The sequence below is a fragment of the Apteryx mantelli genome, chromosome 17 (genome assembly GCF_036417845.1).
Source record: "Apteryx mantelli isolate bAptMan1 chromosome 17, bAptMan1.hap1, whole genome shotgun sequence".
Lineage (NCBI taxonomy): Eukaryota > Metazoa > Chordata > Aves > Apterygiformes > Apterygidae > Apteryx > Apteryx mantelli.
The window spans coordinates 18194126-18258651 of record NC_089994.1 but is presented as its reverse complement, the minus strand read 5'-3'; the positions used below and the strand labels follow the sequence as shown (position 1 = coordinate 18258651).

General features: G+C 50.0%; 2 protein-coding genes across 2 annotated transcripts; one reads left to right on the top strand and one right to left on the bottom strand.

Annotated features, from left to right (window-relative positions):
• The first annotated feature begins 10910 nt into the window (after window positions 1–10910).
• On the top strand, window positions 10911–27683 carry FOXN4 (forkhead box N4). Its single transcript, XM_013946224.2, has 9 exons — window positions 10911–10996; window positions 21943–22106; window positions 23979–24094; window positions 24192–24305; window positions 24447–24574; window positions 24997–25093; window positions 25176–25383; window positions 26410–26793; window positions 27433–27683. The coding sequence occupies exons 1-9, from the start codon at window positions 10911–10913 to the stop codon at window positions 27681–27683; spliced, it is 1548 nt and encodes a 515-aa protein (XP_013801678.2).
• Window positions 27684–30323: 2640 nt separating this feature from the next.
• On the bottom strand, window positions 30324–63037 carry ACACB (acetyl-CoA carboxylase beta). The gene is made up of 52 exons (XM_067307311.1): window positions 62826–63037; window positions 57422–57554; window positions 56164–56302; window positions 55661–55770; window positions 55375–55456; window positions 54769–54867; window positions 54268–54377; window positions 53715–53825; window positions 53274–53483; window positions 52556–52726; window positions 52088–52249; window positions 51660–51823; window positions 50722–50872; window positions 50514–50617; window positions 49577–49658; window positions 48879–49024; window positions 48624–48774; window positions 48281–48415; window positions 47521–47667; window positions 47150–47338; window positions 46880–46980; window positions 46622–46710; window positions 46405–46529; window positions 45526–45639; window positions 45336–45449; window positions 44821–44910; window positions 44525–44643; window positions 43301–43438; window positions 42660–42759; window positions 42452–42559; window positions 42210–42266; window positions 41734–41775; window positions 41407–41622; window positions 41040–41195; window positions 40139–40342; window positions 39362–39517; window positions 38811–38933; window positions 38331–38600; window positions 37862–37959; window positions 37558–37678; window positions 37202–37312; window positions 36449–36592; window positions 36229–36349; window positions 35975–36071; window positions 35565–35661; window positions 35183–35318; window positions 34534–34711; window positions 33885–33997; window positions 33601–33755; window positions 33094–33264; window positions 32084–32220; window positions 30324–31874 (listed from the first exon to the last, which is right to left on the bottom strand). Exons 1-52 carry the CDS (start codon window positions 63014–63016, stop codon window positions 31748–31750), a joined length of 6915 nt encoding a protein of 2304 aa, XP_067163412.1. The 5' UTR covers window positions 63017–63037; the 3' UTR covers window positions 30324–31747.
• Window positions 63038–64526: the final 1489 nt, after the last annotated feature.

The window sequence follows — 64526 nt, the reverse complement described above, 5'->3', positions numbered from 1 at the left end:
CAAGGCACAGATGATCATGTTATACTACTGTCTGCTGAGCAGAACTCACCTAATCAGTCATCTCATTGACTAATTCTGAATAAAAAACTTTCAAGGAACTGAAATTTACAGTTTCAACAGCATTCATTAATTTTGGCTGTTTCTATTTTGGATATCTAACTCAATTTAGGGTTCGGTACTCAGCAGTTCTTGCAACATGATGAAAAATGAGTTAGTAATTCACTTAGCAAATGGATCCAGTATTAGTAAATACTTCAGAAAGGGTGGAAATCTGTGACTAACTACGCAAGGCCATACACATGACATGGTCTATGATAGCGCTAGGAAAAGAGGAATATCTTCAGTATCTTCTGACAACTGGTTTAGCCACGTGACTGATATTTTGTTATGTTATTCACAATCATTTAATTAAAAATAGTCTTTTTGTTTCCAGCTTTATTTTCACTTTTTATTCAAAAGCTCATTTCTTTTACCCCTAACCAGCTTCCCCCTACCTCCCTTTAGTCCTAAACTACTCTTGCAAGAGGACAAGTGGCAGCGGCTTCCCCCAGGACGTGTGCTAGTGCAATAGCCTAGAACGAGCAACAGGGGATGTTGCGAGATCAGAGCAGGCAGCACAGGCAGCTACGAGGAAAGTCGGCTTCCTCCGAGCTGCAGAACACGATAGTAGTCCAAATTCTTTGAATTCACATTTCACACACAGAACATCAAAACAATGAGAAAGAGTGAACTATCTGACTTCCTTGGTTTCTTAAAAATGACCCTCTACCATACATATTTGGAAGGAATAAGTCATAACCTTTGGCATCAATTGTCAATATTCAAGGCAAACAATAAGAAAAGGTTTTTGGACTAGATTTCTCTTTTTAAATAATAATTTGAAAGGAGGATAATGGAACCCTAATATTCCACACTAAAAGATATTCGGTAAACATTGTAGAATTTCTTAGTTTTTAAGGCACACTAAAATGTAAGCATTTTTCAATTTAAAGAAGAAAAATGTTTTGTTACATTTCTACATTAATGGGTAAAATATGACAATATACATTCTAATCAGAGCCCTGTGTAATTAACTGAAGTACTTCAACAATAATGCCCACTATAATGAATAAAATATTAACCAAAGATATAGATGTGTATTCAAAACAATGCCTACACAAACACTTTTAATTACTTTATATATTAAACTTTTAAGTTTGCAGCATCACATAGTATCAATTGAAGTATCACTATTAAAGACAACTACAATCATGAAGTAACAACCCTGACAACACTTGTGAAAGTTAAGCGGTAAGGGTCTGACAAAATGACAAAAGCCATGAAAATCAGTTTTAATGTAGGAACTGCCTATTCTCATGCCACCGAACTACTTTCGTTTCACCCTATGGCACTGTGTTATAATTTCGAATTGCCTGGTATTTATAAGTTAGATACTTAGCTTCATAGAAGCATACACAGCATTTAATGTCATGTGTAGGAAAGCACTGAAAATAATCCACACAGCTGGCATCTAGTAAAGAACCGACACACCAAACCTCCATTTGCCAAGTTGGCCAGGCATAACATTCTGATGCTGAATAAAGAAAAAAAAAAAATCACTTCTTCATTCAGCTTGCACAATGGTGCTACACTCCTGTTTATATAGCACTGAAGTAAAAGCAAAGCCAAATGCCAACTGCTAGATTTCAATTTGCATTTACATGTATCAAATCCTACAGAGAAGATCATTTTATTTAAGGCTAATTCCGCTTCCCTCGTGAAACCAAAGATTCTTTTGACTTCAATGGCCAGGACTAGACCCTGAGTTTCTTTTCAGTTTCACAACAAAATCAGGCCACTGATGCAGCCACTGTAGCAGCCACTGTAGCTTGACGGTGTAATCTTTCCTAAAGGGCTCAGAATGCATTAATACTGACTTTCTTGAGCAGGTGCATCAATTTCTATTGCTCTACAGAATGCCCTTAATTTGGGATAAAAAGGGAGATGTTGCTATCATTTAAATCTGAAGACTCTCACCACTAGAATAATCAAATGTTTATCTTATACTAGCATTTGAAGAGGTTTCAAAACACAAAGAAACTCAGCAGGCAGCCTATGAATTCCCCGTGGCCTCACCTTAAAAAAAATGTTATGGAGAGGAGAGAAAGAGCCACATAATTCATCTTGAAGATACCGGAGATTTTCTTTTTCCTGTTGAGCGGTTCTAGTTTTGAATGGCTATACTGGAGGGCATTATAGCAGTGGGGCACTTCGCATCGTTCAGTTGGTCACCTATGTACTGTAGCAGAAACTGCCAAACAATTGGTTTATTCTCTTGCGATAGTAACCCAGGAAACAAATCTATGATGACACTGTTACATGCATTCATGAACTTAGTGGCCTTGTAGGTCACTGGACAAATCTCTCTAAACTGAACTGTTGACAGTTCTTTGCAGGGTTCCCCACAGGAAACTCAAGGTTAATTGACCATTCTCTCAAACCATGAAATGCTTTTGAAAATGTTAGTTTTAAGTCTTGTAGCCTAAAATCTGATGAAACAGTATGCCTTTACTTCGGTGTCTTCTAATTACTGAAATTAAGAATTTTGGTCAGGGAAGGTGCAGAAATGGTTTAATTAGATTTCTGAGTCATGTAAACATGAAACAAAACTTGTCTAAAATGTGCTATCGTGCAGAACACAGATGCTGAGGTAGCAAGATATCTGCTACATAAGCTATTCATAAGTAGAAGTGACTACTTCTTGATTATGTTAATTTGACTATGGCCTTATTAACAGAAGAGATCTTAAATTTTCAGTCTTAGATCCTTAGAAAAATATGTACATGCTTATCTTCACTCGTGTGAATAGTCTCACTGACTTCATAGGAATCATCATAGTGGTATTTTCTGTAGGATACTTCCACCTGTAATGTTAAAGTTGTGCAAATACATACTCAGAACCAGAAATTCCAGAAAACACCCAGTCTTCATGAATGACTGGCAGGAAAGTAGATTTGCTTTTATGAGGCTTGATACATGCTCAGAACTAGTTATATATTCACTTAAGATTCACAGAAGCTACAAAGAAAATGAAAATCAATCATTCTGTCCCAGATCACGATAGTTTTGTCTACTGTCCTTTACCACATTGTATTTGGGCTTCACACATTAACCATATTGCGCTGACATCCTACGAGTTTTATTTTTTGTCCGAGATAAAAATGTGTCAGTTTATATGCTGAAAATATCACAGAAATAGAAGTCAAGAAAAAAATGTGTATTTGCTATTAACATTTTTCTCCAGAAACCTTAAAGAATACTCTACTTGAAATATTTCTAGCCATGGTTAATAGGCCTAGTGCAACAACATACAGAATAACAATCAAAACCAGACCTTACCAGAGATGAAGGTAATCCTTAGCCCTGGATCAAGAAGGTTTGAGTTCTGCAGAATTTTAAATTCCAAACCAGACTTTGGCCTTTCTTTAGCTGTTGTATTTTCATTGTGTTTCTACATAACAAACATCAGTTTTAATGTGGCCAGACTGTGATCTTCAGATGATTCCTGTCTCTCTCTCTCTGTGGCTGAGCAAGTAACATATTGGGCAAATTTAATTCCGCTATGTCAAGGTTAGACATTACAGCAGCGTTGCTGAGAAGCAAGGTGGACTAGACTCAGCTCCTTCCAAAGCTAATCAGTTATGCTCCAAGTGTCTGCTGCTGTGTGAAGCAACTGACTTACTCTTTCAAGGGCTAAAGATTCAGCAATGCCTCCAACGGGGGCAATGAATAGCCCCTCAGAGACAAATTTCCCGAAGTGCTTAAGCACTCAGCTTAGGTTTGTCTCTTTGATGACAAAAGGTTGTATATTTACCTGAAGCTGAAAGCAGGTAGCCAGAAAGGGTTGCCAGAAAGGTTTCCATTTGCCTTCTTTCCTAACTTTTTACCTACAAATGGGAAAACTTTATGTGAAAACTGGTATGGATGAAAGCATTTGTTATCCTTATCTGTGCCATGCAGTCCATGGAGGTTTGATCAAAACTATTATGAATATTATTTTGGAAAAGCTCATTACTATAGCAAGGAAATAGATGAGATTTACACATGATTCTCTCTAATGTTCTTTGGCTGTAAACAAATTGTAGTCTACAAAATAGCAATAAATGGACCAAAACTGACAATTTTGTCTGCAGCTCTCTGTTTTTGAGACAGTCTGTTTCAATTGCTATCTACATTCATAAATGATATCCACCAGCCAGCAGCATTACATCTGAATTAAAAGGTGAATTTTGAAAGAATACATTTTACCTCCAAAATGTAAAATAAAAGCATTAATACTTATCCTTACATAGTACAAGGGTTTGCTTTAACTTCACAAATTCAGTATATTCAAAATTCACACTAAAAAGGAAGTTTTGTTTCCCAGCCTTTTACACCTACATGTTCTAAGTTGTACATCTAAGTATAGAAGACATTACCTTCAATATATGTGATACTAATTGTCATATACACCAAAATATCTACAGAAAATACAATGGCTCAAGAAAGCAGTTTTAGCCTCAGTCCTGATTTTTCTCATTTTTGTGGTCTTGTATTAGACACTGTATTTCTGCAAGTGATTATTTTGCTGGAGGCTGAGTGAAAATACACTAAAATCACATTTGTCAGAGATCACCTTCTTTTTAATGACATTTTGAGGGTTAAAATTTGCTAACAGACTGCGATAAGGGCAATTATGTTGGACATTTGAAGTGCTGGAAAACACACCAGCCAATCAGAGTTCTCCTGTCACAACACCTGCTTCATAATATTTTATATAATAACCACTGAGTGCACAATTACACTATCTATAGACTATATTTTGCCCTAAAATAGACACATATTGAGGCAAAGTATTCTTGTAGTCCACTCACAAAGATAAAACTCAGCAATGGTTAAGCTTAAGTGTGTAAATTATGAACAGATTGTCAGGCTTTGTGTTTTTGTGGCTCTGCCAGCTCTTAAAGCACATATAATAATGGTTCTGTATTTCTTGCATTACAGTGGCATTTAGAAGCATAAGGCCCATTTTTCCAGGCACTGTGTAAATATACAGTAGTGAGAGGGTTTCAGCCTCAAAAGAGATTACACACCAGTTGCACAGTTTTTAGTATTTTAGAGCAGTTCTAAGATGCGTATAAATACAATGAGATGCATTGAGGTAAATAGAGCAGTTATCCACAACTGTTTTTTTTGTTACTTAAAGATGCAGTACAGAAAAAAAATAAAAATAAAAAAGTAAAGTAGTAATCTCCTTAGAGAGTAAAAATCCCAAAGCATTTATAAAGCAGGTTTCTCTTTGTCTGTGATACATATTATAAAACTTTTCAAAAGTAAAGGCATTTTAAAATGTAGTTTATTCTGAACAAGCCAGGCACTAGGACCTCCAGTATATTTGCCTTACCTTAGCTGTGAGGAAGGCCTTTTTGTCCGTTACATCCATGCATGTAATCAGTGATTGTGCCTATTGTAAAACTCAGATTCACCATCTGTATGCTCCCAAATGGCTAGACTAGTGCTAAAACCCCATCCCTATGGGATTAATCTGCAATTTCACACTAAATGATTTTTAAGTATAATTTGTTACGATACAGTATTATAAAATAAAAAACGGTCAGTGCTGTTGCATTGTAATAAAAGGAGGAAGCTTGTAAAGTTTGCTGTATTTAAAAGGATTTGTACAGAGTCCATTTTCACATTAGTTTCATTTAGACATGAATGCCCATGTCTTGGGAAAAGATCTTTTTGGTAATTGAAATAGCTGTTTTTTACTTCTGAATGAAAAAATACACACACAAACTTAAAATCTGTGTACTCACAGGAGGATGAAGAACAAATTTCTTCTTATTTTTTTCAGGGACTGAGAAGTTGCAGTTTAAAATGTAAATAGAATATTTAGGTTTTGTACTGAGGGGAATGAAGGAATGAATTGTAAAGGCAGTGGTAAATAAAGGAGGAGCCAGAGAATCCACTCTTTCACATAAAACAAAGCTGGCTTGAAGTGGGCAACGAAATGATTTCTTTTTAAGAAGCACTCACTGCTATTAGAGCACCCCATTTCATTAAATTGAGGGCATTGATCTTAATGCACATCGTTATTTTCTCCACACATTTTAGATATTCAAACAAAGAAGGATGATAACTATAATCAGAAATCATGCCTTATGAGGAAGAAGAAGAGTCAGGATATTTTAATGTCTTTTAACAGAAAAGATGATGAGTAAACACGTAGCAGCTTTTCAGCCATGCCAGACTGACCGTAGAAACTGCAATTCCCAGACCAAACAGCTTTGAGGTAGAGGAAATATTTTGATGTTATAGTCTGACTAGATGGAACATGGAGGTCATCAAAGTCTAGATGGAGCGCTCATAAATATCTGCTTTGGAGGGTTCCTCAACTCTCCCTTTCCTTTTTGGACCTATCTCTTAAAATACAACTTGAGAGAGGGGAAAATAAAATTAAGATACTTTATGATAACCTCAGTTGGTAGCAAAATAAATTCAGTTCAGCATTCAAAAGAAGCTACTACAGCTTAAAGGATATAGAAATTCAAGCTAATTTTAGGAGAAATTCACATACAAGGAAGTCAATGCCTTTATGAAGTAAATCTTTCTTTTGGCTCTGTTGCTTTATTTCATTATTTATTTGCTACAATCCAAATACTCCAAACAAAGGAAGAAATAAATCACTGAACATTATGTTATTTTAAAAGCTACATGTGATTTTAGATGCCCTAAAATAAGTTAGATAGAAACTGAAGGGGTAGAAATAACTCATAAACTTTTTTTTTTTGCTAATATCCATTGTAAAACTAACTTCAATTGTGTCAGGTGGACTTGCCCCGTTCCTTAGCATAGACAAGGCTGCAAATGCCAACAACAATCCTCCATGTATCATATTCTCTCATTTTAAATCACGTAAAGGAACCCAGCTAATGTATGCAAGAAAACAATACACAACAATATCCTTTTTCATGCTATTTTCATGCTATTATCTTAGACAGCATAATGTCTCCAGTGCAACATTAACTGGGTGAGAAAACACCTGAAACAGGGAAAAAACAGCTGCAGTCAATCTCTCTGAATCCAATCATCAACTCAGAGTCACCTGTGTTCACACTTAAAGCCAGTAAGACTTACCACAGAATAGTCAAGGAATTTTTGAAAAAAAGTTTGGGAGTAACAGCAAAAGCATAGATGGTGACCTCTAAGGCCAGTTGCTTACTGAGGAAATTCTGTTTTTAAAACTGACTGATAATTTTAACTGCATCTTTAGCTGGTAATTGGAAGACTCCACCACCTGCTCTGATTAACAGTAGTGAAAATCCCAGCCTGTAAACATTTATATGTCTTTTCCAAGGGGTAATAGGTGTCATTGTTACAGAGTTACAGAGTAATTTAGGTTTGAAGGGAACTCTGGAGGTGGTCCACACCCCTGCTCAAAGCAGGGCCGAATCAGACCAGGTTGCTCAGGGCCCCATCCGCTCAAGCTCTGAGTATCTCCAAGGATGGAGATTCCACACCTCTCCATGTCCCTGTGCTAATATTTGACTACCCTCATTGTGAAACCTTTCCTCCTAGTATTTAATCAGAACTTCTCTTGTTGCCACTTGTTAAGCGCTCTTCTTAGTATTTGGAAAACTCAGCTGTTCATCCCTTCACGTTTCAGGTTAGGCTCCCCTAGTGAGCAAGATGGGTATAAACCACCCTTCTACTCACCTGTTACCATTTGGGACTTCCACGCAGGAGGTATGCAAATCACTCCAGGGGGAGAAATGATTCTTAGCAGCAAATGTACTACTACAAGGAAACCAGTCAAGTGAAAAGTTCAATATAATGGCTCAAGCAGATTATGAGACACTCCAGAAGAAATGCCATGCTTTATCTTTACCCCTCCTACAAGTATTTGGCTACGGGGAATGCATTCTAAATATGCTTTTTTTTTTTTTCCAAGTTAAAACATAGGTATATAAAGACACTAAGTGAAGTGGACTTTGTAAGAAGTTATGAAAATGGCATAGCATATCACTATAATTTAGTGAGCACTTGCAACTATGCATACTCTCTATCTTAGGCTATAGTAGTACTACTACTTTATATTTTATGCTGCTTTTTGGTTCTCTGGATGTGCCTGATATAATAAGACCCAGATGCTGAGAACTATCGATTATTCTCAATTTCTACCAATTGTAATTAAGGGAGAGAGATTTGATGCTCATTAAACTGAACAGATTCTCATTAAGAACAGGAGAAAAGATCTCCCATGTCTTCAAGTCCCATCCCCCATATACCATGTGATAAACTGATAAGCCCAAGCGAATAAATTTCTGCTGAGATCTTCTGGATTTTCGTTTCATACATTTGAAGTATATCCACATTTATGTTATATGCAAACTCCAGATCACGTGGTTTCTCACTGATCTACCACTGCTTTTACATACAGGCACTTTCTGTGACATGTAAGACAGGTACCTGGTTTGAGGATGGGCTGGTAAGAGGAAAAAATCCAGGTTCCTGTGGTAAACTAACTCGGGAAAAGGTCTGACAAGTCCAGGCCAGTGGTTTCTGGGACTGTTGCTCTGCTATTGCGGGGTTTGACTTTGGCTCAGCCATTTCACTTCCATCTTTCTGCTTGCTTGGAGGTAATGCCGTCCTTACCTTTACTGCTAGGCTTCGTTATTTGATGTGTGCACCACGCTTGGCCTCTGATGAAAGAGGAAGCAAAAGTACGGTTGTCAGAATGAACAGCTTTTCTCGTATCTCCTATTTATCTTTACCTATTAATGTATTTAAATAAACGTGCCTACACGCACCCGGCACCCTGCGGCCTGGTCCCCCCCGGAGGCCCTGGTCTCCATCTCGCCCACGGCCTCCCTGCGTCGCTGCCTCCGCTCCCTCACGGCCCAGCCGGACCGAAGCGGGGAAGGAGCGCGGCCCCGGAGCGGAGCGGGGCAGGAACAGGGCTGAGCTGCCGCCGCCCCGGGAGGAAGGGACTCCCCCTCTCCTCGCCTCCCCCCCATTTTGGGTGGCCCTGTGGAGAACCGCGTCTCCCAGATCCGCACTGGGGGCAGGGGGGGCCCTGGGGGGGGGGTCTCTCCTCCCCCCCCCAATGCCGGTAGCTCTGGCGAGCCGGCCCAGGCGGGGCCCGCCCGAGTGCCCGCGGCGTGGCGGTGGCGGCGGCGGCGGGGGAGGCCCCTCGCGGCCCGCGGCTCGCCGCTCCCGGGCACCTTCCCGCGAAGGGGCAGCGGCGGGGGGAGGCGGAGGCGAGGCGCGGGCCCAGCGGCGGGGAAGCCGAGAGCCGGCGGCGAGAGGCGGATCTCAGCGCGCCTTCCCCACCCCTTCCCGCCGCCGCGGCCGCCGCCTGAGGCGCGGGGGGAGCCGCGCCGCCACGTTAGGGACCCCCCCGCCCCGCCGCCCCCCGCCGCAGGGTCCGCGGGCTCCGGCCGCAGCGACACCGCGAGCGGCGGCGGGGAGCCGGGCCAAGCTGCTGCCCCGAGGCGGCCCCCGGCTTCGCTCCGCAGCGCCGGCAGGGCGCTTTGCGGCCGCGGGGTTACACTGGCAGCGGGGCCGGGGTCCCCCGGGGCAGCCCCCCATCCACCCGCCCACCCCGCTCCGGCTCCCCGTCGTGGTTTTTTCCGCCCCCTCGTTCAAACTGCCGATGCGCGCTTGAAAGCCCGGCAGCGGTTTGGGCAGATCCCCCCCTCCCCTCACCCCCCTGCCCCCCCCTCAGCGCACATCGCTCGGGTGCCAACGACTCTGCAAAGTTGCACGAAGTGCTGTGGTTTTTTTTTTTTTTTTTAATGCGTTTGCTTTAATCATGCCCAAGTCCCCCCGGGCGTGGGGGTGGGCGGTGGGGGGGGGGCGCGGGGGGCGGCGGCGGCTGCCGGGAAACGCCGCGCTCCCCTTGACCTGCCCCGGCCCTGACCCTGCGGGCGGCCCCGCGCGCGCGCGCATGCTCCAGGCTGGACAGCTCCTGAGAGGGAAATTTAAAAACGGGCTGGAGCCGCGGCGCGCAGCCGACTCACCGCGGCCCGGGGCCCCGCTGAGCCGCCGCTGCCGCTGCCGCCCCTCCGGCCCCCTCGGAGCTGCCGCCGGGCCCGATCCCGATTCCCGTCCCCTCAGGGCCGCCGCCGCCGCCGGACGGAGCCGCCGCTGCCGCCGCCGCGCCCCCCCCTCAGCGCCGCCGAGGGAGCCCCCCCCCGCCGCGCCGGGCCCCGGCCCGCCAGGTTTGTGGAAGCGGCGCGGCCTCCCCCCGCCGCGGGGGGCCGGGGAGGAGGAGGAGGAGGATGAGGATGAGGAGGGCGGCGGCGGCAGCAGCACCGTCCGCGCCCTGGGCGCTTCCCCCGCGGCCCGGCGCCGCCGCTCGCGGCTCGGCTCCGTCGTGTCCCGCTGCCCTCCCGGCGCTCTGCCCCTTTCCCCGGGAGCATTTCCCTCCCCCCCCTCCGTGGGGGCTTCTCATCCCGCGCCGCTTTCCCCAAGCGCTGCCTCGAGCTGGGGCAGGTGCTTCGGGCGGCGTTGAAGAAGCCGCCGCGGCCAGCGAGCTCTTCCCGCGCCGGAGCCCCGCGGCCAGCGGCACCGGGCGTTGGAGCGGCCGCGGGAGGCGCCGCGGGCGCGGTGTCGGCGCAGGGCTCCGGCGCGGCGCTTCTCCCGCCTCTGCGAAACCCTTTCGGCCGCTGCATGGCCTGAATAAAAACGCTGCGCTTACAGGGAAGGGGGGAAAAAAAAAACCCAAACAGTCTACATTCGGTTACATCCTCCCGCAGTCCAGATTTTTCACATTTAGAATTTTGTTCCCTTCCCATTGCTGAAATGCTGGATAGCTACTTCATACCTGTATGAATGTTTCTCTCTCTCTTTTTTTTTTTTTTTTTTTTTTGTCTTTTGCAAAGGAGATGATAGAAAGTGATATCACATCCATAATGTCAGGAATCCTTAGAAGCTCAGGGCAGAATCATCACCCTGCACCGCAGGAGTACAGGTGAGGCGTTTATCGGCTCTGAAATGAGCCCCGCACTGCCGCATCCTGCTGACTGATGCCATTTTAACGATTCTCACGATTTCCTAATAAATTCAAGCATATAGAAATTCTTTTTTTTTAAGAAAAAGTTAACTGCATTTTTTTTTCCTCCACTCTAGATTAGATGTCTAAGCTGGTGATTGGTTACAATGAATTGCTTATTTACAAATAGTCCTGTTTAAAGTATTTTGATACTAAATTATGTTTGATAAATAATCCTTCAAAGCCTCCGACTGACCTAGTGCACTCTCTCTGCTCTACGAGTGTTGACAGAGAAGGCAATACTTAATAATTATTTCAAAGTTCACTTTCAGATCACATTTTGCATTGATATGAAGCAGTCAGGGAAAGCCTAAATCATGCTCAATAGATAGTAGAAGAGATTTTCCTTAAAACAAATAATTACTTAGCACTCCAAAGCACTGGCATGTGTAAAAGTTCTAATATCAATGGGAACAAATCTGGATTTGTCAGCAGCCTCTGATAGCTTTCCTAGAGCAATATACGTATATTTATCATTTAAAAGTATTGTTAGAAGTCACAAGATAGCTATGCATGAATTACAGTGCACTGGGTTAAGTTAGGTTACATCTTGTCACATGATGCAAAGTTCCATGAAATACATAACAGCAGAACATGACCCAGCTCTCACAGTGCAAGAGGCTTTTTTTTGTTTGTTTTAAAATGAGAATGGGAGACTATCACCTCCTTCCCAGCCTGAGGGTATTTTCCCATATTTCTTTGGGTAAAAGTGGTCAGCTGCAGGTATTCTTCTATCAGCCTCTCTCTATTCAAAATGCAAACACTGCACTGCAGCCTCTTACAGCTCAACAAGTGATTTGTTATACTCTCATGAAGCCATGGAGAAAGGTTTGTGGAACTCTGTTTTGCTGTTTACTAAAGCACTGTTTGCTCTAGATATTTTGTTGGCTATGTAAATATTTGTAAAGAAATTATTCAGTATTTAATAAAGGGTGTGTATGAGAGAGACTTCTGGGTACTTAAATGTAAGTCGGTATTAGTGCCCTGAAGAACATACAACCTTAACAAAGACCCTTATTATGGAGAGAACTATTCTTAACTCATAGCTGCAGAAAAAAAGCATTCTTTTTGAGAAAGATAGGGTTTATCTTACTGTGAGTAAGAGTTTCTTCTTTTATTTGGAGGTCAGCGGCTTTTTAAAACTGCTTTTAATTCTCTGTTAAACGTTCTTAACTTAGAGATCCCAGTTCTCTAAAGTTTTATTCCATTTGTGGGTTTTTTAATGTAACTTTAAAGTTAATTATTTAACCTCATTTAATAGTGGCAAATTCTGAAAAACATGCATAAAACCTGAATTGCACCATAAATGCAGAGCTGTATTTGTCCTACTTCATGAGAAAACACTTTGGATTATGTAAAAGAAAATCTTTTAGACTGAATGATTTTAAGAAAAGAATAGACCTGTCAAATTCTATCAGCTCTGTTTACTCTCCTGCTGTCACCACAGTCCAAGACTGGAACCCACAGTCCTGAGTTCTCCATGGGGGAGCATCAAGGCTCCACAAAATGGGGAACGGCCTCCAATTAGTGAGTGGGAGGCTGGGACTGTGCTGAGAATACTCTTCTGTCTCACTTAGAGTCTTTCAGTTGGATAGTTGGACTTAGAGGAGACCAGACTTTCCAGTAAGTGTACAGGAAGAACCATTCAAAAGAGAGACACCGTGTGTGCATGTAAGCGGAGGATGAAATCAATAAATAACAAAAATCTGTCATGAAGTTTAAGCATAACATTTGAAACTTTATGGGATTTTCTGTTTAAAAAAAAGGGGGAGGGGGGAGTTCCCTGATTTTTAGCAGATCTTTAAGCTCTCTTGTTCCAAAGTATCTATAGTAAATTTGACATAGCAGATGATAGAGTAGCGATAACAATTAGACTGCTATGCAAAGTCCAGGGTAAGGCAGAATAATGAAATGATTTCAGACAAGTATCTTTTCCATGGATTCAGCTATGGGATATAAAACATCATACTATCTAGGAGTGATTAAGGGCCATTACATCTTCCCCAGCTCCTACATTCTTATGGAGCTGTCACTGTCTAGCTATCAATGCAAAGTAATTCATATTAGCAGATGCTTTTCTCACTCTTCCAAAGAAAATGTTGCTGCCTTTCATATTTTCATAGCTGCAGTAGTGACGAATATTTCTAAAGCTTTTGTTTTACATTTCAGGGAATAAAGGCAAAGAGTCTTAACAGTCTGTTATTGATAAACCCTTAACACTTTACTCTTGTTAATTATAAATAATAACTATAACATTTTAGTACAAATATTTTGATATTAAAATCAAAACAATAGGCAAAGTACAAGTTTACTATGCAATGGTGCACTTGTGGTTATTTCAGCAAAAAGTTATATAAGTTACAGGAGCCAACTCAAAGACTACAAAATCAGCAGAGAGCTCTCATGGTCTTCAATAGCTTTGGAGCTTGTCTTTGAGAAACAAAATTTTTCAGCTCATGAATGCAGTGCTCTTCAAACAACATTTTCTGCTAAACTTTGCAATGTATCATCTTGCAGTCCAGTTTGAGTCAACATTCATAACTGATGCGAGAGAAGTAAAAGATCTACTGTGATGTATACAAGTACAGAATCAGATTTAATATGCAAATCTTTAGCAAGAAAGATGAGCAGATGAGGTGGATAAGAAGTAAATAAGAAATATTAGTTTGGCTTTGCCCTGGCCAAGGCGGGCCTGGACTAAGATTACAATAACATCAATGGAAATTTGGGACATATCTGTAAATTCTCTCCCAAAGAAGATTTAATATTGTTGTCTCCTAATGCTGTCTCCAGCATTCTTGGCTTTAAAATACAACAGCATGTTTTTTTCTCAGTCACTGTCCCATTTCCAAACTACATACAGTCATGTGCAATATATAATAAATCATGACATGAAAAATGGGCCATTAGAGAGGGAACAAAGAGTAACTTGCTATGGATTACCTGGCATATATGAAAATCCAAATTTAAAGATTCAAATCAGTACCCTATCTATCAATATGACATCTATATTTTTAAAGAAATAACTAACTAAAATGAATAATTCTATTTGAAGAAATAACATTACATTTTATTATGATGCAAAGTTAATGCATAGATCAGCTACATAAATTAACTGCATTTTCTGCAATTCAGCATTTTGTGTAAAGACTTTTTTCTTTTTTATTGTATTGTAACTTTCTACTATTATATATTTACAGCTGATAGGAGCCTTATGTAGTATTTTGAAGGTCTTGCAGTGCATTTTCTAGTCATGTTAGACTGGAAATAAGTTTTAAATAGACATCATTCTAGTCAAGAGTTGTTACTCGATCATAAATCATTCAACATATTAGTAGAGTATGTTTGCCTTTCATCCCATTTTAAGTGTCCCTGTAGTTCTTAGATAAATAGCTCTATATTTATTAGCTCATTAGATATGCTGATTAAATTTCTGTCGTGATAATTACTTTATGCAAGATATTCTTCAGTTCCTGTCCTAAGCAGTTATGATTTTACTTTCTTTGATAAGCACTGATTCAGCAATTACCCTAAGTTTGGCAGTAAGTGCCTGAAAACCTGTGAACATTAGTCATGTATGTAGTTTAGTCATGTATATAAATCCCTTATAGCACACAGCCACCGTATTCCATACGTTCTAGACATGACTGCATTACAGTGGTGAAAAAGGTGGAAAGTCTTTGTCTTTTACAACATATAGTATGTTTTAGCTCTCCTAAGTGGTAGTCTCACATCCGGTTTTGAACTTTGGTTTCTGAAGAGCAAGCTACAGGTCAGTGTTTTTGACAGTCAGTGCTGGGGATACGTGGAGTCTGGGAGTTTGCATGAAGTAAACTTCTGCAGACAAAAGGTTACAAATGCATAACTAACAAAACCGTAATTGTTCCTGAAGAAAATGTCAGTGTCTATTCCCTTGACACCATGTGTGTCTGACAGGGAGTGAGATAATGACCCGATGTGTCGGAGGAATTTCATCACAGTAGTTGCTTCATTCTTTCAAAAAAATGTGAGAAACCTCCTAGGAATCAGTCAAACTTGGGCCACTATGGATTGATTTAAGTGGATTAGCTCAACTGTTTCCTATGCGGCTCCTGAAATGTGCTAATCAGTATTAATAAAATATTGTGGCCCTTGCTCCTCAAATTGTCTTGCAGTTACTGACAGAGCTAGAAATGACTGTTTTGTATCTAGACGCTATCTTGTAAGCTTCTGAGACTATTTTGTTTCCAGGGAAATCAGAACTGAGTTTGTAGATTACCTCCTAAAAGGAGCTTGACCTCTAGTTCAAAACAAGAAAGCAGAAAAGGGATTTGGATATTTTTCAGCATTCCTGTGAGAAAACTCAGATGTTCATGGTACAACATTCTTGTTTTACCACGAAAAAAGTCTCATATGCGTGAAGAGCAGAACTGCTGCATGACTGCAGCAGCAACTAATGCAGGGGAGATAGGTGCTCACAATAGTGCAAAACAAAGGATAGTATATTTTATATCGCTTTAATGCTGGTTTAAACAATCACATAAGATCCTAGACAAGTAAATCAGTTCAGTGCTGATAAGCAGCAACTGAGACAATATTAAAGGAAAAACAATTTTCCAGGTAGATAACATGAATCTTTTTTACAGAAAACATTCATATAGCACCAGATACTTCAGCACATTTTTGCATCAAGAAGTTTATTTTGACATGTCAGAGGGCTTTTTTTGTTTGTTTTTGTTTTTTAACAAGACCTTGTATAGTAAGGTACTGGCTGCTTATGGCAAATCTTAACCTACAGGAGGAAGGGACGGCTGTGGGGAGAGGCACAGCAGGGAGTGAGTGCCTGGGAGTTCGGTGCTGGCATCGCTGCTAACTTCCTGTTAGGCTTAAGCAAATCATGTAGGTCACCTGTAATTCAGTTTCCCCTCATCCCATACCAAAATGATGTAATGAGGTGTTGTGAAACTCAGAGCTGAAATGTATAAAAGTCTCCAAGAGCACATCTACAGCCAATTCTGTTAGAGCATAAGTATCTTTGCAGCAGGGTTTTGGAGAATCATCTTCTCATCTGAACCATGGTGTAAGAAAAGGAGAACAGCAACACCTGACAGGGTAATCAAGTTATTTGCTTTTTCCTCACTTGCTTTAGTTCGTCTAACCCGAAGTTTTGTAAGCTGTAGTTGATGAAGGACTTTCTGTTGTCCCTGGAGAGCTGCCTGATTTCTGCTCTTATATCCAGTGACCCCAGATATTACTAAAAGAACTTGAAGACAGGGAGGAAAAAGGCAGGCTAGTAGTCTGGGACTGGAAAGGCAGTGTGACTTTAAAGAGAAAAATGGAGGCAGAGACTGAAACCAGCAGAGCGAGAGAGCTGCTGGCTGGTAAGTAGGAGAGGAACCGGCAGAGAAACAGGGAGGAAAGAGGCAGATGGTCGTAGAGTGCGGAAAACAGAACCTAGCGTAGGGAAGCACCTGCAAAGGAGGAAAGGGGGAACAGAAGTGTGTACAGGGAAAGAGCGGAACAGATGGAATGAGGAGCAAAAGGAGACAGCAAAGTTAACTCCTTTAATAAGACAGAGAACACTTCTCACCATGGAGACAGCTGAAAAATCACAAAGCAAATATTTGCCATGTGTTGTTTTATGTGTAAGAAATCACTGTGCTTCTTTTAAGGATGTTATGTAATCACAAACAAAAGAAAACAGTTTCTCATAACCACTTCAAGAAGAAGTTTTCATAGGACTCTTCCTATTTGTCACTCACACTAGATAAGCCATTGCAAACAGCTAATTAAGAATCTATCATCCCTGATTACTCCTTTCTATTGAACAGTTGTATTACTTAGGCATAGGCAAAAAGCTCAGATGTCAGCACTGGCAATGGTAATAAAAAATTGTCCATTAAGTGAGGGACAACTTAACAGTATGGTTGAAGTTGACTATGCCAAATGCAACCATAATGTTTCAGCCTGACTTTGTTTAGAACAAACCTAATCGCAAGTTGCCACCGTGCAGGAATCCCTTTGAGAGAGCCTGTGACATTAGAGTCACCCGACAACGTCAACTAACTTGAATACTTTACATCTTCTAGAGACAGACTCCAGCACAAACAAGCAGACAGTGTCCTTTGAAGTGTGAATGGTACCATATACACACAAATATGTAACTCTAGATACCATGTTAGAAACTGGAACGCCCAGTTATTGTCTAAACTATCTGGAGATAAAACATCTTAGGGTATGCTTGTCATTACCAAGCTTTCCTCTAGCCTCAACAAACTTATTTGGCCTCCTATTCTATAATACCACTGAAGAGGTGGTTCCTAAACTCTCTAGCGATGAGTTTGTCATACAACTTCTGTATGTTTGTCTTGGAGTTTGCAAGTGTGGAAGGAGATAGTTCAGTCTGACAGTGTTTGCTGCAGTAATGAACCGCATTAGATCCTGAACAGCTCAATGCGAGGAAAAGATGGTAAAGTCAGAGCTATGAGTATAGATCCAAATTCAACGCTGATGTTAGTTGCATACTTTTGCAAGGCTATGCCAGAAATGAATTTCATTCCATATAGCTAGCTGTACTGTTAGTGTCTCCTTACAGTCGTCAGTTAACTGTTCCTACATGCAAATGTGCCACCAGTATGTACTTGAAAGAAAATAGAGATAGCCTTAGATGGGTTTAACAAACATTTTGGCACTGTTGACAGGTTCTAGTGAGCTTGGTTATAGGTGCAGCTAACACAGGAGTCTAGCTTCTCAGCGTCTGCAGGGCAGGAGCGTCTGTAGCACGGCATAAAGAGGTCTGAAAAGGGGATTCCTTTCAACGGATATTGCTCCTGATTCTGGAAGTGTAAACTTTGATTGTGTGGGCTGGCTGGTGGCCAGGATCTATTTCCCCGATTAGATAAATATTTGGGGCAGTGTGTGATAGAGCAGATAGCAATGACTAATGCTATCATTCAGCATTTCTGTATCACTTATCAGACCTCAAAGCACTTTTCAGAGGAGGCCAGCATCCTCCGATACGTAGATGAGAACTGAGGCATAAATCCTCAAAGTCATTTGGATTCTTACTAATGCATTTGCCTTTCTAGCACAGAAACAGATATTTTTTTCTGTAAAGATTTGAAAGGAGAGGGGTAAAAATGAGGTTGCAAAATTTCACCACACCTTTAAAAAAATAGTATCATATTTACTACATCTTTGGTAAACTTTTATGCATAGGCGCTTAGTAGTTCAGCATATACACCAGACAGCCCTGGGGAATGTGCAGCTGGGGACATTTTCAGTAGTGTGCGTTAATTATAGCGTATCACTATTTATCTCATTTACATGCTTTGAAAGGAAATGGCTGCTTTTACTACAGTGCCCCATTGTGCCAGGGGCTGTGCACACCCATCTGAGGACCGGGATCTCTGACTCCTAATGTTTACCCTCAAATGTGAGACTAAAAAGCTGGTGGAGGGGAATACAATCAAAGTACACAATATTACAGTATGTATTTATATACTTGTAGTTGGCTTGGCACGGGCAATTTTTCAGGTCAGAACGATTGAACCTACAAAATTAAAATGCTAGGTATTACTGTGCATAGCTCTCTTTCCACAGACAGTTAGATTAGCATTTTTCAGTAAAAGCGGGATGCACACTGAGCCTGTATACTGTAAGATAAGCTGGTTTTATGCCACATAATGTACCTGGGCATTTAAACACCACAGTCCGGCAGCTATGGGCATACTTTAAGCAATGTCTCTTTCTTTAAGCCTGATGAAATTAAAGTGTTGGTTTGGAAGACAACCTGAAGAATAATCCATTAATATGAAATATTCATTTTATTCTGATTAAATAAACTTTTTTCCCCCATTAGCAATGGGAACTAATGAGTCCATTTGAAAAAAAAACCAAACAGAACAGCGTAAATGGACAGTCAGAGGTGATTTAAAAAGAACTGTGAACTCAAATCCAAACCATGCCATGCTAGGCTGGAGAAGGGAAGAAAACACCTTTGCCTTAGGAAAGGAGCTTCATATCCGTTTAACATGGAGCTTAATGACGACTATCAATTTGAAAATGCAGTCACCTTCCTCATCGCCGTTTGGATCCACGCTGTTTGTGCAAGAGGGAGGTGCGTGGTCCTGCCTAATAAGGGTGCGGAACGGGATGCACTGCCTGCTGCTAACTGGGAAGCAGGAGGATGGTGGGTAGTTCCTGATGGCATCTAACTGTGCCCGGCACATCACTCGCCATCGGGATTCCTCGAAAGAGCTCTTGGTGGATGCACGTAGGATTAACGCAAAGCAGAGACCTTCATCTGCTCCCCGGCAGGATAAGCGTGGGAAGGCCGCTGCCGGTAACGGCGACTCCGGCGGGTCCCCGAGGGGAGCGGGTGGCGCGCGTGGGGCCGGGGCATGTGGCCGACGGGTGGGAGGTGTGTGCGGTGGGTGCTGACCCTCGCCGCCCCCCCTGACCCCGCTGTTTGCCGGCGAAGCCGACTCGTCTGCAAGGGCTGGCAGAGGCCCGGGGTGCCAGATGGCATGTGTGTGTGCGTGTTGTGTGTCGCCTGTCATTCAGCCAGATTAATGCGAAGTTTGTAAAAAAGGAGGAAGGGGGGGGAAAAAACAATTAAGCAAGAACCCCCAAAACAATGGGGGCCACGTGCCGCCGGGCAGCGCTCGTTTGCACCACAATGCGTTATCGGCTTACAGTGAAGGGGGCCAACTGTTGCAAACGACATGAGCCTGCCCGGTTTTCAAATCATTTAATGCCCGTGTTTACTTCCAATCCAGCCAATCTCCGGGCCGGCAGAGTGGTCACCTGATGTTCTTTTTTTATGTATTTAAGTCCCGAGCCTCACAAAATAACTGAACAGTGGTAACCATGGCAATGCTAATTATTGCACTTTAACTACAGTAGGAGAAAGAAAACAGGGTAGGCTGGGGGAGAGACTTGAAGATGGTTTTGGCCAGGGTTTGAGGTTTTGGCTCCTGCTCATGGTTTTTGGTTGTTTTTTTTTTTTTTTCCCCTCCTTTAAAAAAATCTTTTTACAAACAAATAAATTACATTCTGCTGTAAAGATCTCCCAGATAATAGTTGAGGGAACTTTGATATGTGCTTCTGGAAGTCATGAATAGAGGAGCTGAAAGCTCCTGGTCAGCCAGGCACTAGAGTTTTGGCTTGTTCTTTTAAGCTGATTTAGACTCATGTAAGGCATAAAAGATGCTTCAGCAAGAGACCAGATTTATTTAATGCTTCTACACGGTCATTTGGCAATGAACACTTATTAGCACCACACAGCTGTCTTTAACGCATCTATGAGAGAGCTCTTTAAAGTCTTTGCTTTAAAAGCAGAATCAACAACATCTGACTGAACTATGTTTTTCTGAAAGAGAAGCATTTTTTTCTAGACCTGAATCCCTTTGGGTTTACCCTGGGCTATCCAGTGATAACTTCCAATTAGTGCTTTACTCCTCAAGACACTCGTGACTTTTATAATATTGTTTAACATAGGTAAAAATAGTTTAGCCCTTCATTTGCGATAATCCTTTCTTTGACTTTAATTGAAGTTTTGAATACACAGGACCTTATGAGTAATGCAAATATATTTCAATATTTTTTCTGTGTTTTCTATCACACACTCTATCAGAAGCAAAACAAAGACAGATGGGATGGAACATGCAGAATGTGTCAAGACAGAACTTTAAACCAAACAAAGTCTGTCGTAGCTATGCCTTGACTCTGTCAGCTAGAGATAGGCTGGATGTTGGTGTGTATTCGGTCACTCGCTCTTCATTCTAATTATTTAGTATGTAAAGACTGACTAAAAAAATTATTTTCATATGTTTCATGGATCCTTGTTACATGTCAATAACTTCATATATTTGAATGGGAGAGACCAACAGTTCATTCTGTAAAGTTTTGATTATGCAGCAAATCTCCACTTCTGTCTCCACCAAAGGGATACAGTGGCTGGGAAAATTTCTCTCCGGGTGTCAAAGACAGCGGTATGTACAGGTTCTTGAGGATCCAGGCACAGAAACTTCTTCTGAGGCTAGCTGGTTGCTGGATTTCAAAGTTAATGCAAAACTGTAATGTTAAAAATCCTGATAGTCTGCTTCCACATTGAGGCCAACAAGTGGAAATTTGTGACAAATGTGAAAATAATTAATCAGCTGGATTTGTTTTGAGGCAGTTTCTCTTCCAGGTTCTCATGCCTTCTTCCCCTACAAATACTGCATGAGAAGTTTTCTTTGGATTGTTTTTTTAAGGTTGTGGAACTGATTGCATTAGTCTTAAGTTTCATGTGCAGTGTGTTTTTACATCATCTTAACAACTTGGTCAAATTTGGCCTTGCAGTATCCATTTGCTAACAGACAAAGAACCTTCTTAGATTCTTCTGTTTGTTTTTCCATTTGTTTTTAAGTTTCTCAGATGAATTTAACTTCAGTGGAGCTACTGCCTTAATTCTCCTCCCTGTTTTTAAACAATGAAAAAGGTGCATAAAAAGCACTCAGATTCAGTCTCTAAAGCTCAGTCCTGAAAAGACATAGGTCTCTCCCCTGAGGAGAAATAGGCATCGCATAACATTCAGCTCACAGCTGTATTAGTTACTGGCAGACCTGTGTAGAACAGACTCATAAACTGGTCCTGGTTCAAAACAGAAACACTTCCATACGTCTTAAGTAAAATGTTTCAAATCGTACAAAGGAATTTATGATAAAAAAGTAAACAGCAACTAGCCAGCTGTGAAACAAAAGATCACATCTGAATTCCCAAGTCTGACGCATTTTTCCTGCTGGCCTATGGGAGCTTAGGCATCCCAGTCATGTTGCTTCTTACCAGTGGCAGTCTAGCAGCATCTCTGCTCTTTGCTAACCTGTCGCGCTGTTTTCCAGACTCTTAGCTTCTGACCCCTCCCAGCTGAGCGAAGATGACCTCCCCAGTGACTTACAGTCCTTGTCGTGGCTGACATCTGTTGATGTTCCTCGGTTACAACCGATGGCCAGTGGAAGAATGGATTTTAGCCTTGGCGCCCAGAATGCAATGCTACAACAGACAGGTAAACTGTTAGGATGTTAAACGGCTGCTAGCTAAGCGACACGGCCTACTGCCCCCTTTCTTTTCCTCCACATGTATTAGCTTCCCTATTTGTAGAGTCATTTTTAAGTACATTATATTTTGCTTCCTGCCAGAAGACCTGCAGCACGTTGTCTTCTGATAAGGATATCAGTGGTATATTTCTTTTATTTCAAGAGGCAGAGTCCTAGCAGTCACAACAGAGATCTTAGGATCTGATTGACTTTTCTCCTCAGCATAGTTGCTGTTGTCTTGTATGAGCTTGGGCCAAGGTATTTAAGACTTGCATTTCAGATGTTTTCAACAGCTTTGGAATTAGGTAATTAATCTTTCTTGTTTGTTTCAACATTGATAAAATTAAGAGTATCTCATTTACCCCATACCTGTTTGCTTCATACAGGCTTACAGCATATGTTCATTGAACGCCTTTCCTTTGTTTGTGAACATCCTTTAGATAAACACACTTGTTCCCTAAGGCATTCCGCTGAGAGCGCTCAGTGTATGGGGGAAGGGGAGCGTTATAGAGACAGGGTAGCCAGCAAAACGCAGCTCAAGTTGGGATGCCTCCAGCAGGTGCATGCAGCTGGGGAAGTGCACATGGGATGTGGCTATGGAGGATCCTCTTTTACCCCTCCTGGGAAACCTGCATGCTCGATCACCTCTCTGAAATGCCTGTACACCAATGCACGCAGCTTGGGGAACAAACAGGAAGAACTAGAGATCTGTGTGCAGTCGCAGGGCCATGATCTCAATGCCATTACAGAGACATGGTGGGATAGCTCACGTGACTGGAGTGCTGTCATGGATGGCTACGTACTTTTTAGGAAAGACAGGCCAGGAAGGCGAGGTGGTGGAGTTGCTCTTCATGTGAGAGAGCAACTGGAATGTATCACGCTCTGCCTAGGGGTGGATGAAGAGCGAGTTGAGAGCTTATGGGTAAGGATTAAAGGTTGAGGGAGGTGATCCTCCCCCTCTGCTCAGCCCTGGTGAGGCCACACCTGGAGTACTGCGTCCAGTTCTGGGCTCCCCAGTACAAGAGGTATGTGGCACTACTGGAGAGAGTCCAGCGAAGGGCCACAAAGATGATGAGGGGACTGGAGCATCTCTCCTATGAGGAAAGGCTGAGAGAGCTGGGACTGTTCAGCCTGGAGAAGAGAAGGCTGAGGGGGGATCTTATCAATGTATACAAATATCTAGAGGGAGGGTGTCAAGAGGATGGGGCCAGACGCTTTTCAGTGGTGCCCAGAGACAGGACACGAGGCAACGGGCACAAACTGAAGCACAGGAAGCTCCATCTGAACATGAGGAAAAACTTCTTCACTGTGAGGGTGACAGAGCACTGGAACAGGTTGCCCCGAGAGGTTGTGGAGTCTCCTTCTCTGGAGATATTCAAAACCTGCCTGGATGTGATCCTGTACAATGTGCTGTAGGTGACCCTGCTTGAGCAGGGGGGTTGGACTAGATGATCTCCAGAGGTCCCTGCCAACCTCAACCATTCTGTGATTCTGTGTATCATCTTGCTTGCTTTAGAGTAGAAGTCCTTCTAGAGTACAGATCATGTTGAACAGAGAGTTTTTTTCTTTTGTAAGATACTATGTCTGTAACACCACTGTGGACTGTTAAACAGCTGTCATCTTTCTTTCCCTGCATAACAAGTTTTAGAAGCAGCTGATGTCATCTTTGCAATCTGTGAAATACTCTGGGTTCTTTTGGGATGGAAAGCTCTACAGAGGTGTGATTATCCACTCCAGAGTTTAGCTGTGTTCAATTGCATCCATTAAAAATGAATATCGGCCTACTTTTCTGAAGTGTATTTTCATGTGAACATTCATTGCATTTGCCTTTTCCAAAATAGGTCCTGTGGCAAGCAATATGCACTCGACAGGAGCATCTGGAGCAATGATTCATGTCCAGGCCAGCCTGCCACAGGGAATTCTGGGACTGAATTCTATTTCAACACATGGAGCAAATGTAAGAGCAGGCCTTGATGGCTTATTATTGCAACACTTATTAGGAAAAGATGCTGGTAATTTCAAGACTGACACGTGTCTTGTCTTTATCTCAACAGATGAGCCAGTACACTGTAGGTGGGCAGCCATCTCCTAGTTTACAAACGCAGCAACAGCTCTTCCCTCCTCCTCATTCACAGCAAGTGTTTGCCATAGCACAGAGCACACAACAGGTACTGTTACTTGCTTGGGGTCTGTCTTAAAGTACTTGCAAAGATCATGTCTAGAACTCTATTAAAAGAAGAAAACCCCTAAACCTGCATACCCATGCTCATTCTGTACCTGACGTTTTCCTTCTTTCCTCCTGCATGCAGTGTAACCCAGCAGCAATCTACAACACATCCTATGGGACCCAGCCACACTACCCGCAGCCCCGCCTGGCTCCTCACTCTGCCCAAGATCTGCATCCCAAGCACTACCCCAAGCCCATCTATTCATATAGGTGAGTAGAGAACAGCACAGTGTGTTGCCCAGTCTGTGCTGGGATGACTTTACATGCTGCAGGTGTGGTACTGCAAGAGTATTTGGTTCCTTTTGAAGGGAACAAAACCCCATCCTCCACCCAGGAGTTCTGTGGAAGCTGCAACTGTTTGCGGGGGGGAGCGGAATGAACAAACAAACTGGTCCCTGGACATCAGCACAGAGGTAGCACAATCACACAAAACAGTAAAATCCACAGGGTGACTTCTGAACGCTTGAAAACTGACTGACTACGGTTCCCTGGGGAAACAAAGCACTGTGGGAAACCCACAATCAGCCAGGTGTTTGTGTCTTAACAGAGATGGGTACAAGGTTGCTGGACCAGAAAAAGTAATGATGGCTAAGTACACACAACCTGTTATTTTCTGAGTTTCTGTCTTGTAGTTGCTTGATTGCAATGGCACTAAAGAACAGCAAAACAGGCAGTCTCCCAGTGAGTGAGATCTACAGCTTCATGAAGGAGCACTTTCCCTACTTCAAGGTATACATACACCTCAAATGCAAAAGCAGAACAGCATAAATACTTTGTGCCTATTTCACTAACATCCTTCTGTGTCCTTTAGACAGCACCTGATGGCTGGAAGAACTCTGTGCGCCACAATCTGTCCTTGAATAAGTGTTTTGAGAAGGTGGAAAACAAGATGAGTGGCACCTCCCGCAAAGGATGCCTGTGGGCTCTCAACCCTGCCAAGATCGACAAGATGGAAGAGGAGATGCAGAAGTGGAAGCGGAAGGACTTAGCTGCTATTCACAGGAGCATGGCTAACCCAGGTAGGGCTTGTTTTATGCTTTAGCTACTTGTATGAGAGGCAAGGAGGGAAAAAAAAAAAAAAAATCACGGTTTAGCCAGGAATGCATTAATCTTAAGTTATGCGGAACAGGGTTGGCTAGCACAGAGCTCTCAGGCCTTGCAACAGCTTTCTCCTCAGGCCTGCTGAGCTGAAATACCCCTTGTGCTGCACACTGAATCGAGTCACTGCTGCTGCAGACATGGAGGCTGCTGGCCTAAGATTGCACAGCAAGGCAATTCAGGCTAGCAGGAGGAGTTAACTGAGCTGACAGTTATTTTTGGAGGCTCTCAGTATAAATCCATCCCCAACTTCAAAATGGATTGTCTTTTTCCCCCCATACTAACATAACTAGCATATCCAGGGCCTTCGGAGGAGTTATGCTACCTCCAGTGTTAGTTTTAATAGCATCACATTTTAACACTTTTTTTTTTCTTTCTTGTTACTCTGTAAAATTCTCTCATTCTTAAAGATACATATTTTTGAAGCTTTCAAGAACTCAACATTGACAAAACTGATGGGAGTTTTTGCTGCAAAATCTGGAACACAGTCAAAGCTAAATAACATTCTGCTTTGCTTAAAAACTAGTCTCATTGAAACTGTCAGGAAGTTCTTGTACAAATCTTATGTACGATACAACAGAGTTCAGAGTATCCCGTCCTGCAGGATACCTAATGAGGATGTGTTAGTTCAGCAGTTGCAGGTCAGCTATCATTGGTAGTGGCTTGGCTGCTCATGTGATCATTTCTTTGGCTCAGTTAGGGCTAACCGTAGAAGCTGATTAGGGCTAAGGACAAGGAAAAAGGTGGCATTTCTTTGCTCTCTGAACCTTCAAAGCCTGCCTTCTGTGCTGCTTCTCAGGCAGTGAAAGACGCTCTCTGCTTTTCCAGTTTTACAGTGTAATGATGTGGCTGTGCTCACTGGTGAAATGCTTTGATGGGGCCCTGCTTGAGCAAACGGGTTAAACTTTTTCTCTTTTCTTCCTCGGGAATGGGTATTGCTCCTGCAGGGGAGCTAGACAAGCTGATCACTGACAGACCTGAGAGCTGCAGGCGGGCCGATAAACAGGCAGAGTCTGAGGTCTCTGCCCTGAACCACATGGCGGCAGCCCAAGGCCGAATCTCCATCTCCCAGCTGCAGCCCCAGCCGATCATGACGCTCTCACTGCAGTCCGTCCCCCTGCATCACCAGATCCAGACCCAGGCTCGCATTGCCCCAGACTCACCAGCACCTGCCCAAACCCCACCTCTCCATACTCTGCCTGACATAAGCCACAGCCCTCTTCCCCATCATCCTATGGGCCGCGCACCTCCAGACTTCCTGAACGTGACAGCAGACATGAACATGGAGGTGGATGCTCTTGACCCAAGCATCATGGATTTTGCATTGCAAGGTATGGGAGAAGGAAGCTGGGGTAGGAGAGGGCACAGTTCATGCAGTTGTGTCGTTGCATATGTATGCAACTGAACACAGTATGCAACGTGCAACCAGGGGCCTCAGCAGGATGTGCTGGGGTGGGATGCGACTGAGCTAAAAACTCATGCTGGGTGCTGGCCTGTGCGGCAAGACTTCTCTGGCCTTCCTCAGTGTAATTCTATCCTCTGTGAGAAGGGAAAGCCTGCTTGGTTCAAGCGCAGGCACTACAGCAGATGCAAGCAGGGACACCCAGGTAACCGCATTTGAGACACCACATCCCTCTCTGCCCATGGGAGCTACAGCTCCGCTTGTGCCTTAGTTTTCCCCGTTTGTAAAATGAGAACTTCTGTGTCTTATGGAAATGCCTAGCCTGGGGAGAGGGGTCTGGCTAGCACAGTCTGGGTAGATGAATGCTGTCGGGAAAGGTCTTGACTCCTGCTGGAAGCCCTTGGGGGCCAGAGACTCTTACTGCTTTTGTACTACAAAAGGTGCCATCCTCAAGCACCATCATTTCTAAGCAGCAGGTAAAGCCCTTCAGTTATGGGCTGAGCCTCTGCACGCACAGAGCTAGGGTAGGCTGGGTGTGCTGTTGTGACTGGAATTTAATCTTTTAAAGGTAACATATGGGAGGAAATGAAGGACGACAGCTTCAGCCTCGACGCCCTGGGTGCCTTCAGCAACTCCCCCCTTCACTTCTCAGACTGTGACCTGGGCACTCCTGGCCTCACCCCCGTCTCCAGCAGCAGCGATCACTCCTTCTCAGACTTGCAGGTCACGGGCCTTTACACGACTTACACGACACTGGACAACGTAGCGTCAGCTCAGTACATGAACACCCAAGGCAACAAACCCATCGCTCTGCTCTAAGCTTTGCGCCGTTCCACGGACCTCTAACTCAGGGGCCAGTTTCTTCTGACCCTTAAAATCCGAACGTGAAAGCAATAAAACAGCTCCTCCTGCAGACACTTGCAGAGTGTTGGCTATTTACTGGGACACCGCACGTGATGCCAAAATAAAATCAAACCAGTAGAATCCCTTTCACCCACGCCAAGACTGAGGAAGGGACATGGACAGTTGTGATACAGGACTGGTGAGCGTGTAAGAAGGACCTGGAAGGCATCAGTCAGTAGGAACCTTTACTGGAATGTAACTGAGCTAGAAACTAGTCCAGTTAAGGTAAACACATTTAATGACACTGATCTGGACTGATCAATCACGGGACACAGAAGCGAACACAAGACAATGCTCTGGTCAGCACCAAGTTAGAGTCCAAAGCTGGGTATCACGTACTATGTATCTTTTTCCTTAAATTGCCAAATAACTATTGCCATCGAACAAAGATCACATGCAATTTCTGGAGATACTTGCAACACTAATGCTTTTCTGACATAACTATCTTTTAATTTATTTTCATGAGGTAGGAGAAAAAGGAGGGGAAAAAATTAAAATGAACAATCAAATCTATAGCAGACAGCTGTCATATCTAGGCTTAAAAACAAAGTCCTTGCCCCATGAAGGAAGTGGTACTACTGAATTATTAGACTGATCACTGGCTAGATGTTGTAGGAGTTATGCCTTTTTTAGGATTAAAAAAATTAGATTTGTTTATAGTCCTGTGGATTGTGCTTCTGTCTATTCTTGTGCTAGGCAGTATTACTATTTGTAAATTTATTTATATTTATTGTTATGAAGAGAAATTATGTAAACTGAGCACTGTTCAATTTTTTAAATGCTGCAGTAACCTGGTTTACATCAACTAAATTATTCATAATCAAAAATGCAACAACTTTAATCACTTTTGTTACACTACATTTCTTTTAAATGAGCACTTTTGATACTGTGAAACTCATGCTTTTTAAAAAAAATTCAGAGACCAAATATTGTAACTGTACCATACCAATTCATAAGTCTTTCTTTCCTAATTAATCCAAGTAAAATTAATTTTACTGTAGACTTTTAAATTTTCAAAACCTGCTTTATATTTGGTAATATAAGTTGCAAAAAAATTGAAGAAATATCGCAAGATATGAAGAGCAAACTGTAAGAGTACTTTGAAATTTAGCATTTAGTCTACTTATACCTCTGTGACCATGAAGTAATATTTATATTTTGTTTTGTCTGTTCCTGTGCATTAACAGCCTTTCTTGGTCGGTCATTTCCCAATAGCGTATCCACAGTGCCCAGGAATTCCTCCCTCTCATGCTAAGTAAGGCTAGGGATGGTTTGAGGGAGAAAACCTCCCTGGGTTAAGTCCATCTACTAAAAACCAACAATGAAACAAAACTGCATCGGCCTTCGCAGGCCTCCGCTGCGAGCCGGGAAGGCGCAGGATGCAGGAGCCACCCCAGCAGCGATATCGTCTTGCTGAAAACCGCTGGTGGGAAGAGGGGGGGTTAGCGTATGCACCTGCCTGTATCTTCCCAAGCACACAGAACCATGGCAAACTCTGCCGAAAGGGCACGATGCTCTAAGTCGTAATTTATTGTTCAAGAACAAATGTGGTTAATGGTCATTTGCTGGCGTCATCTAAGATGTCTTCATTTTTTTTTAATAAATAATATTTCTTAGCACTAAACCTGGGTCATTCTAGATATGCTGCATTATGACTACCCACTCCAACCCACTCCAAAAGACACACTGCAGATCAGCGTTAAACAGTAATTCCTAAGCAACCGCTACCCAAAAACTAACCCAGCAGGGAAACAGTTTCATACAATTTACTGATGTTGACAAATGGACAGAGCTCAGATATGTCTGACTCCAGCTGTACTGTCCTGTGTGCTGAGAAGGAGCAGACCCTTCTCTTCAACATGAGACATGTTTACAAGCCCCCACTAAAATAAAAGCATCTCATCCATTCACAAAACATTTGTGATGCCCACCTGCAAATGGAAGTGAGAGTTTACTTCTAAAAGATCACCTTTCCTCTGGCTTCAGTGTTTTTACAGACATACTGCTATGTTCAAGCTAAGGGTTAGGGTGTGTATTACCCTCCCGCTACAGGTAGAATAGAAAGTCATAGAAAGCTGAGCTGCTTGTTTCAATTCACTCAGCAAGCCAGAAACTAAACCGCAGGGGTCCCAGGGGTCTCCTTTCCACTGACAATCCAGGAAGCAACGAAACGCCACTGCACTACGTTCCCTGCGCGACAGCCCAGGTGACAGAAGTGCTGCTAAGTTTCTGCCTTTTTCCCTGGCTCAAATCTACCAGAACTACAACATTTTACAGGTATTTAACGCATGAACTCTTTTCCATTTCTCAATATACGGCTGAAAAATCTCTGTACCCAAATTCATGGAAGCACGCTGGTTTAGGGACAGGAGTTCTCAGGAGGGGTATAACGCTCTGCACAGAAGTTCCCACGCTCCGGGGAAGAGCGCTACACATTGCGGCAGAGGTGCCGGCTCTGGATGCTTTACACGGTTCAACATCCACTTCTCAAATCCTCCATGTTTTATACCATGACAAAAGAAACAGAAGTCAGGAAAACTTCCTTGAGAACTGTGGTCATTTTATTGTCAGTAGCTTGGCTGGATGGTTCCAGCCTACAGTGAGCTTCCGCACCCTCCTTTCCGCGACCAAGTGCAGTAACGCCTTTCAAACCAGGAAGCGTTCAATAGCTCCCTTCCCACCTGCACAGCAGAGAAACCTCCCTGGGGCACTGCCAGGAGACCCCAGTCTGCTCAGAAGGGACCAAGGACCAGTACTGCCACATCATGGAAACACCAGCTCTGCACGTGAAACGGGTGTCTGTGCCTTTCATTGCCGTAACACTTCCCCCATCTCCCTCCGAGAGGCAAAGCTCAGCCCGCCCTGGTGAAACGGTGCACCCACAACGCGAGGTTGCACAGCTGAAGACATTGGAAAGCACAGATTCGACCTACTCTTCCACTACAGGAACCAAACTGATTAAAGGCCGCCTGGGAACGAGGTATGGTTGCAAGCAGATGAAGGGCTCACCACTGCTTCGTGGTTCAGCGGAGGAGACGGGTCACTCCGACGTGCTGGGGCAGGCAGACCCGGAGCCGTGTCCTCCCTCCTCTCCTGCGCCCGCGGCAGCTGCAGACTGAGAACGTCCAAAGGAGCTGTGGCACAACACAGAAAAGGACACAAAGTCGAAGAGAGGAACAGACAGTTCAGCTGCCCTGTTGTTCCCTGGTCAAACCGTGGTGGCTCCGCTGATATTTCCACTGCAACAGCCACAAACGTGGCTTGCTGGTGACAGGTAGAAGAGAGAGAGGCTGAAAACATGGCTCTGATGAAGTCTTTTCCTGGCCATCAACTAGTCGTAATCACATCTACCGATCACTCCCAAACAAGGGGAAGAATGAGACAAACTGCTCCTCACAGTTACTTAGTTTATTTTTAAAACATCAGTTTGGGACTGTTTCTTAAACAAGACTTCCTTGTGCTGGGACGTGGTCAGCCACAACACCCAGCAGTGCGGAGACCTCCTTGATGCAATTCCCCGGTGATGCCTGTGCCACTCCATTTGTACTTCCAGCTCCATTCACTTGGGAAACGCGTCTGACTGATGTTTGTTTTAAAGATTAACGCCAGCACTTGCAATTAAAACATAGTAAAAGATTTTAAGTTCTTTCTAAAACCAACTTCTGGGTTGTCCCCAGCTGCACCAGGTACAAGGGACTGGCTTAGGCCAACCTTAACTTCTGCAAAACTGCCCCTGTAATGAACTCGTATCAACTCCACCCCCAGTGCCAGAGGGGCTGCCACCTGGACGGAGCGACCATCTTCATCGTTTAAAACACAGACACTGGCACCCTTTATTTAGGCACGCGATATGAGTCTAAGGCTTCGGCTCAAGGGCCGAGTAACTGGGTGGGGAGCGATGCCTGGTCTCAGAGTAGCAGCTTCTCCGTGTGCCCCTCCTGCCCTGCGGCGATTGCCCTGCACGACAGCAGCCTCCCGGGTCAGGACGGGCTGGAATTATCCACCGTCGATAAGAGACGGGAGATCTGGGCCTTCTGCGCGCGGCTGAGGTGCTGAGCCATCTGGATGATGCAGTCCACGGCGACCTCGGGGTTTGCTTGGACCAAGCTGCAAGACAGAGAGCACGGTCAGCGTGCCGGTCGCTGAGCGCGGCTCAGAGAAACGATACGTTCCGGTCGGACGGTTTTGTAGCCTAAGCAAGAACCGCCTCGCCTCGGCCACGCAATGTTCCCAGCCCAGGAGGTGCTGACATTGCCTTGGTGCAGCCAACAGCACCTCTCACGCGTCACGGCTCCCGAGCGCCCTCAGCCACCCACTTCCGGATCTGCTTGAGAGCGTAGTCCCGCTTCAAGTACTTGATGTTCTCCCGAATGGCCGACTGGGCGCCATCGTCCTCCTGCAGGTGCTTCTCCAGCCACTCCACCACCACCTGGTTGTTGTCCCAGAGGTAGCCCTGGGGAGAGCAGCACCGTGGGGAGGCGGCTCCCAGGTCCCACCCCGGCCTCCCTCCTCCTCCTCCTCCCCGCTGTGTCCTGGGGCTTTTTCCTCTCGTTACACAGCCAGACATTTGGACTGCTCTTCCCAGTCCTGCACATATCTATTTACAGGTTTTCAAGCAGTCTCTTGCGTTCCAATTCTTTAATTCTTTCCCTTAAAGTCCTCTCTTAGGGTCACCATTATCTCATCTTCCTCCCAGTCGCTGAGCTCCCGACCGGCACAGCTCAGGAAAGCAGAGCTAATGGTCCCGCTCAGCGGCACCGCGCTGCTCCCCCCTCGTCCAATGTAACGGTCAGCAGGGAAAAGGTTCAGTTTGGAAATCAAAACTCAGCAAAGCTTTGTGGACTGTTTAAAAGGCAAAACGTTGAGGTAAAACACATTTACTTGTGCCTGCCCTTCGGCTGCTCATTTTCCAGCTCATGAAGCACACGCTTTACCTGGGGAGCTTTGTAAGTCACTGTCGTGCACTTGAGGGCAGACAGCTCCGCTCAAATGCAAATGCCTGAAGTCTCTCATTTCTGCACTGAGAAGCTCTATCTGATGGTAGAAATTAAGATGCTGGTATTTATTTTGGGGCCATCTTGCTACAGTTGAACACCTGCATCCAACTGAGATCACCTGATTTGAAGAGACAGCCCCAGTTTCAAGGCCGCTTGCACGCTCACCCTGCCACAAGCTGCAGAACAGCAACTCCTGCCGCATGTTTAAACCCAACGGGAAGCACAGGTGAAACACCCGGGTGAACGCAGAGCGAGGCAGCTGCCCTCAGCGGGACTGGGACCGCCATGGCAGGGACGCGGGCATCTCGGGAACCTGAGGTTCGCAGTACCTTTGCAGCTCCTTCCGTCTCCATGAACCAGCGCCGCAGCATCGACTGGATGTGGATGTGGCTCAGCTCACTGTTTGCCTTCAGGATCTCCGCCTTCACCACCTCCTCCAGGAGCAGCCGTCGCAGCCGCCAGTAGAGGAACAAGCGGGCGTTCTTCCACTCCAGGATGTCCTGCAGAAAGGAGGGGACAGGACCTGGGGTCACGCTTTGTAGAAAATGCCCCGGGGAAGAAGAACAGCTGACGCGCAGCGACTGCTTGCTCACAGCTCTTGCCCCTGGTGCCGAGGGGGCGCAGGGCAGGTCTGCCAGCCAGCATGGGCTGGAGCAGAGCGCAACGCCTGGAGAAGAATCAGCACATCAAACTGCAGCCCTGGCCTCTGCGGGAGGGGAATTTCCCTTCCTACTTCGTGCTGCAGCTGCAAAAAATTACCCCGAGCCAAGACCCTCCCCCAGGACTGACACCAACCCCACCAACGCCGAAGGAGCGAGCCAAGCACCCTTGCTCACCGTAATGACGCCTTTCTCCTGCATGCGGCCCGGGGTGTCGTGCAGGTCGGCGAAGCGCAAGGCCACCTGGTAGTACATGGGCAGCAGCAGCTCCTCCCGGGCCTTGAGCTGCTTCTCCAGCTCCTTGCGCTCTGCCTCCAACAGCTCGGGCGTACCTGCGCCCGGAGACACGCTGCGCTGAGCAGCCCACCCGCCTAAGGGTCTGCAATGCCCCTACAGGGTTTGAGCCTCATGTCCGAGCGCACCACTGCCCAGCACCGCAAGCTGAAATGCTCTTCCCTTACCCAGCTGCTCAGCAAGCCTGGCGTAAACTGCATCGATCCTTCTCATGGTCTTCACCAAATCTTTCTTCCTGAACTTGATCTCTACTGTTCCTCCAGGCTCTAAAATGCCACCTCTGGAAAAAAAGTTTGTTAAAGCAGGGACTGGCCTGCATGAGGAACATAAATCCTGGGACAAGACTTAGCTGTCAGCAATGCAGAACAAGTAAGTGTTACTGTAGACAACTCTCACTTTTAAGAATTAAGGACAGAGAAAAACTAAAGGGGTTTTCTTTCTAGTCTGTGGGATTCTTGTCCACCTTCCCATTCCTTACAACTTGTTCTAGTATGCATTAGCTCAGTTTAAAGAAAAGGCCTCCAATCACCCCAAAAGACTAACGCATTTACTCCCCCGCAGCCTTCACCAGACATGGGACAACATCCCCAGTGAAATACCTAGGAAACTGCTCTCTAAGAATCCAAGAACTTTTAGTTGATGGCTCTTATTTACTGCAGGGCAAAAAAAAATACAAATCTCCAGTGATCCAAGGTCTCTGCATGTGAGACGATGACTCTGCAGAGACCGTGCACTGGCTTTCACTGCTCCATGCGTGGGCTGCGGAGAGCACGCAGGTGTTTCACACGTGGCGCGCGGAGGCCCCGGGAGGCTGACCTGCTCTCCTTGTCCGCGTAGAGCTCCACGTACAGGGGGTTGATAGTGGAGTCGATGACCACCCAGGAGCCTCCCCGCAGCTCCGCGTGCGGCGGGATGTAGACCAGGACGGGCTGTTTAAAATCCCTGAGGCTATCCACAATGGACGCGCCGAACTTCAGCATCTGGTCGTACATGTCTGAAAGCCAAGGGGACTCAGCGACCGGGCGCTCCCGCGGCACCAGGGCAAGCGTGGGCCAGCGAGCTGTGCCTGCTGTCATGCGTGGGCCGTGCTCCCCTATTCTCTGCAAAAGCCCCAACCTCTTTCACATCCCCCTGTTGCCCCTTTCCTCCTTCCCCAAGAGCACCGGGCCTCACCGGTATCACTCTAAAGCGCATCAGCCTTTTGGATCCAGCTGCCCAAAGCTCTTTTCTCCACCGGAGAAGTCAAATAAGTCCCCCAAAACCAGCCTAGCGGGAAGTCACCAAACCCTGGGACCTGCGACCCAGCACCGCCGCATCGCCTCCCCCAGCCCGACCCCACGTCCCTGAAGGGCGCGAGCAAGGGGAGCCCGGGGGCAGGCTGGCTTGCGCGTCCCCGGGAGCCCCGGGGCACGGCCAGGGTGTCGCGGTCGCTGCTCCTCCTGGGGCCAGCCCTGTGCGCGGGTACCTTTCATGCCGCTGGAGAAGCCCCGCCAGTTGGCGAAGATCATCAGAGGGAGATGCTCCCGGTTGAAGTCCCGAATAGCTTGGGCAGTTTTAAAAGCCGAGTCTGGAAACCACACCTGCCCGGCCTGCTGGATTATCTGAAAAAGAGGCGAGCAGGAGCGGTCGGGTCAGTGCTGGCATCTCCCGGCACGCAGTGCTGGCAGGTCAGTAACACACAGTGTGCAAAAACTGGAAGAAAATTAAATTGACCAAGCACCAGTCCTGAAAGAGAATCAAGACATGAAGAAGGATTATGCCAAGGAAGCTTTTCTCCTTTCTTCTCCAGCCTCCCCCCTGGATACTCCGCCTCTGCAGCTTGCTCACCCTAAGGTCTCCCAACACACCTTCGCCTCCGAGTCCAGGTTGGCGGGGTCGGCAGGTATCGTCACCTCCACGGTGCGGGTCTCGACGGCGATGACGCCCACGGGGAGGCCTCCCAACCTGCGGCGAGGCAGGGCGGCCTCAGCACCCACAGCAGAGGCCGGCTCTCCTCCAACGCTGCACCCTGGCCGGAGGGATCCCCCTCCTCCCCACCCCAAAAGCGATGCTAGGGCATGGCCTCGAGCGCTCTTGGCCGGGTTCCCAGCAGGGTCTCGGCAGCGCAGGCGCTGCTGGTGCCCCTTCCCCAGGGGAAGGTGGCCGGATGAGGGCCGGCAGCTGCGCACGTGAGCATCTCCGAGCTGCAGAGCTCAGCGGGAGCTCGCGGGCCGGGGCGGCGAGCGTCCCCTCGGGAGCCCCGTGTTCGCCCCAGTACCTCGCTCTGCCGACCACGACCGTCTGAGCCCAGGGCCTCATGATCTCCAGGAAACTGCCTTGATCGAAGAAGCCGCTCTGCCAGGTTCCCTTGAGAGCTGCAGAGGCAGAGCAGAGCCAGAGCGGTGAGCGTGGAACGGCTCCCTGCCCAGCAACACCGCGACAAGCCTCATCCGCAAAGGGCCAGGAGGATTTTACAGCCACAGAAAGCACAGGGGAGACTTGCTGCAGGGGTCTCAGGCTGCCCTCACTTACTTGGATGTGGTCTCCCTGCCAGCATCCATCTGGGGTCATAGGGGACTTTGGAAGGGACAAAATCTATTTCTCTTTCAATGGGGTCACTTATGGCAGTGACAGGCACCGGGCTACGGTTATCCTGTAAGGAGAAAGCCCCGAAGTGCAGGTCATCAGCCAGGGACTCCAGGAACAGCGAAGATTTACACCCCCGCATCGCCATCCTGAAGCACCCACCTACCTTCGGCATGTACGAAAGCCACTGTAGGATGGTGTAGACCCCCTCAAAGTCATCCGGGACCGTGACGTGGGAAACGCCGTTATTGTGCATGATCTGCACACCTCCCAGCTGGTTATTGGACGTGTAAACTTCACGTCCTAAAACCTAGTCAAAATTATTAACAGAAACGCACATCACTCGGCTAAAGCAGAAGCAACTTCTCCTTGTCCGGTTTAAGACAAACTTTTGCACAAGCCCGTGCCCTCTGGTTTGAGGCTGAATTTAAACCTCCACCTATCAGGCGGATGTTAAATTAAGGAGACCCCATGTTAAAGAGCTAAAGAGCAAGTGCCTTTTGCATCAGTTTAACTAGGGTTTCAAATCACGTCTCAGACTAGTAAGATTCTGCCTGGAGACGAGTCCTGCCCAGGACCCTGGGGCAGGAGCCGAACAAGTCCCCGCAGCAGCTTTGCGACCCAGCCCTGCTGCTCAGCCTCTCTGCCTGGGAATGACGCAGGACAGAGGGACGCAGGTTGACGTGGCCTCTAAAGCAGCACCACGTCGGTGCTGGGCGGCATTTCACAATTCCCTCATCGCCAGAACGAGCCCAGTGGTACTTCTCCTGCAGGCTCCCCCAGACACATCCCATGAAGCGATGCAGAGTTAACTACCACCTTTTCCCATGGGACAGGGCTCATGGTGGGAAGGAGCAGCCTCCTTTAGCAGCGGAAGGGATAGACTCAGGGGAGATACCGCAGCCGGAGCGCACGTTACCTTATTGAGAGCCGTGACTCCGGTGAGGATGATGTGGGAATTCTCCACCTGGATGACACGCTGGCCCAGTCTCACCAGGTAAGCGCCGATCCCGATGGCACGACACGTCACCTGGGGAGCACACACAAGGATGCGCAGAATTACCAGGGAAAAAGGGCTGCAGAATAATCAACAAGCATCAGGAGAACTACGCGTTCCCTCCCGACTCTGCAGGAGTCGGCATAGCGGGGTGACTCCGTTTCGCTAGGTCACTTGTTGCATCCTGTTATTCCCCCAAGGGTGATCCCGAAAGCAAGCACAAGAGCAGCATCCTTTTCTAGGAAGAGGGGAGCAGGGGAAGGGTTCAAAGGCTATACCATGCTAATGGTCACTATTTCTTCGTAAGCTCGAGAGGACTCCCCGGCGATGGTACCGGCAGCTCTCAGGTTTTCCACTCCAAATCCATTCTCTTTCCCGATGATGTCCATGAGGACATACCTGCAAGGAAGGCAGAGGCACGGTGCCACAGATAGGACAAGAGAAAGCACTCGGTTGCCATGACTCGTTCAGCAGGAGGCCTGGATCTCGTCGTGGGCACAAGGCAAGGTGCAGGAGCCGCTGTGCCAGGCGCCGCAGCCTGCCCACCTTGGGTGCAAACCAGGCGAGACAGTGACAGCTCACCTGGACTCTCCCCCTTCCTCGATGTGCTCACAGTGCACCGAGTTCACGGAGCTAATCCTCGTGTAGTCCTGGGGAGTCAGGTACAGATACTTGAACCCCTGAAAATGAAGATGAGGAGGATGAGTTGCAGAATCCCCTGCACACACACTCATGTGGGACACAGTCCCCATGAAAATCCACGCTCTAACCCAAACCCACCCCGTGCAGTGACACCACGCTCAGGAACACAACCGGACAAGCAATGCCAGAGGAGCCACGCCAGCAGAGGCACCTTTATTTCCATCCCGATGGAGAAAATGGAGCAAACCCTCCCTGTGGCACTGGGTGCGCACATGTGCTCACCCCCCAGCACTACCTGGTCTCAGCTGATCCCCCAGTGGGAGTTTTACCCCCCAGTTTAGCTCTGGGCCTTCCCCACCTAAGTCCTTTGTTATTTTCTCTGATTGCAGGGAGGGAGGTGCACACACACCTTGTAGGGGTCTGCAGGGTCCACCCAGGCCACCTGGAACATGTGCTTTATCTCATCCGCAAAGCCAATCCGGGCTCCGCTGTTGGCAGCGATGTAGATGCGGGGGATGCCTTCAGCGCGGGCCAGCTCCGAGGCTCTAAGAAAGAGCAAGTCCTCCTCCGGCCCGAAGGAGCCAATCTTGTGCGTGATGTCGTTGCAGATGAGCACGATGTCCCGGCCTTTCGGATACTCGGGGGTCTTCAGCTTCATTTTGAAAGCAACCATCCCGACCTGCCCCCAAACAGCACAAAGTCACACGGGCAGGTTGCTCCAGAGAAACGGGGTCAGAGCTGAACCAACACACAGCTTCTACCTGAAGAGCATTCCCTTAGAGCTAAACACAGCTGGAGCTGGGAAGCCCTCCAGCAATTCATACCTTGCCATAGCGCAGCTTCCCCCCACCCTGCTCTTTCCCTCCATTCCCAGTTCTTTTGCCATTACCTCATTCCCTCCAGGGAGCCTGTTCATCTGCACCAGCTGCCCCTGGGAGTCCAGCACCAGCTCAGTGTAAGTCAGGATGTCCTTGGGGTACAGCTCTGAGGAGCCCCACTGCTTGAAGAGAGCCTGCAGAGACACCACACGTAGGACGAGTTCAAAACGCAGGGGCTGCAGCAGCTCCAAGGCTATTGCTGACCGCAGACACCCACTCCTGCAGCTATATGGGACTTTGCATGAACAAAAAAGGGGCTGGAGCTACAGAGAGCCCTCACCCCGCTGCGCTCCTCCTTGCACGCAGCTTTCTGGCTTGCATCCTCCATCACCACAGTTATGTCAAATTTCAAGAGTTAGGAAACGGTTTAGAAGTACTTCATACAACCAAAACCATGGGGGTTTGGTCTCATTGTCCCTCCTGCCCCTTCCCCCCCCCCCTTTTTTTCTTTACCAGCTCAGGAGAGAGGCATTTTTTAACCCAGACAAGAAAGTCTAGGAAGGGAGGGGCAGAAAAGGAAATTTAATAATCTGGAACCTCTTTCTGCTCGGCCTGGACTCACCTGCCTGATCATTTCTGGGAAGTCATACACGTAGGTGGTGCCCAAGGTCTGGGCCTGGAACCGCTTGGCCTGCAGCAGGTCCTTAGTGACGTACGGTGTGTTAATGAGCATCCCGTGCTGCGGCCCGTGCTTGTCTCCGTAGGACTGAAACATGATCTGGGAGGAAAGGCAGAGAGCTGACTCTTTCTGCAGCATGCAGGCAAATCGCTCTCTGCAAAGTTAAGGTGCAAGAGCCTTGCAGGGCCCAGAGCGCTGGTTAGATCTGCCTGGCCAAGCTGCTTGTGTCCATGGCTCTACCTGACCGAATGACAACATGATTTTCCATCCCGCACCTCCTTATGGAGGGGACAGACTGCATGGAAAACCACTGTGCTGCAAGTACCAGTAACACCCCAATGCTGCTCTCTGTCTCCCAGACCAAAAGCCACTTGGTTACATGCCAGCAACAGCCCTGGGGCTCAGCACCACTTCTGGAGCAGAGCATCACTCCGAGGTGCCCAGATGGCTGCAGCGCACAAGGGGACGAAACCTGGCAGGCCCTGGAAACGCTGCTGTATAGGGCGCCGGAGCGGCGACTCCAAGATCTGGGAGACGGATCAGCATGGGGGTGGTTTATGCAGAAGTCCCCGAATGCTTTGCTGTAGCGGATGCTTGTTTGTGCTCAAATAGAGGAGCACCAGCTGCTGAAGCGGTGCTGCGGGGCGGGAGCGTTTCAGGGGCTGGGCACTCACGGTCGGGTTTCTGCTAGCTACCAGCATCTATCTGCACGGCACTCACATTCCCAGTGCTGAGGTCCCTCACTTCCTTGTAGAGGCTGATGTCCAGGTAGTAGCCGGACTCGTTGGTCAGGAAGAGGCGGATGGGGATCGCCGCCATGGTCGGTGTCAGCCGGATGTTGATCTTCACCTCGGCCTGCAGGACCCGGAGCTTCCAGAGCCGGCTCCCGTAGCGCATCACCATGGAGCGCACTGACTCCTCGATCTGGGCGCAGGAAGGCAGACGGTGAGTCCCCGTGCTGGCAGGCTCAGGACACCGTGCACTCAAGCCCAGAGCATGCCCGTCATATCTCCACCCCGAAGAGCCACTTCAGATTTGCTTTGGGCAAGCCCCTTCCTTCTCTCCATCCCTCCCCAGAGGCTGGTGCTGCCATCCAGCCTCTCTGCTGGGAATAAGGAAAAACAGTGCCCCACGTTTGCCTGAATGGACACAAAATCCCCCTTCAGGCTGTGTCCTGCTGGGGGAGAGGAGCCTGCTGCCCGCCTCGCACCAGCAGCAAGCTGTCCATCTGCCCAAGTCCTTGCGTAAAGTGCCAATTAAGTCCTAAGCAGGAAATCTTAGCACCTCCCCAGCAAACGGCCTCTCTGTCCCCTGCCCACAGCAAAGGTGTGACACAGAAAATAAGCTGCAGGGGCCTCCCAGGGGCTGCTGAATCCACCCCCCAGCCAAGGCAGGGCCTCCCAGCGTGGTGGGCAGGAGAAGGGCCAGCAGCCTGCCTGCTCAGTGGTATCGAGCAGGAGGGAAGATGCTATCTCCATCCTCAGATCAGCGCTGCACCAAGACACCTCTGGCCGTACGACCTGTGCGAAGCAGCCTGGAGCTGCCCCCAGGCACAGACACTTTACAGAGAGGCAGGCGACCCCCGTATCGCAAAGGGAAGCGGGACCGCCGAGAAACTCACCTTGGAGGGGTCCATGACAACCGTCGGCACGAAGTTGAGGAAGATGTGGTTACAGTCGGTGCGGACAGTCGTGTTGTTGAAGGCCACCTCCAGCTCATCCATCGCTTCCAGGAGCAGCCGCTCGCCCTCGTTCTGCAGGTACTCGAAGGAGGCCTCCTGCAGCACATGGGGCACGAGGGAGCTCATGCATGGGGCAGAAAAACCTCTGTGCCCAAAGCGCAACTGCCTCCATCAAAGTACTCGGGGCGAGCAAACCACGGCCTCGGCCTCCCCCACCCCGCTCAGATCCCCAAGAACTGCCCAGCAAAGCAGCGACACCTCTGCTTCCACTGCACAAGCAGGGGCTTGGGACCCTGTGCCACCTTGCCTTGGTGATTAGATCCGAGTGTCGTACGATGGCACGGATGAAAAACCGGTAGTCGGTGGCCTCGGTGCCTGCCTGCACTTTGGCAGCCCCCAGGTAGAGGTGCATCTTGTGGTTGGCGCAGGGAATAGCCGTCAGGTCGAAGTTACGCATGCGGCTCAGCTCCAGCTGGAAGGCCAGGGCTGGCTCCAGATGCCGATAAATGCGGTCCTCTGCAAACTGTTACACAGCGGAGAGGAGTGAGCAAGCTCCTGGCCAGGTGACACGGGGCCAGACTCCACTTCCAGAACGGTCTCGGAGCTGGTTACATCTCTGGTCAACGGCTCTTACCTCGTCTCTCGCTCTGAACGTAAAAAACTTTGGGAATTCTCTCTAGAGCAAAAAGGGAAAGACAAGACAGTGGCACGTGAGTCCTGGCATCAGAGACAGACAGAGGCTCTTTCTGATTTTCGGTGAATTCACCAGAAGGGCAAGAAGGGAAACCCTACAGGTTTCCTCCTTCCCCAAAAGAGGGGGAAACTGGAAATAACACATGCCTTTTAAAGACAACTGAAAGTTATGAAGTGACAAAGCAAGAATCGCACATTACTAAGGTTTAGCATAAATGCTAATACAGGAGCTAAGTCATTCACTGGCTCCCTTGTTAATTAATTCCTGCCTTTTCCTCCTGATGTTTGGCTGCAGCTGTCACTCAATACTACGTCTATAAGGTACTTACAGACATAACTACTGGCTGACCTTTAGGGACACAGAAGCACAGCATGCCTAAAGTAACTCTGCCATTTAGCAGTTCTGTATCTACTGACCTGCTGGGCAATTAAGAACGTGATTCTCCGCAGACCATAGTCAACAAGGATGTTTCTCTACATGGAAACAGAAGACAGTGTCACGGCACAGAAAAGACCCCCACCGACCTCAAGAGAGGTTTAGATACCTTCACCAAGGAAGCAAACACAATCAACAGGCTGTCGGGGGTGTGCTAACACAGCCTTCAAAGGGGCTTCAAAGCACTACACACGCGTGCCAGATCTGCAGCTGTGCAACGGACCTTGGACTGGGCAAAGGCTCTGAAGATCGGCACCAGCTCTTCATCCTCCAGGTGGTCCGCACATCTGAGCACAACGTTGAGGATGTGGATTGGCTCCTCTCGGATGTTCTGGCAATGAAACCCCACAGTAAATCCTCATGTTTTGGCTCAGCGGCACCACTGCTGTCCTGTACCTCCCCAGGGGAGTCAGGAACAGTGTCACACCCACCTTGGAGTCCTCTTCATCATAGATGGTGGCTCGTGCCTCGCTGAACAGGGAGCTCTCTAAAGGCAGATCTGCGAAGCAGGAGATCACTTCATCGAAGTTCCTGCCAGGAGCCAAATCGAGGGATGGGGGACAGGGTGACAAGTCAGCACTTCCATATCCATGTCATGCCAAAGGCAACAGCTCCAAGGACCCGCGCTAGCAGGGGTTCAGACACTAACAAACCATCCCAGGGTCACAGGCCAGCTCAGCTGGATTCCCTCACTGAGCACCCGGGCTCCACCAGCAAGTGGCCAGATCCAAACACCATGAAATACAGCTCTGAAGTGCTTGTATTTTATGACACAGAAATACTTCATGAGTGCCAGGCAAGCACCCCCCCAGGCCTGCAGGAATTGCATGAATTTAAAGAGTGTTTCCACACATGTCCAAGTGACATACCATGTCCTCACTAAGCAACTGTCATGCTGAAAATATCACCTGCCCCTGACCACTGACTGTGGCAAGAACTGGGAGCTGCTCCAAGCACTGCCCAGCTGCCAGTGGCTTTGGGTCTGCCACCAACTTCTACCCTACAGTGACTGCAGCAGCACCCAAAAGGTACGTGCAATGACTGGCTGGGCGCAGCTCCTCCGCTTGCCTACCTTGTGAAATCCTCAAATCTGTCAAAGGCGACCATAGCTCCCATCCTCTGACTCAGGGGGGAAAAGCCGCTGTCCATGAACAGCTCGGTGCTGTGCCGGGCCAGGTCCGGGTTCGAGATGCTGACGGGGACAGACATCCTGCACGAACAAGGCAGCCATCAGACATGGGAGGAGGCACCGCTCCTCTGCCAACGCAAGAACTGTCACAGGAGCTGCTTGGCCAGGCAACAACACTCATTTTGCAAAGCAAAAAGAAAGGATTAGCTGCAGGAAATCCCTCTCTGTTGGGCTGGAAGGCGTCTGCTCTGCCAGCGTCCTGGGCAGACCGACTCCTTACTGATCGACAGTTTTGCTCGGAGTTGGTAAACACCAGCCATTTGTCTGCAGTGACAGAGCTCTGAATACGACAGCTTAGGCCAAAGGGGGAGGAAGCAAGAGCCTGGCTTTTGCTCATCCCAGACATCTGTGCCTACAGACTGCTTGGGCAAAGGTGTCTGCAGGACAGGCGATACCCAGGTGCCTGGTGACAGCAACTAAACCAACACTTCCAAGTGAAACTCATGCCAAGTCTGCTTCATCTCCCATCAGGCCCAGCCAAGAACAGCTCTCCTCTTGCCTTCTATACCAGTTTGCATTGCTACTCCTCTCGTTACCCACCTTTCAGAGGATTTTAGGCTCCAGAGCGCTATCCATTCAGCTGGAGGAGTGAGGCACAACTCACAGCTGTTGTCCAGCCAGCCGATACCTTCTGTTAGAGAGGGGGCATCTTGCTCTGCTGGCAGGAGGTAAAAGTGCAGCTGCCAGCAACCAGAGCACGAGAGGAGGGGGGCAGAGGCTGAGAGTACAATAGCCATGTTTGGTAAAGCACTTTGGCAGCGGCAAAAAAATCATCCTCACGTGCCAAAAAAGGAAGTTCCCCTCTCCAGCTGGTCAAGGTGGGGGAACCACAGTCGCCAAGATCAGAGCATTGAACAGCGGGCATTTGCATGGACAACAGCCAGACTGCCTGCACACGACAGGCCAGCTGAGAGAGGCTTTAATTAAAGTCCATCCAGGGAAGCTTGAGCTCAGCCTGAGGAAGGTTTATTAGTTTCCTCTGAGAGCCCTCCCACTTGGCAGAAACAAAGAAAAATGAATTAACAGCTTCGCGAAAAGGATTGCGTCCACTGGCAAAGCTAGGGACTGGCAGAAACAGGTTAGAAACTGCGTGATGACCTCTCCTACCTATTTGGATGGGATGATGGCAGCATGAACTGAAACTCCACCACACAGGTGCCATCCGAGAGCTGGCGGTGCTGCAGGCTGTTCAGCTCATAAGCGATATATCCACGCCTCACGTACACCTGGAGAAAGGATGGGGAGGCAGGAAGGTTAAAATTGCAGGTGCTCTCTCCTGCAATGCACACAACAACCTTGATATGACACAGCGGCTGTGACAAGGGCACAGCTCTCTCGGTGGCAAGCGTGCTCCTGCTGTGTCCCCCCCCGGCTCACCAAGAAGAGTCCCCTCCGGCCCTTACCTCTAGCGCTGCCATGCGCACCACCTGGTTGGTGTGGTAGAAGAAAATGGGAAGCACATCGAAGATGGTGGTTTCTGAGAGGATCAGTTTCTAAGGGGAAAAAAACAGAATTCAGGGCAGGGATGAGGTGGGACCCCCAAAACCCCATCACATCCATGGGGAAAGAATGTCCCACTTGGGTTACTCCAGTCCAGACACGAGGGCAGGAGAGCGACGAGCCCTTTGAGGTACTTCTAGACACCCAGCACCAGCTTGCCATGAGGAACCCTCACGTGATCCCCCCTCCCTCCAAACACGGGGCAGAAGGGGAGGGGACATGGTCTTCATTGGCAACAATCGTCTCCTCTGGTCTGCACCCACGCTAACATTACTAGCCAATGCTGCAAGACTTTAAATGCCTTTCAGGCTTAGTTTTAAAACTAAGTGGCTTGCAGACCAGACTTCCTCACCAAAGCCAGCCAAAACGCTTGTCTGGAAAGTAAAATTCCCTCTGCTGAAAGTATGAGATTTCCAACCTTCAGGTTTTCAGGGCAGTACTCGTGTCCGTACATGTCGATGGCAGACAGGAATATGGACTCCACCTGGTTGTGCCTCAGCTCGTAGGAGGGCAGGTGAGAGGCGATCAGCACCTGGAAGGGGGAGACGGTGGCTGGGAGTGTGCGGGGAGCCCGCCGAGGCCGGGGGTCCGGTGCGGCGCTCGCTGACCTGCCTGGCTCGCAGCGCCACTTTGGAGTGCTCCGTCTTGCTGAGCTGCGTCAGCTCGTTGAGGATGGCCGTCAGCTCGTCCGTCAGCGTGGGGTCCCGGCCGCACAGCTGGTCCTGCAAGGGCAGGAGCAAAACCTCCCAGAAGCTGGTCCCTCCCGCTCACCACAGAGCAAAACCTTCCCCTGCATCCCTGGCGCTGCGCTGAGGCAGGGCAGGGAACGGGGAAGAAACCCAGGTCTCGAAAATGGGCAAAATGCTGTTCTGAAAACCAAGTGCAGAAGCGCAACGCAGAAGAGGGAAAATAACGTTCTATTAATGAAGCAGCCAAACACATCAAGAAAGAAGCTTGAAAACAAAACGCAAACCCTGGGAATGTATTAAACAGGAGAGCAAAGCAGTTTATCATCCGCTAGCTTTACAGCCCAAAGCACACGGATGCAAGGGGAGGCAGGCCTGAAGGTTGCAGTCAGGACGAGTACCAGGAGCAACCAAGTCCTATCCCAAATCTAGTGCCTAGGCAAGGAGGGATTTAAAGCTTGCCTTGGCTTACTTGTCTGCGAAGCAGATGAAATAAGGTCAGGGCCTCTGAAAGCCTCAGTGTGCAGCAAGCACCCCACAGCATGCTTGCTGCGCCATGCCCTGCTGTTGCTCTGGGCCACCCCTCCAGCAAGGGTGCAACGTCCCATCCATCCTCTTTGCCCAGGAAGCCGCTCACACACTCCTTTTACTTCTGTAACACCTCAAGGGGCCTCTGCTACAAAAGAGCAGGAGCTTGGGCAAAACGGGAGCCTTTGAGGACACTGCCTGCAGGGACACTCTCTGCAAGTCTTTATTTCTTGACATCTCTGGACACAGGGCGTTCCTGCCCCATCTACTCACAATTAACATAGTCACCAGCAGGTTCTTCTTTGCCACCTGGGCATGTGAGAAGATGCGTTCCAGCACCTGGGTCATGTCAGGCTTGTACTGCTCCCTCAGACTGATGACACACTTGTCATAGTGAGCTGAGGAAGACAGCAGGCACCGTGCCATTAGCCCTGCTCCCCCGCCGCCACCCAGCACCGGCTGGGGCAAAGAAGCCCCCCCCTTCCCTGACCTTGCTGGAACTGCATCTCCACTTGCAAGTACCGTCGCAGCAGGTCCAGCACAACCGACTTCATGTAGCCCCGGATGCCGCTGCGGTACCTGGGGGAAGCAGGAGGGTCTGACCATGCTGCGAGGAGCAGCCAGTCCTCCCTGCACAGAGCAGGCAGCTTGATGACGGCAGGGAAGGCCACGATTAACGCTGGCTTCACAGACCGCGCTGCGGGCACGTCCCCATGGCAGAACGGGACGCAGCCCTGCGACTGCTCACCTCTGCACCAGCTGCACGATGCTCTGCGTGTTCATGAAGAAGACCTCCCGCTCTGCCTTCCTCTGGAGCGTGGCCGCGTGGCTGTCCAGCACGTTTGCAATCTGCCAGAGCAAGGGCACAACCAGACACACATTCAGGAATGGCTGAGGCGCAGGAATGCAGCAGCCTTGGGCAGTGGACAGAGCTCAAAGAGAAGCTCCGGCCGGACCAATTTAGGGGAAGCAATGACTATGTTGGTGAGGAACTGAGACTCCCCCTTGTACCACTCACCTGCTGGCTGGGAAACCGGCACAGCACGGAGGTGATGTTACTGGCGTACTGCGCCATCACCTTCCTTATCGACTTCTCCACGGAAAGGGGGATTCTTCCGGAAATGCTTGTCATGATTTCCTGAAGCTCCAGGAGAGGCAGGGAGGGATCCCGCAGGGTATTCATCAGCTTGACCACCCACTCCTTTACCTACAGGACACAAAGGGCTGCACTGCTTGCACCCACCAGCTCTCCCTGGAAAGCCGAGGGGCAGGTCTCGCTGTCCCAGCGAACAGGCCAAGAAGACTAGACCACCGAATGTTAACTGCACCAGCATCCCCATTAAATTGCCTTGGGACCCAGAGGAGAAGGCAGCACTCCGAGGCATCTACCTTGGCGCTGAAGTAGGGCTCTGGCAGGCAGTAGCCGTTCATGATGTTGATGAGATTGTCCAGCACATCGCGCAGAACCTGATGCAGCTTCTCCCCGATGATGGGCAGGGTCTGCTGGGTCGGGAGGCCTCCTGTAAACGGCTGAGCCTGCCCGAGACGCAGGGAAAGAACGGGCACTCATGAACATCGGAGAAGCAAGCTGACCCAGATCTTTGCTGAAGTTAAATGAGCAGCCAGAAAGCTGCAGTTGTCTAACAGCCATGGAGAAAACAGCACCAGCCTGTCCGGCTTCTGCTTTTGATTAAATACAGAGGAAGCTCCTAACGGTCAGCATTCACATCTCTGCCATCGCACCCATCGTGAGAAAGATGAAGAGCAGCTACAGATGTGGACAGAACATTATACTAAGAACTTGCCTCACAGCAACCTCTACATACGGGTAAGTGTTCACAGGATGCTTGTGCAGCACAACGCTGTGGCATGCAGAGAAGCTGCCCAAGCTCTAACGCAGCCGGTTCAAGGACGCCGCACAGCCACTTGTGCCCCCCCCACAGCATGCCCTAGCCTAATGCGGCTCCTCTGCTGTTGGCCCTTGAGCAAGCATCTCCAGAGCCCTGCCAAGTCCCCGCGTGGCACAGCGCTGCCTTCAGACGCCAAGTGAGCAAAATGCCTTGGAAGCAGAGGCAGGCGAGGGTCACGGGGAGCAGGCAGAGGAGAAAGCAGTACGGCAACGCGGTTCACTCCCAGCAGAAATACTCACAGGTTTCACTTTGGTGGGATCGTCTAACTCGAGCCTGGCTATAATGCAGCCGGCCTCCAGCAACGCTCCTGGACGCTTTACATAACGTACACGGCCAGACTCCTCCACCGACAGGGTCATAATAATTTTCATCACCTGCATGAGGATCAGTGGGATATTCACAGAATGCAGCGAGCGAGCACCACGCGCACCGCAAAGCGCCTTGGACACCGAAGCTTCATTGCGGACATTAAATATTGGCGGGTTTGATTTTTAATCATGTAATAGACCCATGCCGGCTTAAGGCCCATGGGAACGGGAAGCCCCAGGCTCCAGGGACTTCTCCGTGCTCTTCTGCACTTACCTCTATCTCTGCGAAAACATTCCCTTCCGTGATGTGGCCTCCATCTTCCACCAGGTACTGCAGCAGCTTCCCCGCAGAGGGCGATCGCAGCACGGTTGGATCTTTCTCCTTCTCAAAGTCGCACGTTTTGTTCCCGATGGTGATTCGGTATCTGAAGGAGAGGGAAATTTCTCACTGCTAGACCGACTGGCCGTCTGCTCGCCAGCTTGGAAGGCGCCTTGCCCAGCAGGTGAGGGCTCGGCGAGATTGACGTACTTGTCGATCTCTTCCTTCACGTAGGTAGTGTAGCTGTTGCCGTTGTAGGAGAGCAGCAGCCCCCCGTCGTTCAGCCGGTGCACGTCTATCTCTATGTGCGTGCTATTCATTATAATGACGTATGTCGTCAGCGACTGGCGGGCAACCTGCGAGCAGCACCCAGAGAGATCCTTCAAGGCAAACATCTAAAACGCGTACAACCACCTTCGCTGAGGGTGGTGGGAACAGCAGGTTGCTGATGAGCGTCTCCTAGGCACATGGCACACGCATCTCTGCTACGGCCCACGCAGAAGCTGTGCTCTGCCACGCGCAGCGGTGGGACGGGGCCTGCGCTTCGCTGACTGCTGTGCTAGCCGTCAAGGGCTGGAGACAGCGGCCTTGTTCTGCATCTGCTGAGCTCTTTAGTAAACAGCTGCTTCTGTTGTGAGGAGCGAGTTATTTAAGTAGAGCTCAACTAACCGGGTTTAAAAGCAAGAAAAGGGGATCTTATTAAACTCAAGGACAAAGGCAACAGGATATATGAAAATGCCTGTCAGGTGCAAAAGGATAGTCAATCTAATTTTTACATTACATATTTTTAAAGGGCAACCTCTTATTATTGCATTTTTCCACATTGTAGCATTTATCCTTGTGAAAAGCATGTGTTGGCCCAGGCCAACATTGCAGCAAGTTTGGAAAGAGCACAGCACAGTCTTTACCTGGAGAACATACTTCACACCTTCGTAGATGAGCTCCACGTCAACAATGTTCAGCAGGGAAGCTGCTGGCAGCACCTGACCTCTGAAACATGAGGATAAGGTCAGACACCAGAAGAATTTGGAAGTATTTTTTGTTTGCAAGTGCTGGCCTAAAGCGAGCGCAGGGAGCCAAGTGTGTCAGATGTCACAGCGAGGCGTTGCTTGAATGTGCTCATGACGTTCAGCACGCTCAGAGCCAAGAGCCGGTTTAGATCCGCCTGGGCCCAAGCAGGGAAGGCTGCGAAGGTGACCACAGAGGGGAGCAGACTTCCACTTTAAAGCACCCATGCGACTGCTTCTTAAAAAGGCATCCGGAGTCAGTCCAGACACTGACAAAGCACACTCAGATAGTGAAATGTGGGAGAGTCCCCAGCGTCCTCCAAGGCCAGAGGAATAACCTTGATGTTCTTGAGTACAAAAACAAAAGCAAGCTGCAATCAAGCAAGCCACTTCCCTTTGAAAGCTCTATTTTCATAACTGCATGGAACTGTTTTTTCCCTCCAACAGATAGTGACATCTGAGATACCAAAACCTTGTGATCTATAGCAAATACCTTTATTTCTCTTTCTATTAAATTGTCTAGAGGTGCAGCCTGGCTCTGGACCTGGTGTGCAGCTCAAGTTCAGGGTGGGCATTGCCTCAATTTGGGAAGTGTTTACAGCCTGCCCAGACAAGGAGGAGAGGGGAAAAGGAGGACAGCCCAGAGAGACGAAGCAAGGTTTTAAGAGCAAGAGTCAGGTCTCTACACCCACAGGCCAGATCCTGCAAGACACCAGCCGTTGGGAGCAACCCTTTAGGGCACGTGCTCCCACTGCACAGACGGCAAAGGCAAGACCCCCCCCTTGGGTTTCATAACGCCCCAGTGCAGGCATCTCCCTCCGCTCTGCCAGCACCGTACCTTTCCAGCGAGTGCAGGAAATCGGTCATACAGGTCCTAAACGCAGCATCCGCAACATTCAGGGCGCCGCAAACAACACCTAACATTGTGTCTGGCTTCTCAGCCTAGGAAAGGGAAAAATGACAAATAACGAGGTTTCCTAACATAATGGGTGAGGCAACCCAAGGGATGAGCAAAAGGGAGAAGCCAAGAGGCCAGTGTCTCCCACCTGCACTTTCTCTGCAATCAGATGGTCCAGCCAGCCAGTATCTATCTCGTTGTTCTGAAAGCTCTCCGTCTCCAACACCTTAATCAGATATTCAACTGTGGTCCTGAAATCCCCGCGGATAGACAGCTCTTTCAGAGCTACCACCATATTCCTTTTAAAGAAAAGAAACTCCACTGATCACAGATCAGGCAGCGTCTGGCTTTCATCAGGGTGGTCAAGGGCTCTCCTGCACCCAAGACACTCCTGCCTTTAAAACTGTCTTCAGACGCTTCAGATATTAGAAAGATCTCCTGTTTTCCATCCCCTACACACAGCAGGTGTTAACCAGCTCCTCACGTGCCTTACTTGAGTATCTCATTCTCAATTTAGCACATTAATGTAGCAATAGGCTGTTATGCAGCAGCCAAAGGCCACACTCAGTTGGGGTGATGAACATACTGGCCTTGGATGTCTTGGTACCTGGATAAAATACCTCTACAAATCGGGAAGGAGAGAGAGGGGAGAGGACAGCTTGTATGCTGAGCAAGACTCTCCAGCCGTTTGGTTTGTGGTAATTTTTCTGGTTTGCTGAGAAAAGTGCTCTTCAATGTAATATAAAGCCTTGACTTAATAAAACACAAACACCTAAGAGAGCAGATTAATTATGTGTTGCTTTAGTTAATTCCTGAATGAATATTGCATCTCAATGGCACTAAGCATATGCCTATCTTTAAGGAAAGCGTTTATCAACTGGAGTCTCACCACCACCACCGCAGTTTCTGAAAACTCTGCCTTCAGCTAGACAACCTCTACAACACAAACAAGCTGCTCAGTACAAAGGCAGTCATTGTCCTTTGAGATAAAAGGCCAGTTTTCTTGACTCATAAACCTATTAAAACAGGGTGAAATTTGAATTTTTTCAAGGATGGTTGCTTTCAAGCCCATATCGCAATACTCACGATATGGCCTCTTCCCGATTCTCTCCCCATGAGAAGCAATGCCCAAACTGGGAGTCAGCAAATTCGTGCAGCCCTCCGGCAGCAGCTACACTGAAGTAGCCCCAGACGTTCTTGCTGCTGCGAAAATTCAGCTCCTGCACTGTCCCAGAGCTTGGCTTAAAACCCTAAACAAATGCACAGGACAGAGCAGAAGAAATTGAGAAAACAGGCTTGACATTTTTGAGAATTAGGGAAAAGGGAATCCCTGTGCCTCTTTGTGGTCTGCATGTGGATTCCACTAATCCCACAGGTTTTGCCTGGGAACGGAAGTGTTGCGAACATTGTCTCCTCGTGGAGGACCGTGTGCAGTTCAACCTTGCGGGCAACAGGAGCCTGCTGTCCCCAGGGTGCTGGGCTGCTGCCCGAGAGCAAAGCCCTCTTCAGCTCACCTCCTCAGGGTTCTCGCTGGTGATCCGAGTGGCAATGACGTGGCCTCTGGGCACGGGGGTGTTGGTGGGGCTGTTGAAGCAGATGGGTGTATCACCCCAGGGACTCTCGCCGTACAGCACTCGGATGTCTTTTATCCTGTGCAAGGGGATGCCCATTGCAATCTGCACAAGTAACAAGCAGAATTTAGCATCAAAATTACAGCCAGGCAACAGCAATAGATAGTTTGAACGAAGAACAACAGGAACAGAAGCTATGCTGTGACTCCAGAGACTAAGGAGGGATGTTATATTGCTTTTGCATGCATGTTACGTACTAGAAAATGGGAAAAGCTTTCCTCTGCCAGGCTGCCAACATAACACCTTTCCCTAGGTTGCAAACTCGACCCCTCGCTCCTGCAGAGTCATCCATGTGTCGCGGCAGCTTGCAAACCAAAGCAGCAGCAATGCACGGTGGTGTCACCCCGGTACCTGTAGCTGGGCAGCTGGAAGGTTCACGTCGGCGATCATTTCTGTGCAGGGGTGTTCGACTTGCAAGCGGGGATTCAGCTCCAGGAAATGGAAGCTCCCGTCTTCGCTGTAGAGGTATTCGACTGTGCCGGCACTCACGTAACCCACCATCTGGGCCAGGCGGACTGCACACTGCAAACAGAACACAAAACCGTGCTCCGAGTAACGCTGGCACCCCCAAATTCACCACTGCGAAGGGCACGGCTTCAGAATCAGGGTTTTCCTGAGCAAAACAGCAGCAGTGTCCTGGGACAGATCCAAGGACAGGGCAAATGGACGTTCTGGGGGCAGGGGAGGAGAGGGAGGGAGGAACATTGCACCAACATGCTCATGCAGCCAAGCAGGGCTGGGGGATCCCTGCTCAGCTCAGAGAGTCCTTCCCTTCCCAGCAGCTGTCCGGCAGGATAGGAACACTGCACAAGGAGGGACAGATGGTCTCCTATGGTGGGGTCTTATGCACTTGCAGAAACATAAGGGATGCACATACACAACAGCCTGTCCTAGCGGTTTTGCTATCCTGCTGCCCAGAGCAGAGCCTCTGTTTTCCTGTTCCCTTCCTTAGGAGTCTCAGATGCTAAAAGCCACAGTAAATCCAGCAAGGAATAGACCAGTTTTTCACTAAAATCCTATGCCTTTTTTCCAAGCTGCCTCATGCCACCAGAAGACCTGGGACACCCACCTGTTCCATCACCTCGATGACGGAGGGGGCGGCGATGGTGGTGGGCGCCTCCTCGATGATCTTCTGGTGCCGGCGCTGGATGGAGCAGTCGCGGCCGAACAGAGAGATGGCGTTCCCGTACTCGTCGGCCAGGACCTGCACCTCCAGATGCCGCGCGTGCTGCGCCAGCTTCATCAGGAAGATGGGGGACCCGGGCGCCTCTGCCTGCACCTGCCACGTAGAAGAGAGCTCATGCTCCAGCATCACCCTCCAAAATTCATCCCAGGGCAGAGGCAGGGGCCTCTCGTCCTCCTCAGCAAGCCCAAGGCAGCCGCACCATAGCAGAAACGCAAGGCGTGAGACACAGGAACGAGCCCATGAGATGGGCACGGGATGGGAACAGGAGCCTGCTCCGTGCTCCGGCTCGGTCAAGGGGACGGGGCGCTCCCCAGCACCACTTACCTGCCTGAAGCTGGCACCAAATTCCTCCGCAGCCTCCACTTTTCGGATCCCTTTGCCCCCGCCGCCTTCTGACGCCTTGATCATCACTGGGTAGCCGATCCTCTTGGCAACCTGAGAGGGACAAGGGGCCAGGACTGGGATGGGTGAAGAGCTCCCAGCCCCAACCCACTGCTCTAACAGCAGCTCAGTCCACCTTTCCCCAGCTCAATGCCTTCCTGAGCAGGATCTCAGTGAGCAGGAAGGTGCTGGCAACAGAGCTGGGACCAGAGGGCAGTCAGCTGCAGAAAACCCTATTTCCCAGATTACACCAGTCCTATCCTACTGGGAATGCTGTGAGCATCCGCAGGATGCGGCGAGCACCAGGACTGGAGCTGCATCCGCGTGGGAGAGGCTCGCTGAGGAGGAACAAACCGCTGTCAAAATGTCCTTGCACCACTGTCCCACGTGCTGGGGTCCCAAAAGGGCCTGAGCCAGCCCCGTCCTGGGCGGGCTCCAAAGAGAAATAACGGCGTACAAGAGAAGCAGCAGCAGCAGCCCGCAGGCTCAGCCTTACCTCCAAGCCTTCCTCCACGTCCTTCACGCAGCCCTGCGCGTACGTCTCCAGGGGGATGCTGATCGTCCGCTGCTCCTGCTGGTCCTCCTCCGACCACTTGGCCACCAGACCTGCAGGCATGGCCGGGGGCTGCGGTCACCACCGGGGCGGCACTGCCACGGCCGCGGCCACAGCCGGGACGGCACGCTGGCCAAGCCCTGGGGTGGGCTGGGGAGCCCACGTGGGCACAGATGCAATTTCCCCCAGGTCTGTGCCCCTCCAAACCAGCTGCTGCCCAAACCAGCAGCGGTTTGGCTACAGCCGGGTCCCTGACATCCGCAGCCCACCCCACCACCTGCTAGCACGCAAGCCAGCAGAGCCCCAGCCCTGCCAGCAGGACCTTGGCTCCGGTGTTTGTCTTTGGGGAGAAAAAGGAGAAGCAGGCACATGGGGTTAGGTCAGGGGACGAGGGGGCATGCAGGGCACGTGAGGAGCCGTGGGGCTGGGGCTGGTGGAACTTACCGCTCCCGCTCCACGGCAGCGTGGGAATCTGGACCGTCTGGGCCACGATCGTGGAGGCGACTTTGTCCCCCAGGGCCCACATGGCATCGCTGGGGGGGCCTTTGAGCAAGGAGGGAAGAGGGTTAGAAAGGGACCAGCCAGCCCGTCTTGAACACACGGATGCGGTCGATGCCTCGCGAAAGGCGCAGAAACACGCTCTCCGGTGAGCTGGCAGCTGGTGACGGGGACAGCCCTTCCGCAAGCAGCGGGAGCACGGGGCCATCACCCCAGCAACCCGCTGCCGGCTTCAGGGCAGAGCTCAGCCCTTCTCCAAAGGGAATGGCCAGGATGTCCCCTAGCCAGCCTGCTCCCACCCTATGTTCCTCGGTGAACGGCCTAACAGCACGCACGTTCCAGGGGAAACTCAGAAAACGGCAGGTCTCCTGGGGCAACTCCAGGCAACCAGTCCGGGAGTTGCCCCGTTACAGGACGAACCCGGCAGATGCACAAAGTGGGCATTGCACAGCGTGGTAACCGGTGCCACCCGGAGACGGAGCGTGCGCACGAACACACGCTAGCCCGATGCACGCTGTTCCCTCCAGCGATCGGAAGAAGGGGAGACCTTACCCAGGAAAGCTATTCCATTTTTCTGCAGGAGCTCCGGCAGCTTGGGGTTCTCCGAGGCATGTCCCCAACCAGCCCATACAGCCTGACACAAGAGAAGGAGCAGCGTGAGCCGTTACCTCCCGGGCTGCCGCCCTCTCTTTGGCCCCGACATCACGCATGGTTTCTCCGAGCAGAGGGACCTGGGCCCCGGGATTAGCCATCCCGTAAATCATCAGGGCAACCTGAGCAAAGGCTCAGGGCGGCCAGTCCAGCCTGCAAAGGTCAGAGGCCCCTGACCAGCTTTTACCTGGACTGGGATTCGTTTGGAAATGTCCACGATCAGCTCTACGTTGGCGTAGTTGTTGTTGTTGGCTCCTCCGGGAACGGGCACGTAGTGATCGGCCATTTTGATGTACTCTGCAAAGACGCGGCACGGCGACGGTGGGACCCAGCCGAGCTGGATACCCCGGGGCCGGCGACGCTGAGGCAGGCGGCACCCGAGGCTGCCCCCAACTCTGATACTGCTGCAACCGCCACCAATGGTGGCTCCAGCATGGATTGCACCCCCTTCCCAAAGCCCCTCCACACAGGTGAGGCCAGAGAGGGAAGAAACTTGATTTACTCCTGAATCTGGCTGCACAGTCCTTACAGAAAAGCACAGGGGACACCAGCAACGCCCGAGCACCAGCTGTGCAGAACACCACGCTTCCCAGGCCATAACCCAAAGAGAAGGACAGGGCTGACCCAGCTCACCCCCAGGGCAGGTGGAGAACGTCACTGGTTGAGAAGGTTTTAGGAATTAGCAATTACCTGCATTAGCCTTAAGATCTTCAGGGGTAACCATGACAACGAACCTAATTGCGCGCTCATTTCGGAACATCTCGTAGGCCCACCTGCGGATGGAGCGCATGCACTTCACGGCGGCGATGCCATTGTTCGCGATCAGGACCTGGAAACGCGGCCGGGATGGAAACACGGCCGGGACGGAAACACGGCCGGGACGGAAACACGGCCGGGACGGAAACACGGCGCGTCAAATATGCAAGCACACAGAGATGCGAGAGCTGAAACCTCTCATTGCTGCTGAAGAGCAAGAGATGGGAATGCAGCGTCTTATGGGATGCAGCCCTGCTATTCTTGGAAATGAACAGTAAAAAGGCAGGATTTTGAGCAAGGTGTTGAGCACCTCTAGCGAATATATCACAACCACCAGCTTCAGCTGGAAACAACACCCAGTCAGTTAACACAAGCAGAGAAGCATTATTACTAGGGGAGCTTTGCAACTGCCTGTTTTCTTTGCCAGCAAAGCAGAAGGAGCCCTGCTAACAAAAACTTTGATACGTGGCACTGGAGCTAACTAAGAACTAGACTTTGGCCTTCATTTGTGTCAGATAGGCAAAACTGCTGCAGGAAGCCTCTGTGCAAAAACAGCATTAGGAGAGCTTCCCTCTCTAAATTTCTCTTAAAGTAGTGAAAGAGGTGAAAGAGAGAGAAAAGCACCTGCTCTCAGTTACTCCAAGCTGAAGTTCATCTAAGGCTGCTGGCTCTGGGGAGCACCCCCAGGTCCGCACTGGGCACGGCGGGATTGAGCCAGACCCCGGCCTCGGCGGGTCCTCCCCCGTGCCAAAACGGGAATTAGGCAGCATTTCCCAGAGCTCTGTGTTTTTACGCTTCACGTGAGGGACAGCAGGGATGGGAGAGCAAGCTCTGGAAGCGGGATGAGGGGCTGGGAATGGGCACGCAGCACGTGGGCAATCCCAGCCGGAGCGGAGAGGCAGGCGACATGGGAAGTTCCAGGTTATTGCCATAAAAAGCAAGGACCCCGCAGACCGAGCAAAGACAGAGATGGAGCAGCGGGAGCCAGAAAGGGCTTGAACAGAGACTCCAGAGAAAGAAGCCAAATGCAAATCCCAGAGGAGACATCAGCAAGGTGCTCCAGTGTCCTCCCAGGGCCTGTTCGAAGCCCCCAGCAAGATGTAACGATGCCCCGCAACGTGCAAAACGGCCTCAGCCGCAGGCGCCGTGCCAGCTCCGGCAGGTGCGCGCGGGGCTGGCTCGGGGAAGATACCTTCTCAAAAACACGGTTCCCCCCAAAGCGGGTCACAAACTCCGCCGGCGAGGCAACGGTGAAGTCCCTTTGCAGATCCAGCTTTCTGTGTTCGCGGCCCTTCTTCACCAGATGCAGCCCCGACATGCTAGGCCTGCGGTGGGTACAGAAACAGCACCAAGTAAATACAGAAACTCCACGAGATACATGAACAGAGCTCTCATCGGAAGCAACGCATCTGTTTCCGCAGGCTTGGGCTTTCAAGAAGGAATTAGTTTTGCAATCTAACAACCCTGAACTTGATATAACGCAACAAACAGAGATAAGACTTTGCCCCTCCTGCAGTTTCTTCCCACGCAAGCAGCAAAACCATCGCGACTCCTGGCCCTGCTGACGCACGCAGGGAACACAAGGATTGCTTCCCTCGCTGCCGGCTCCCTATCACACACTGGGATCTCTCCAGGGACATTTAACACCCTACTACAACGCTAGATAGAGCGCAGAGGAAAACTGTTTGCAGCTGAGTTGTATGGGACAAGGGATTCTGGATCAACGGAGTGTTTCCCAATTAAAAGCCCCCACACCTGGGAGAGGCGCTGGGGCTCTCCGAGGACTTTGAGCAGCTGCAGGTCCTCATTCATTCAAAAGCAGGGATAAAAGGCAGTTTTGCAGCCACAGGGGGCGGTTTGAAAGCGCAGCGTGCCGGACAAAGTCCCGCGGTTTGCACTGCAGGGAGCAGAGACCTGCCGAGGATTTTCGGCCTGTGCACGCAAGCGCGTGTGCGTGCGTACAGCCCCAGGCACAGCGCTGCCAGCACCACGACACGCACGTGCCCGCTTCCTCCCGGCAATGATTCACAGCTCAGTTAAAGCTGGAAATACGGCACCGCTCTGCTCCGAAGGCCAAGGAACAGGAAAGCCAAAACACGGCGCTGATAGCGGACGCTCCCACAAAACGGCCGGGGACGGTTAAACGCACCGATGTCCCTCTGCTGCGGCCGAGCCCGCGCGAGGCGAAGGGGAGCGGGATCTCGGGGCCGGCCGCGGTCCCGCCAGGGGGAAGGAGCCTCCCCGACCCGCCACGTCCCGGTGAGCCCCGTCCCCAGCCCCTGTGCGCGAGCAGCGGCTCCCAGGCTCGGGCTCCCCTTGCACCGGGGGGACCAAGGGTGCAGAGGGCAGGCTGCGCTCCTGCAGCATCCGGAGTTTAGTCCCTGTGCCAAACCCCATAGTGTCCCGCGGGCAGGGCCGAGGGGGGACCACCGGCACCGCAGCGGGGTCCCCGCTCCGAAGGGCTCCGGCCGGTCGCCGCTCACCCATCCCCGCCGTGTGGACGGCAGCGCGGACAGGAGGCTCCAGCACTGCCGACAGCCCCTCGCAGACACGTGCAAAGTCGCCCGGCCGCAGCCGGAGGCGTTCTTTCCAGGTGGTTTATCCAGAGTTTTAAGCCACTTTTTATTTTAATTGCAAGATTCACGTCCCCTTCATAACTTGGCCACGGGATCCAATGATTTTGAACTTTTGATTGTTCTTCCATTTATTGTTAAAAATAAGCAAAGGGAAAACGAAATCTCGCAGCTCAGATTTCACACTAGCAGGACTCAGCACTTTTGTCTTAATGGGAAATGCGTGTCAAAAGCGTCGGGATGGAGGGGTTGAGAAACATCAGGATCTTTCCACAGCTCTGGCTACTTTATGAATAGCTGCAGCACTACAACATGGAGCCAGTTTTACTGCTTTCCTCAATAGACCCCGGGCACCGCTCAGCCGGGCGCCTTCCTGCAGCCCCGAGCCCGCACCGGCCACACCATCCCCATCCCGCGTGCACACCGCACTAACAACGTCGGCAGCATGGCTCCGGCATCGATGGAAAAATAATTCCTCCTGCATTAAAATGCAAATGAAAACCCGACCAAAACGTCGCTAGCAACACGGTGCATTAAAACTTCCAGACTTTCAGCTAAACGAGACGACAGCGTTTGGCCGAGCTGTTCAGCGGCGGCGAACGGGCCGTCCGCCTTCATAACGCATCGCTGCGGGCAAAGGTCTCGTCTTCAACCGCCGCGGAAGGAGAGCGGCCAAGAGGGGCCAGCAGCGAGGCGCGCTGGGGGGCAGAAAGCCTCAGCGGGGGAAAGCCCCGGAGGTTTTCCAACCCCGGGAGGCAATCCGGACCCACGCCCCTGGGCGCAATCCCAGCTCCGCTCCCGGGAAAGGGGTTTTGTTGCCATCAGAAAGGTGGCAAGGGGAAGCACAGAGCGGTACGGAAAGGCTCCAGGCTTCCGTGAGCACCGTAACCTCGCACGGAGAACGGGCAACGGAGACGGCGCGGGACAGAGGGACCTGCAGGTTTTCAGCGGAGCCGTCGAGAGGCTGCAGCCGCTCGAAAACCCAGAGCCTGGCTGGACTCCGCCGCACGTCTCGCTGGCAGCGCACGCCGGGGCCCTTCCCCGGGCGGCCCCTCCGCCCCCTGCCCCAAAACTCGCCGGGACACAGCAGCAGCAGCAGAGCCGCCGGGGCTGCAGCGGGGAAGAGAGGATAGGAGCGGAGTGGCCTTAAAAATCCTAAGCAAAATCCTTTAGGCTTTCTTCGTTTCCTGCTCGGGATTTCAACACTGGCGTTCACGTTTTAGGCTTTTCTGTGCAAACAAGCAGACTAGAAGCTTACCGTCTCCCTTGCAAAAATGACAGAAAACATTATTCTTGTACGCTAAGGTCAGTCGAGGCTGTTTCTCAAACACAGCAAGGTTTGACAACAGAATTGAAGAGCAGCTTTGGAAACCTGGACATTGCCAATGGGAAAAACTGCTCCCTCGTTCCCGTAGCTTCCAGAAGGAAAAAACAACTACAAAAAAAAAAAACCATTGATCTCATAACTCAGCAAGAATAGGTCTAACCCAGTAAACCCCTCTGCAGCCCAGGCAGCACTAAGGCAGGACAAAAATCGCTATGAAGCTATCAACAGAACGAAGATCATCCATCTTTCATTGACTCATCACATAGCAAAATGACCAAAGAGCTACTTTTTCTTCCCCTTTAATAATTTATCCCTAATAACTGCAAGGGCAGAGGAAGGACAGGGCGGCAGCTGCTGCTTTGCTTTTCCAAACACAGCAGCAAAAACACCATTAAGCGCCCTGGGTCTCCTGCCGCACCGAGATCAGCCGCAGAGACAGCCCGCAGCCAGCCGGGGAGGAGAAAAACACGACGCCGCAGGCGCAGCAAAACACCTCGCAACCCCTCGCCCGGGGGCCGCTCCGTTCCCCGAAGCGCCCGAGCAGAAGCGGGGCAGCGGTCGCCCCCGGGGAGCAGGAACGAGCTGCCGCAGAAGCGGGGCCGGCAGTGGGGACCCGCGGGGATGCCGGGGACCCGCCGCCGCCGCCTCCGAGCGCGGGATGCTCGGCCTCCCGGCCCAGCCTCCCTCTGCTCCCGCACGAACCTGGCGGGCATCGCGCCGCGGCGAGGCCCCGCGTCCCCGGCGCCTACGCGGGGTCCGGCTGGGGAGCCCACCTGGCGGTGCCCGCTGCTGCATCCTCCTCCTCCTCCTCGCCTCTGCTCCCTTCCTCCCCCGCGGCTCCGGGATCACAGCAAACTCTTGAGCATCACCATGCGGCACATTGCAGAAACTTTATTTCAGCGACCAGGCGCTTCCCTCCCGAAGCAAAGCTGTCCTGAGCCACGGCGGGTCACCAGGGACGGAGGCGGCCGGGCGAGAGAAGAGGACCGCCGTGCCCCGGCGCGATTCGGCTCCCAAGGGCGCCAGGCGACCCCCGCGCGCACGCCGCGCTTCGGCAGACCCGGGCGCCCGCCCGCAGCCCAAGGAGCGCCCGAGCAAACGCATCCAAGTGAGGGGAGCCAGGGAACGAAGCGGGTTTCATTTGTTATTTTAGACGACGACGCTCGCTGCCCTTTTGCTAGCGTTATCCTCCCCCCGCAACACGGGCGTCCTGGCCGCTGCCCGGGGGGAGACGCAGGCGCAACGCCGTGAGAACCGAGGGCATCGCCTCCCTGCCTTCCCCGCCGCCAGCTGCTCGCTTCACGCCGGTCGCGCAAGCCCTGCGAAAAGGCTCCGTTTAACCTGCAGCCGAAGCAGCGACCGAACCCCGACATCGGCACCAAACTTGGCCACGGACCCCTCGCTCTGGGTCCCGCGATGCCGATGCCCCCGATCGCGCTTTTTCTTATTAGCAAAAGGCCAGCAGCCAGCGATCATCACCACGCGTGCGAGCTCGCGTCACACCGAGCAAACGCCGGCAGCGCCCGGCACAGTCCGAAGCGTCCTGCAGCCTCACCACCGCGACGGACCCGCAGCGGAACGCCACCTTATCTCACAAGGAAAACCCCAGCCCACACTCACCCTGATGACAGCCAAAGCTGCGCTGATTTATTGGCACGGCCTTTCCCGGTGCCGGTATATAGTGCGGGTAAAGAGAGAAAAAGCAAAATGAAAGAGGAAGGTGTGAGAAAACAGGAGTGACTCGGCATTAGTGCTGGTGACTGTGTTTAGAGAAGTATCATGCAAACAAAAAGCACTTTTCACCCCATTCTTTGATACCGAAAAGCGTTAGAACAGAGCAGCCTCCTCCCACCGATCCTCCTTGGACTCATGCATTTGGCATTGCTGCTGCACAGATTTGCTCTGACACATCTGCTCTTGCCAGGGTGCTGCTCTAACCTTGTTTTCATGTTTTTTTTATGCAGCAAGTCAAACAGGACCACAGAAAGAACGTGAAATGTAACTGAACCAGCGAGCAGCATCCCAACATCACCGCACAGCCAGCATCGCTCTGCTCACGGTCTTCGCTCAATCTAGAAAAGCAAGCAGCCTTCTGCCCGGGCCGGTTTGGGGCCCAAGCAGCAGCAGTTATTCGATAATCACCTTGAGCCAAAACTGACAACACACATCTCACTCTAGTCTGCTTAATAACACGCATGGGCGCAAGGTGCAGAGTTTGCACCTGGATTTTAGCAACAGGACTCCTGAGCCTCGAGTCCTGGTTCAGGTCCCTCTAATTCGGAGGGAGCTCAACACTCGCAGGCTTATCGTGGAGGCAGCAAACTCAACCAAGCAGCACCTTCAGGGGGTGGCCCCGATCTCTCAGGTCGGCTTAGAGGCAGGGTCACTACTCTAGCAAAAGCCTCCCAGAGCTTTTGCAGTGCTGCAATAAAGTCTCGAGCTCGACACAGCCTGAGGGACATGACTGAGGGACTGAGCCAAAACTGCGGGCAGGGTCAGAAACGGGGCCAGGGAGCAAGATGTTTGTTAGCAGGGCCCTAGTCCACCACGGACCTCAGGATAACAACAAAACAGCCAAAAAAGCTCACTGAGAAGCATGTCACGCAGAGTACGTCTGCCCAAAGCTCTAATTTTTGCACCGTTCTCCCTTCAAGCCTCCTGTGGCTCGATTGCTCGGCCCCAGCACCCTGCGTTACCTTATGCTGGTGGCCATCTCCACCGAGGAGGCCAGCGACACGGTCTCGCTGCCCACGACCGCCAGGCTGCTCCGCCGGCTGGTGACTTTGAAGGCTCCGGCCACCACCTCATCGTCGGAGTTGTCGTCGAAGGAGCCCAGCACAAATTTGGTCAAGGCTGGTCTTCTGAGCGTTGCTGGATTATACACCATGATCTGCTCCTGCTCCTCCCTGGCGGGCTTGTTCAGCTGCAGCGGCGGATTTGGGGGAAGGAGGGGAACCTGAGGCCTGCCTGACCCATCTGATGGAGCGTCGGGCACCGACACTGGCAGGCCAGCAGATGAGGGAGCAGCTGGAGGCATTTGCTGGCTGGAATCAGCTCCCGGCTGCTCCGAGCCCACCGTGGAGGCATCATCGGTGGTGGTGGCCAGGGAAGGCTCAGCCGACGGGGTTGGTGTCTCCAAGCCATCCTGCCGCTGGCCCGCAGGCTGCTCCTGGCTCTCAGCGGTCAGCGGTGGTGCTGGGCTCTGCAGATCGGGCTCGGGCTTCTCCTCGTTCGCAGGCGGAGAGTTGGCCATTTTGGTCCAAATGAACAGTATCAGTTTCAGAAAGAACAAGGTCACCAGCCCCATTCAGGCAGCCTGGAACAGAGAGATGCTTTCTTAGTAAAGCTTTCTTGCTCTGTTATTTGCTTTGCTCGTTATTAGTGGCTCATTTCTGCTCGTCTCCAAGTAGCATTCAGAGACGGTCACAAATCGGCAGGGGAAGAGCTGGGGTCACAGCGAAACCCCCCCCCCCCCGCCTGCCAGGGGGTGACCCCAGCTCCCCGCTTGAGCCGTGGGGCTATCCCAGGCTTTGCCCGCCGGGCTAGGGGAGCGCTGCAGTCGGAGGCTGGGAAAAGCCCGGACCCTCGGCAACCCCTGGGGGACGAGGACAGCAAAGCGGGCGCGGAGAGGCGGTGGATGGGGCCGGCTGCCAGCAGGGCGACGGCAGGGCTCCCCACTCACGTTCCCGGGCACCCACGGGGAGAACAGCGATCTACGTGGCCGCTTTGCCCCCATAAAATCCAGCGAAAATCCTCTCTGCTCAGTCCGTCACTCGGCACCGCGGTGAATTACAGCTAAACTGAAAACACGCTCAGCCGGAGCTATTTTTACTTCCAAAAACAGAAGCTTGGCGCGAGCGGAGCAGAGATATGCCCCAAGCGCCTCTCACGGTGCTGGTGCGGGAGAGCTGCAGCTTTTTCTCCCGCGACGGCAGCAGCCCCGTCCCCCAAAGCCGCACATCTCCGGCGGAGCAGTGGGCACGTGTCCATGCTGCCGTTACAGACAACTCCTGCTCCACAGGTAAATTACATTTATGCTCTTATGTCACATCCCAGGCAATGGGGAAGGCCACCTGCAAGGACCATCGGTGCCGTTAAAAGGACTCTAATCAGTGCACTAGTTGCATTTTCTGTGGGAGCTGGCAGCCTTCCCAAGTTGCTCCCTGCACGCCACCTCTCACTGTTATCCGAAGCGCGATGTCAGCCAGGCCACGATGGGAAAGCGCCAAGAAAAAGCTGAAAGCCGGTGTTTTGTATCTGACCTGGGGTAGCTCCCCCCGACCAACACGGCGAGGAGGTGCAGGGGATGCTCGGACCCTGCCCCTTTTGCTTGCTCGCAAGGTGCATTTCCACCCTGCGCTTTGGGGCTGCAGAAAGCTTTTTCCAGCCAGTTTCAC

What these genes read in the sequence shown, in the direction of transcription:
- FOXN4 (XM_013946224.2), top strand. Translation starts at nt 10,911, where the DNA reads ATGATAGAAAGTGATATCACATCCATAATGTCAGGAATCCTTAGAAGC. An exon ending in TAGCACAGAGCACACAACAG is followed by an intron (nt 24,306 to 24,446) that starts GTACTGTTACTT and finishes TCCTGCATGCAG; the next exon opens with TGTAACCCAGCAGCAATCTA. An exon ending in CATGGATTTTGCATTGCAAG is followed by an intron (nt 26,794 to 27,432) that starts GTATGGGAGAAG and finishes AATCTTTTAAAG; the next exon opens with GTAACATATGGGAGGAAATG.
- ACACB (XM_067307311.1), bottom strand. Translation starts at nt 63,016, where the DNA reads ATGGTGTATAATCCAGCAACGCTCAGAAGACCAGCCTTGACCAAATTT. An exon ending in GCCGGTTTCCCAGCCAGCAG is followed by an intron (nt 46,981 to 47,149) that starts GTGAGTGGTACA and finishes TTGCTCTGGCAG; the next exon opens with ATTGCAAACGTGCTGGACAG. An exon ending in ATGATGAAGAGGACTCCAAG is followed by an intron (nt 42,560 to 42,659) that starts GTGGGTGTGACA and finishes TTTCATTGCCAG; the next exon opens with AACATCCGAGAGGAGCCAAT.